At 39.0% G+C, this 72,089-nt stretch overlaps 1 long non-coding RNA gene and 1 other non-coding gene across 2 annotated transcripts; both read right to left on the bottom strand.

Moving 5' to 3' along the window:
• Positions 1 to 34,413: 34,413 nt before the first annotated feature.
• On the bottom strand, positions 34,414 to 34,520 carry LOC121830582 (U6 spliceosomal RNA). Its single transcript, XR_006073799.2, has one exon. It is a non-coding gene; the product is annotated as a U6 spliceosomal RNA (small nuclear RNA).
• Positions 34,521 to 35,744: 1,224 nt separating this feature from the next.
• LOC121830531 (uncharacterized) lies at positions 35,745 to 63,727 on the bottom strand. Its single transcript, XR_013051957.1, has 5 exons — positions 63,365 to 63,727; positions 63,018 to 63,278; positions 62,488 to 62,567; positions 36,108 to 36,216; positions 35,745 to 35,965 (listed from the first exon to the last, which is right to left on the bottom strand). It is a non-coding gene; the product is annotated as an uncharacterized LOC121830531 (long non-coding RNA).
• Between the last annotated feature and the right edge of the window lie 8,362 nt (positions 63,728 to 72,089).

Below are 72,089 nucleotides of genomic sequence, written 5' to 3'. Positions count from 1 at the left end.
CTGGAGGGTGATCGCCTTTCACAGTTTAATAGTGGACAGAATGTCATGGTGAGGACCTGGGTCAGGTGGTGAACGAGGCAGCCATGGATCCCAGAAGAACAGATGTCATGGTGACAGCTGTAATACCTAAGACTTATTTTTCTCCTTCAACAGCAGAAGCAAATAACGGGCAACAGATCTGGCACTATAGAGAGAGCACACCCTTTATATATATTAGTATGTGCATTGGGCTGCACAGCATTAACTACTTACACCACATGGGTTATATCCAAACAGCCCAATGCTTGAAGCAGAAAGAGTAGTTGTACATGGTGCCCCAAGTAGACCTCTAACCGCTAATCAAAACAAATCACTAACTTGGTGCTTTGGTCTCCAAATTCTTCTTAGTTTCAGAAAGAAAAGTATCAGGCTTCTATAAAAAAAAAAAATGTTGAGACTGTCTTTCCATCCTTTATCCCTGCCCTTACCATCCCCCAACCCTCCCATGTTCCCCTTAACCCCTTGCTGTCTTTTAAATCCATGGCCTGTTTTTCTTTTATTGCTGTTACATGTGTATGTGTCCATGGGTGTGTTTCTAAATACATAAATATAATGTTACCTTGTGTGTTGTCAGAGCTGACCATTTGATAACCAATTGGTGTACTCTTCCCTGGCTTTTAAAAGTCGGCCAACAAATTGGTGCACAATAATTACAAAGTAGTACTCTATCAATAGCATAAAGTCCAGAATATCATGATTATGAGTATGCCACAGAACTTTTAAATGGCCCAATATATGGGATAGTCTATAAGACTATATATTTTACTTATAAGAATTTTGAGTGCCTTTATAGTATTAAACAATGGATAAAAGTGTCCAACCTAACATGGGACATAGTAGACACTCAGTAAATACTCAGTAAAAGAACTGTGCATGCTCCAGGGCTGCTTCTGGAGCCTCCTTTAATATCATGTTTTTATGGTTTACTAACTTGCCCCTCACCACACTTTTTTTCTAACCCTACATACCTTTCTGCCTTTCTCTATTTACACCTTCCTAATTAATCCTGTCCTACATAATATGATACACTGGGGTTTTTTATTTGTTTGTACTTAAAATATATGAGGAGCAGTAAAAGTAAATTAAATACCACAAGTTAAAAGAATTCTTAAGGAAAAACAACAACGACAACAAAATGCCAGCATCCTTCAGACTACTTTCACATGCCTTCTCCATCTGTGGCTTGCTCGCAACCCCGGTGAAACTGGGTGACTGTCCCCTAATGAGCTTGTCTGTACTCCTAACCTGATGGTTTTTCTCTGCCTTTTGGAGTCCACAGCAAGCTAGCCAGCCACAGCTTTTATTATGTAGATCTGGGTTCAGTTGAGAGACCTTCCCTCTAAATGAAGTGGGGAGCATGTGGGAAGTCTTCAGAAATCAATCACCAACTTTCATATGAACTCATACACAGGCACCCTCACACATACACATGAATACACACACACACACACACACACACACACACACACACACACACACACACACACACGCGCGCACGCACACACACACAGCATCCATGCATGCTTATCTCCCCCTCCTCCTCCTCCTTCTTCCTCTCTCTCTCTCTCTCTCTCTCTCTCTCTCTCTCTCTCTCTCTCTCTCTCTCTCCCTCCTTCCCTCTCTCTCTCTCTTTCTCTCCACACACACATATACACACACACAAAAAAAAATCTAAATTAAGCATCTAATACAGGCTTTCCCTAGAGATATCATACACAAGTAGAAAGCAAAAAATGTGTTTCTAGAAAATTTAAAAATGAGCACAAGAAGAAAACTGGCAACATAAAATACATAGCTCATGAACACAGCCCTGGATGATGTAGGGTCCAATTGTGGGATTACAAGGAGGGCATGAATTAAATGCAGCATGGTTGCTAAATAGCATCCAATGATACAAGAGAAGCATAAGGAAGCTGAAACTAGAATTCTAAAGAAATAAAACTGTGAAGCAGTCCCAAGGAAAAAAAGGGGAAGGAAGAGAAAGGGGGAAGGAGGAGAAGAGGACAGAAAAGGAGAAAAGAGGTATTTTTGTTTTGGTTTTTTTGAGACAGGGTTTCTCCGTGTAGTTTTGGTGCCTGTTCTGGATCTTGCTTTGCAAACTAGGCTGGCCTCGAACTCACAGAGATCGCCTGGCTCTGCCTCCCAAGTGCTGGGAATAAAGGCATGAGCCACCACTGCCTGGCTGAGAAAGAGTTTTATATAAATAACTAGCCTATTCAAAACCAAGTAGAGTATGGAACTTTATGAAGGCAAGTTTGATTGCATGAGATTGACAGAGTTGAAACTTTGAAATAATGTTGGGGAAAAAAAATCCTTGAACTTCTGGGAGCCTCTAGACAAGAGCCCCTCCCGCCTACCTGTGGGTGGCCTGAGCTAATCATATGAGCGATTAGATCTGAATGGAGCAGGTCACAGCCTAGGTGAGTCCTAGAAATATAACCAAACATGCAGTGTTAAGAACAGAGAAGCAGAAGGCAAGGCAAGGAATCCTCGGTGGGATGAAACCCAATTTTAAGCCTCCAGAGCATAGCAAAGCCCGTTATTCATTAAGGGAGGTCCCACCAGCTATTTTCTCAGGAAGCTTGTACTCACATTAATGAATGAAAGAGAGAATTTTAATGTGCACCTCTGAGAGAAATAAGACCCCCCAAAAGTTCATTCCTCAGATCCCTCTGGGTTTTCCTCTCCTTTCCCCCTTTTCTGGTGCATAATAATGAGGTCTGATGGTTTTTGGAGACAGAGGCTCTGAACCCAGAGCTCCCTGTATCTGTGACCCATGCTTTCTCCCAAGCTTCTGTTTAGGAGCCTGTGTGTGGGTTCCCTGCAAGGAGGCCCGTGGGAGGGACATTCGGGAGAGCCCAGCTCCCTCCTCACACCTTGAGTGCAAGCTTCCACACACCCGAGTGGTTTCAGTCTGAACCCTTAACCTTCTCCCCCTCCCCATCTCTCCAAAGTGAAGAATAAACTCGGGCCAGACTTAAAGAGAATGGCTTCAGCAGCAAGCCAGAGGTCGTGATGTCCATCTTACTTGCCCCCAAATATCCCTGAACTTGTAGAAATTCCTATTTGTTTACATTATAAATGCACTAAATGAGCTAATTATAGTGATCACAACTCACAATTAAAAACAAACACAGTTAGAAGTTTCAAAGACTTTCAATATCTTTTCTTTAATCATTCACCCAGGCTCAGAATATGCATTTTTCAGATTAAAGCATTAAAGTTGCTAATTATATTCTCAGAACTAACAATTATTTCTTTACCCTTTTACTACCTTCTTCTGGCAACAAAAAATGTCAGCACTGATTTAATTTTTTGTTATTATAGGATTAAAAGAAGTTTCTAAAAATGCAATTAAATTCGCCCTGTAGCTAGACTGACTTTCCCTATCACATCTGAAAACTCTTCCCTAAAACAACAAGCATTAAAAAAAAAAAAAAAAAATTCAAAATTGTCCCGACTTTTGCGACACGATCCTTCGGTGATTATCTCCAATAACAACTGAACCGTTTTAATGAAACTCCCTGCACGTCACGTCCTGGTGAAAGGTAGAACATATTAGATTAATAAAGAAAATGAAAGTTAAATTGGCTGTTGGAGCACGAAGCTCTGCCTGTGTCATGCATGGGTTCCTCACCTTTGGGATCCTAGTTCAACTTCAGCCGGAGGCCCTAAGTGAAAAGTTCAGTAGGCTTGAGCATGTCCCCACTTAACATATCACAAAATCAATTATTTTATAGTGGCACACTTGGTAACCTCTGCTCAGACAGAATCAAGTTTTGTTCCCACCGGGGATTCACCAATTATCTATTCAGTGAATTATTTTCAGATAGAGAAGAAACACCTGCCATCAGCAGCGAGAGTATCTGCCTAAGATGGGTATCTTTCCGAGCCTGACGTGTTTCTGCATTTGTCACGTGCAGGAGTGGTACTGTGAGACTTCGGATGGATTTATCACATTACCGGGATGCTTGATGGGACACTGGAGCATGATTCAGTGCCCAAAGTTAGAGCTAAAGCACTGTAGCACAGAGATCCAAAATGAAGCCTGGGGGGAAAAATCAGGGAAGAGGGTAATCAAGTGTGCAGATGCTGCAACTCATCTGTCTTGCCTGATTTCCAATAAGTCAGCACAAATAAAATTTGTGATAATTCAGCACAATTTCCTTTTCCTGGCTATTGACCTGGGCCAGATTCAAAGCAGGAACCAGAGAAGGGCGCCACGGATGTTGATTCCAGGATTGGGACAAAGGTCAGACTTGAGACAAGCATGGTTTATGAGGGCTGCTACCCTTCACTGTCTCCCAGAACTCTGACTCTCTCAAGGTCTCTTTTTTCTCCCCAGAAGCCAAACAGCCTCAAGACATCATCTACAGTGCTTATTTTTCTGTTTTGGAAAATTAACAATGTCTGAAACTCAAACAAAAAACCAACTTGACAAAGTATCTTACAAGTTCTCCTTCATTTCAAAATTTCAAGAACTTAGTGCATGGACTCTAGATCTCATGATGAACCCCCTCACCCAGAAGCATGACTGAACATGTCCTACTGCCTGTAGAGTATAATCATGACAGAGGCTTCTGAGACTACCCATAGTGAGCAATTACTAGCTGCCTTCTGTGATTACTTTCTTCCCAAGAATCATTGCCTATTAAAGATGCCAAGTCAGGGATGATAGAGAAAGATGCTCTAAGGTTATGAGGGCAGTTTCTAGAGCCAGTTAGATCTATATTCACATTCTGTATCATCCTAGTCATCAGCTGTATTATATCAGGCATGGGTTAAAGTCTTCACATTTTCACTTCTTTATCCTCGGGATGAGTGCGCTGTTTCAGCTAGTAATATGGCTCAACAGGAAAGGAACTTGTTACCAAAGCTGATGATCTGAGTTTGAGTTCCAGGATTCATATGGTGGGAAGAGAGAAGTGATTTCCACTAACTATCCTCTGACCTCCACACACATGCTGTGGTATGTGCACAGTCCCACAAAATAAATGAAAAAAAAAAGCATAATGGCTTGAGGATTGTTATTGGGATTAATAACATAAATAAATGTTGAGCACAATACTTTTCCCATAATATTTTCTCTGAAAATTTTACTTGTTGTTTTCAAGGCAGTGATAGTTATTATTGTTATATACTCTTATTCATATAGAAAATCTGGGCATGTAAATACTGAAGATGACTAAAACTGACTCATACAATTTCAAGTTGAGAGAATTGATATAAGAGGTGAATAGTGAATGAGCTTGAAGCTAAAAGGCAAAGATGAGATGGATTTGAAACAGGCATCAATCTTGCTGCAAAGAATACTAAGTCAGCTCTCAGTTATCTTTACTAATAGCAGGGAGAAGACTCATCTAAAACAACAGCTGACTCAACAAGCTGCCGTTCTGTTTCTAATTGAAATCTCATGAGAGACACAGACACGCAACCTGTCAGATTCTGTTCTGTATCTTGGCTCTGGTCCTGGTCCCAGTTGCTGGCAGGTTCCTGGAACTCATCTCTGTCTCTGAGAACTTAACCTTCCTGAAAATGTCCACACCACTGTCACATATCCCCTTAGGTCTTAGCCATGAGAGGGATTTATTGAGTCTCATCCTCACACCCATTGCTCAGCTACTCTCTCACTCAATTTCCCTTTCCAGTCACCTAATACATTACTTTAGGGCCAGGGAGTCTAGTCATCCTATGACAAACCCTACTTTTAAATATCTCATCATATCTTAAAGGTCTAACCTACAGAGATAAATGAATAATATCCTTTAGCAAGTATAGTAACTGTAGATCTTCTTGAGAAAAATATAATTTTGTTTTTCATGTAGGTCTTACTCGGTACTTAGTACTATATGATCCATCCATGCTTTCAGACTGGTTCATCATGAGACCCACATTCATGACTTAAATGTGGACTTGTCTTTTGAATCTCTGATTCCAAGCTCCGGTCTTCTGCTCTCTGTCCCTCCCTCTGCTATGGCAGTTATTTCTTCATGGTGTTTTTAGTCATGGTCAGCTCCATAAACACAGGCCTCCGTCTCAGTGAGAAGGCCAACTTTCCTCAATGTATGAACAACTAGAAGAGAAAGTTAGTGAGGACACAAAAGGCAAACACAGGACACAGTCAAGCTGCTTATTCCTTGGCATGCAGTTCAGGTGGAGTGCAAGTTTGAGAGGAACTTTAGGTAAATATCAGCCTTCTATGTCCTCATTCAGGCTGACTGCCACAAATGTTTGCCTCTCCCTTCAACTCAGAACTTAAGAGAACAGCTAGCAGAATTGGAATGATTTGACAGAAATTCATTCATTATACAAATAATTATTCAACAATGATTTATGAATTCTTTCCTTATGCAAATATTTATATCAGTGAGTACTGTCCTAAGTCTGAGAGAGAGAGAGAGGGAGAGAGAGGGAGAGAGAGAGAGAGAGAGAGAGAGAGAGAGAGAGAGAGAGAGAGAGAGAGAGAGAGAGAGAGAAACTAAAATTGATTCAGATACAAACCAGGGTGCAGTTTTGTATCCACAGGAAACTTGGCAAAGTCCAGAGAAAATTTTGGTTTTTCCCGCTGGTTGGTGGATGTGACTGGCATCTAGGAAGCAAAGGCATTGTTTAAGCATGGCCTAGTAGAAGCCATGGGAAGCCCATGAGAGATAGGGATTCCCAACTTCTTCAACACCAAGAATACTCTTGTTTCTCTTCGTTTACCTGAATTCCAGCACTGTGGGTGGTTAGGGACAAAGTAGGGAGAAGGGACTCAAAATTAATTTAATGTGATTTCATTTGCACATGAATACACTACATGTATATATATTTGGAAAACTCCGGAAGATTCTGTCAGAATAGCATGTTCACAATAATACAGAGATAAAACTGTCCCCACTTGAGGATTCCAGGGAAGTCATGCTAGAATCTGCCATTTGTGTTACAGCCTGTATCCTTTCTCTCAATAACCTACCAGATAGTCCACTAGAGCCCAGAGGACAATCTCCCACAACAAAGGGCTATTTAGCCTCAAATACTGTAGTAGCAAGGTTGGGAATCTTGTTGGACACCACAAGTTACATTTGCTATGAGAGGGTGATAGGAAAAATTGGTAGGAATGAGGGGCTCATTCTGTTCAGAGGTCGAATCTAATCGGAGGTCTAAAGAGGAAATAGCATTTAACTAAGCTGTGGAATGTGGATGAAATTTTGAAAGATGGATGTAGAGTTATAGGAAGAGAATAAATTTTTCACAAAAGGAAGAAAAAGTGGAGTTTTAAAAATGTGCTTTGGTCTAGGGGGAGCCCCAGCAGTAAATACACCAGAATCATTTGAGGAGCAAGATGAAAAAGTAGGGAGAAGAAGGAAAAAGAATTTTCCAGGACTCAAATCCAAGCTGAAGAACTTACCCTGGCCTTGTCAGAGACTGTTCATTTGAAACATGGTTCTGGTGGAACCAAATTAACTAATACACTTTGGTACCAAAATAACTTTATATTTGAAAATGAATGGTAGGCATCTTTTAATCGGATATCGGCATGTGACAGGTGAGGATGTCTAAGTCTGGGGGAAGTTTATGAGTGAGCCATACAGATAGAACCCATTTTGAAAGATTTGGGATTACTCTTTTCTTTCAGCCTGTGTTATTTGATATTAATTGCTGTGGTAAAAATATATGAGCAAATCAAGTTAAAGAAGGAAAGCATATTTTGGCACATGGGTTCAGCCCATATTCAGTTGACTCCACTGCTTCTAGGGGTGGTAGAAGAAAACTGCTCACTCCATGGCAGTCAAAAGACAGACAAAAGGAGAAAGAGCCAGGGACAAGATATTACCTTCCAGAACATGCTTCTAGTGAGCTACTTCCTCCGACTAGGCCTCACCTCCCACTTTCTAATTCTTCCCCATAAAATGGCATCAAGTTATGAAACCATCCGTAGATTAATACACTGAAGAGGTTAGGCCTTCACAACCCATTCACTTCTCAATAGTGGGAATTCCCACTGGCTGGGAACGGAGCCTACAAAATATGAACTTCAGGAGGCATTTCATAACTAAACCACAATGCAACAGTTCCTCTGTTTCTCTGGAACTCTTGTTGATTCCACAAGATAGTGCCATCTACATGTTGGATACTTTAATTGCATTGTCTTGTTTGGCCATGATCAATACTCACTGTAGGAATCTGCATGGGTTAGACAGAAGAAGGTCGGCTGGCAGTGCCGGGGAGGCTACTGCAGCCATTCTACGCTGCTTCCACGTTATATGGAAGTTGATGTAGGGAGAGTAGCTGCATCTCCAGTCAGCAATAAGCTTTTCTGAATCATCTAAGGATGATCTTCAAATTCAGCACACACATGATTTAGATGTAGAGCTTTTAGAGATTCTGATACATGATCTGCAACTTTTCCAAGCTGTTCATCCAAAGGTGTTTGTGGATCACCACGTTAGCCAGTGGACACTGAGTCATGTAGGCTTTAACACACATAAGAGATTCTAATGTGACTTTCCTGGAGTCCTCAAGTTGGGGGTGAATTTTATCTCTTTTATGCTGCACATGCATTCTTGACATAGGTTCTTTTAGAGTCTTACAAAATTCTGTGTCCTATATTTATGCACAGATGAAGTTAAATTAAATTGATTTTGAGTTCCCTCTTACCACCTTGTCTAAAGTAATACCTCTAAAGTGTTCAAAGTACTGAAGTTCAGTAGACAAAAAGAAACATGGCTGTTCTTGATGGTGAAGAAGTTGGGCTTCCCTATCTCTCATGAGCTTTCCATGGCTTACTCTATTTATCCATGCTTAATTAGCAGTCTTCTATGTGCAAAATGAAGCTGTAGAAACAAATTCACTCTGTAACTTGCTTGTGCCTTATAGGAATGCTGAGAAGATAAAATTAAGTAATAGGGCAGTAGCTGGTGCACAATAAGTAATGAACTATTACTGATTTCAGTGGAATTTGGTGAAACTCTTGCAGATACAGTGATCTTTACAGATGGTCCAGAGAAACTTTTACTTGAGAATTTTATATGTAGCCATTCTTTCCCTTCGTTTATAGAACGGAGGCCTTCTGTGGAATGGTTCTAAAGTCTTAGGTAAGTTTAATGTTTACATTTCCAGTCTAGAACTCAGGCTCCCAATCAGGGGCTTTACAGTTCTCAGTATCCATGAGTTTACTTCTCAAGTCTCAATGTGCATCACCCACTGCCTTCTATAAAACCTATGCCTTTAGTGCCAAGCATTTAAAAGACCTCCATCAGTGAAATTAGTGTGTTACAGTTACTGGTCTGTTTCTTCACTTTTGGGGACAACTACATCAGCAGTATAGTGAAGCTATTCTCTATATAAGACTACATTGTGTTAATGCATCTTGTGGATGAGTAAAAATCGAATATAATAATCGTGTCTTGAAAAATATAAATTGTTCAATAGACTCCATCTTTTATAGATGGCATCCATGTTGGCAGAAGTGACAATCGAAGGGACCCTTTGACAAAAGGTCAGCAACTTTTGGGGTCTAATGTGTTGTTTGAATTTTCTTTTTCTTTTTTGTATTTGTTGAAATAAGTCTATGGAGGAAAAAAGCCTAGGAACGTCTCTAAAAAGGAAGCCCAGCAGGAGAGGGGAACACTGTGCCTGGCTGGTGCAGGACACGTGATTGAGCTACAGTCTTCTATGTACAAACTTAATGTGCCAGTTGTTTTATTTAGGGAGAGAAAGGAGGGGTTGCATTAGAGAGAAAGTCCACAGCATAATTAGGAAACAATCAACACGTTTTTCTTGCTGTCCTAATTTTTTCTTCACTTTAAAATGCTCCATTGAGTTTAATTAAACTTGCCCTAGGCTTATAAGCCTAGCAAACTGGGGAACATTTTTTTTGAAGCTCGCTTTCCTGTCAGGAAGGTTTTCTTCAAGCTGGCCCAGTACTGCTGAACTTCAAGGTTTCAGGGGATGTTAAAACAACTGCAACCAAATTAATGTAGATTATCTTTATTTTTTCCTATTGATTTGAGCAGAGGGGATGGGGAAGCTGAGCACTGCCAAGCAATGCAGTTCTTTTAAAGATGCTCGATTTGGAAAGCAGAGAGGAATAGATGGTTTTGTGTTGTTATGAAGGAAAGGGATAAAGTGGGCATCCACATGATGAATAATTACTGTCATTTCGGGGTATTGCTGCTAAGGATGCCATTTCTTCTCTTCATCATCTTTGACTTTGGTGAAGCACTACTTCCCTTTCCTAGTGTTCCTGTGTGATTGTCAACTCCTTAGGTCTGCTTCCAGCAGTAACACCTCCCCACTTCTCTCTGTGCAGAGGGGTTGACAGGCTTCTGACTATCTGAACCGGAAGCAAAGCTCTTCTCTACTGCCAACCACTCATTCCTGTTTTAAGAATCTTGGATCTGGTCAAAGAGCCATAAAAACAGAGTTTCATCTAAGTCATTCACATGTCAAGACCATGTAGAGCTTGTCTGTGACTCAGATTCCTTACAGTGCCCCAGATTCCAGGATACTCCATATTTCAGTAGATTTATAGTTTTTGTTTTGTTTTGTTTTGTTTTGTTTTTAGCATTTAACTTCATCACTCAGTACTGGGCTGCATTAACATGATCAACAGCCCCGAAGTCTGACTGGTTTGCACAGCAGAAGGTAGCAGCATCTTGCTTGTGTTAAATGCTGCCTGGGGATTGCCTGACATGCCATACACTCTTCACTCTAGGATGAAGATGCAGCTTCTCTTTGGAAACTTGTCACCCTGGTGGCAAACAGAAAAATGCCATAAAGCAACCACATGAGGGTCCTTACATCCTCTGCTTGGGAGCAGCACATCCCGTTTCCTCTCACCTTCCTTGGTTCAGGCAAGGTTGTCATAGTTGCTGCAAGCATGCCTGTCCTTCAGGTAGGTCCTAACAGGGAGAGGATGCAAGAGGGGCAGCAGGCATTGAACAGCAACACAAATGGAACTTCAGTTCTGGCAAGTATTAATTGTGCAACAGTGGAGAAATTCCTGCAGCTCCTGAGTTTCAAGCTCCATACCTTTACAGTAGTAAAGCCCTATAGCTATCCTTCCCCTCTTTGACTAGGCACATAGGGAAAAAAAACAAAAACAAAAACAAAAACACATCATAAGCAGCTGCATGGAACCATGTGACAAGACTTGGCCAATGAAGTGAGCATCAGAGAAAAATATTACTTCTGGGATTTGCCACGTGAGAATCCTCAGAATTTCTCTTCCTGAATTGCAGCCCCTGAGAGACTACACGTTTCAATGGACAAAATCAATGTCAGCTTGGGTATGTGAGTGAATATCAAACAGAGTAAAGTCTATGCTATTGATCCTACCTGGACACTATCATGAAAGAAAAAAAATCAGGCAATGGGTTAGTATGCTAGTATAAGGACCTGGTAGCCATTGTTTTCTTCTACAAAATTGGAGTTCCCTGTCTAGCACAACTTCAGCAGATATGTGCCATTATATTTTTGCCATTATTTTTAACTGCCTTCCTGTTTGAAATACCTAGAATAGTTTCTAAGTTCTTCACCAATATAACTGATACAGGTTCCCAACCCAACCAAAAGATGAATAGAAGGAACCTCTTATGATTAGTGATACCTGTGTGTTTGCAAGAAGGAACAGAGCAAGTGAGCTGGAAGAGGAAGGATGTGTTCAGACAGAGTTTATAGTGTTATGAGAAGCGCAGATGTAAGGAAAAGAATTACAGCCATCTGCATTCAATTCTTTCTGCTGAAATTATATAAAAATGAATTTAGGGAGATTAAGAAATTCTGTAAGCTGCTATGGTCATTACAGAGGGAAATTTTTCTATCTACTACTAAGGTAAATTAAATTATTCTACATGAAGGCATTGGAAAAAGTCATTGCTAGATATTAAAAAGGAAAATGAGGAGGTGACAACATACAGATTTTAGATAAATATCTTCATTTACTACATGAAAGGTAAGTTTGATCGTGAGTTGGTGGATAAAATGAAGACTAAGAAGCCATTTAGAGGGTTATTATGGTAGTTCTGGAGACAGGCAATTGTCCTAGTTAACTTTAATTGTCAACTGGATGCAGGCTAGAGTTATTGGAGAGGAAAGCCTCAACTGAGAAATTGTCTAGAGCAGATTGGCTTGTGGGCATGTCTGAGGGTGTTGTTGATTATTAATTGATGCAGGAGGGCCCTGCCAACTGTGGCCAGAAACATCTTAGACAGGTGGTCCTAGACTGTATAAGAAAGGAGCTGGCAGATGAATAAATAAAGATTCCAAAGACTGAGGTTTCTCAGAATTTAAAGAACAAGAACCCTGAAAATGGCTTCCCATGATTAGAAAAAGAGGAAGTTGTCACAGGAATAAGTAATGAGTTCTGAATATTTTCATGAGTGCTACACATAAACTCATAATAGTTCTGAATTCGGAGGGAAAATGGAAAGACTAGAAGGACTGTTTCAATGTCTCTAGTGACCATGAACCAAGGAGAAGTACACTGTAAAAGACAGTAATACTCGTGACCTCTGAGGACTAGGGGGGTTTAGTAGAATAAAGGAATATTGATTGACAAGGCACTCAGAAATTGAGAATACAGAGCCCATTCCCAGTTTAAGTCAGAAGTATCCCAAGTCTGAAAAATAAATAAAATAGAAAGTTATCCCAGTGAAATAGAAAGTGAATTTTTAAGACTCACTTCAGTTTCAGCTAACAAAAGAGGTAGAGGATGTATTTTGTGCATAGATTCAAGACAGAGTAGGACTAGAGAGATGACTCAGAGGTTAAGAGCACTTGCTGCTCTTGAAGAGGATCTGTATTTGGTTCCCAGAACCCACATGGTGACATAAAACTGCCTGTATCTCCAGAGCCAGGAGATCTGAAACCCTCTTCTGGTCTCCATGGCCACTGGGCTTGCTTATGGTACATACATGTAGGCACTCACAAATACACACAAAATAAAGTAATAGAATAAGTAAGTCTTATCAAAGCACAAGTAGGGAGCTATTTGTCCCGGAGATGTTCTGGGAAGATGTTTGTGCATGTGATTCCTCAAGTGACTCCATGGCGACTGCATGATTACTAGGTCCGTTCTGTTTGCTCTAGAAACTCCCCTCAATCTTGTGGCGTGCTCATTCTGACCTCATTGCTCTCATCTCTAAAGCCTCAGCAAATGTTTCTACCTTTGTCTAAATCTTTCAAGGCCCAGTTTGAGTCATAGTTCTGTTATGAAACGCTCCCTGATTATAACCAGCTTTCTGGACTATTCTATTCAGTGCACCACTGTGCACTTTTGGAATGTATCAATGTGGGGTGCATCATTATAAGCTGTGCATGAATCACTGTGTTGACTTTGCGCCTCTAAATAGCTTGCAAACCCTTTGAAAGCCTGATCTGTGTGGTGGCTATTATGTTGGCTTCAATTTACTGCCTCATCCTCTTGCTTTGAAGGAAGGGCCTCTTGCCAACTGTAGCTATATGTTTCTGTTGGAAATTGAGGTTGCTAGTTAAAATATTTACTCCATCCCTTCTCACAAAGAAATAACCGGGTAGCCAGATTTCAATTACTACATTCATTACCAATGCCTGGCTATCATGGTGGTTTGTCCACAGGATGATTAACAAGTGTCCATATCTAGAATTAGCCAAATGGAAGATGGGAAGGAAGGGAAGACTTCCTGTTTGTTTGGTTCCTGTCATTCGGATGGAACTTCTCAGTTGATAATGGGTATATGCTATGGTGATAAACTCTGTGTATCAATGAGTGGGCCACAGAGCACACAGATATTTAATCAAACATTGTGTGTGTTCTGTGTGTGCATGTGCGAGCTCGTGTGTGTATGAGCACATGCATGTGAAAACCAGGAGACAACTTCTGTCATTCTGCAGAAATAATTTACCTTGATTTTTTTTTCTTGAGACAGGGTCTTCTGTGCTAAATAGCTTGCAGACTTTGGGGGCTGGAACATACTAAAGAGCCTAGGCCAGCTAACCTGTGAGTCCTGGAGTCTGTCTGGCCTTTATTCCCCAGTGCTGGAATGGCAAGCAAGCATCATTATACTCAGCTTTTGAAACGTGGATTCTGAGGGTGGAACTGAGCCATTTTCCCAACACTCCAGTCAAATATTTTTAGTGCATGTTTCTGTGAAATTCTTTTTTGTTATATTATCATTTTAGTAGGTAGGTTGAGTGAAACAGTTTTGCCTCCACAATTTGAGTATTTGCCGAATAAAGAGTAAAACATGAAAACAGAATGACTGATTCTCCCTTGAGTGATTCTTCTGCCTGATTATCCTTGGGCTCAACTGTTGGCTCTGTTTCCTGCCCTTAGTGAGACTAAGATTCCAGCTCCTCCTTGGTCCTGATTCTATCAGCCTTCCTACTGGAGCGCCATCAGCCCTGCTGGGCTTTAGCCTTAGAATGAGACAAAGCCATTCTCTCCCCCTGGTCTCAGCATTCTGACTGTCTTGGGAGATCATAGGACTTGCAAGCCCCCATGCTTCCACCATCATGTGACCCTTTTCCAAATAGATGGCTAGAGAATGAATAAAACTGACAGCTAAAGAGGCACAGAGGAGAAATGTAACTTACATGGATTGTGTCTTAAGATGCTATCCCATTCTTGATGTCTGTATTATTTCCTTCCATTCTGTGAGCTAATCCAGACTCTTCCAATAAACTCTCTTCTGGTGCTTTAACTAGCTTGAGTTGTGCTTCTGTGCCTTATAACCCAAAGAATCTCACCATAGAAGTCTACTTCAAATGTCTGTACCTCTCCTCATACTAAAGACGGCAGAGAACAGAGCTGATTCAATAACTGATTGATTGATTGATATTATTGGACTTACACTACTGCTTGGCTCAGGTTGTTCCTGATATATTCCTGGCCATCTCAATATTACATTCTTAGCCTTATATTGAAGAAAATTTATCCAGACTTTTCCTAGGAGAGGATCCAACTTTGAGAAAACAGCCTAGATTCACAAAAATAAAACAGATTAGACAAACTGGAAACTTTTGGCTGAAATCACAAAGATGGTATTAGCCAAAGGCTAGATTGTTCCATGACTATTTGATCTTGAGTCTCGATAGTGCACATAGTAAAGCGCTGGGTGCAGCAACTTGTGAAATCTTGATAGCTAAATTAATTTAAATTGGCTGAATATGTAGATCTTAAATATTTGAATACAGAAAACATGGAATGAATATGATATGGGGAGGTGTCTGTTTGGGATGTGAAGACTGGATAATCAGATAATGGAGGATCAGTTTAACTGTTATTGAACTGTCTTCGCTAATAGTATCTAAAGGGGTAAACAGCGTGTTAAGGAAATCTTCAAAGCATTGGTAAGAACATTAATAAATTAAACAAAGAACTTCAAGAGATATGAGAGATATGCTGACAAAATAAAAGTTAGGATATTAGAGAGAAAAATATTCCTCAGATCACTTAGATCCCAAATGCTTAATTAGAAAGAAAAGGAAAGTGAGTAAGTAAGATAAAGTTGTCAGATCTTAAAAGGATGCTAAGGCCCGCGTTAATTACACTGGAAGGCAAGGAGATATGACAGCCCAGAAAGTAAGTAGCAGTAGAATGGCGCATGTTCAGTCACACCATTTTGTAAAGATGGAAAATGCATGCATAATCTAATACTGCCCATGACCTTGAGAATCAGTAGTTCTCCTAACACTTCCTTTCATTTGCTCATGATAGAATCAGAACTACAAGTTAACCCTCCCTACTGCTTGGTGTGTAACTTTTAGACAAACATGGGATGAATATAATATGGGGAGGTGTCTGGTTGGGATGTGAAGACAGGATAATCAGATAATGAGGATTGTTTTAACTCTGTTATTGAACTGTCTTCCCGAACACTATCTAAAGTAGTAGACTGTGTTATGGCTTTAGGCCAAGGATTTGAAAACCCGGGCAAGGTGAATACATTAAAATGGAATAGACTATTTTACATCAGCACAGACCCAGTCCTTCAGTGGACATTGAAAAAAAATTAGTCCTTTAGATGTCCAGTTGGTGAGGCAGCTTTAGTCTGATCATCCTTCACATCAGGCATCATTAAAGAGATAATAATCATTTGATCATACTGAATGCAAGGTAGTCTGGGAAATATTGTCTAACTGTGTGCTCAAAAGAGGGGAGAAAAGAATTGTATACTTAGCTAGCATTCTCCATGACAAGCACTGACAAGATCCTGAGAAACCATGGGATCCCTTCTCTGTGGTTTAAGGACTGATCAGCCCCAGAAGTACATTCACTAATTCTATTTGTCAACTCTTAAAGGAGCTTTGCCATAGGCTCCCCCAAACCCTCATAACATCTCCCTGATGGGTGTTATTGTTCAATAAAACTGGAAGGGTATTTTTAAATGTCTTTACATCAGACTACTAGTAAATGGAGAAGCTAAATTCAGATCTGTCTTATTTCATAGCCAATCTAATTCTCCAGTCTACAGGACAGAGGGTAGAATGGGCCCTATGTCGTGTTATGAAAACCACCTCTAAGCTAATCACTAACTTTGCTCTCAGTCACTCGCTTTCCATCCACCGTTAGTGAGAGCTTACTCTTGGGAGCCTTACTTCTTTCAATCCCTGCAATCACTCCCAGGGAAGACGTACCTACTTTCCATGGTGTACAATTTGGAAAAAAATCACATCAGCAGGCAGGTAGCAGTTCCTGATTGGGAAGTCCAGAGCATCCCTCCCATCAATGCCACAGAGTCCACTCTCATAGGCACCTGATTCCCCAGGGGGCTTTGGTGGAGACTGATCATGTACGAAAATTTTAAAAAGAGGACACAATAAAGACACTCTGCCTTTGTTTTCAAGGTACAAATTAATTGAGGGAAGCAAAACAGTCAACCCAATCTACATAAGTACACCACACACACACACACACACACACACACACGCACATGCACACTTGCACACACACACATCATACACACACCACACCTCACAACACACACATACAGAGACACACATACACCATACTCATCACACATACACCACACCACACAATATACATGCACACAGATACAACACACACACACACACACACATACACACACACACACACACACACACACACACACACACACGAGTGTGTAAGCAGAATGTGATGGCAAGGGTGTCAATGGCATGGATACCATAAAGGCCATAATGATACACCTTGGGAATATAATCAGGCATGTTTGAAACAAAAGGATTGAGAGACACATCAAATACAGAGAAAAAGGAAACAAAACAGAGATCGCCCAAAGTGGGAGAAGATTGCAGCCAGGCAATCTGGTAACAGTTAGAGTTGATTCCACACAGATGAGCTGGCCTATAATACTGGTTAGAATAAAGAATGAGACGAGCAGAAATGCTTCGGGAACTGGAGTTCTTGAGGTCTTGGTTGTGTTACTTTCCTTGTTGTGTGCATGCTTTGAATTGGATTTCTTCTCCAGTGTTTTAATTCTTGATCTGATATACCTTCAATTGCCCACTTTATGAATGTGTAAATGATACAATGCACAGAGGAACTCTGATATACCTTCAGCTGCCCACTTTATGAATGTGTAAATGTTACAATGCACAGATGAACTGAGGAGCTCTTTGTCTCTAGGGACTGTACACATTGGGTGACTAGTAGCTGCCAATATTGTTCCTGTCACAGCTCTTTTCCGGTGAGTGTATTTGCAGCTAACTTTCTTTAGCAAGACTTAAACCAAGACACTTCCTGGAAAGCATAAGACACCACAGGGAGCATGGAAGAGAGTCCCTGGACTCTAAAACTCTTCCCACTATTATCGTTATTACGGTTGCTGTTGTCCTACTGTGGACTGGACCTAGGGCTTCACCCATATTAGGAAAGAGTCCATCATAGTGCTACATTCTGGACCTTCTGCTTTAACTTTGGTTCAGGGTTTCACTAGCTTGACCAAGTTGTCAAGGCTGGCCTTTACCTCACTCTGGAGCATGAGCAAGGATTGAGTAATTTTTCCTCTTCCCTGTTAAGGAGCTGGAGTTACAGGCCAGCACCACCAGGACCAGCTAGACAAATGTCTTCTTTTAATGAAATGACAAATTGCCTTCTATCTTCTAAATAATATGAATATATTTTGAAGAAAACTATACCAGCCTCTTAGGAATAATTTCTATCCTAAAAATGACCCTAAAAACTCTCTTTTACTATGAAGAATATGGCTTCAGGGGGGAAATGTGTCAAGGGGAAGGGACATACATTGATTAAAATATTAAGGCAACTCCATGTAGTTAAAAGGGAGGTTTATTTTGTGGAGTAAATTACAAGTGAAGGGATAGGTTACAGGGTCTGGGAAAGGTGTAGCTCAGCCCGGCAGTGTTCCCTGGAGAACTCTGCTCGGTCTACCTCCAGCATCCAGGGTCCAGGAACCATGAGAGCTCTCCCATCCTGATCTTCTCTCAGCTCCACCTTGTAGGCCTGACGGTTACTGAAGCCTCAAAGGAGGTGGTATTTCCAGGTCAAAGCTCGAACGACTACCCACTACAAACATGTGTAAATCACAGGGCACTATAGTTCGGTCAGGTGTGTATTGGGTCCTTTTGAAGCATAGTTCTTGCTGTTCAACTCAGCTTTGGCTCCAGCAATTAAAACCAAAGCCTGGATGACAACTATCTTTTTGTACCATTCTTCTGTCTTGCAGACGTTTATCACAAAATACATATTTACTGTTCTGAACTGTGAATGAAGCCCACTTTGGTGTGAAGAGCGGAGCAGTGAGCCTAATGAGACAAATAATAAGCGACCTACAGTTTTCTGAGGCAGAACCACCTCAAGATAATGGGGTAAAGAGATGAAGAGGATGCATTTGAGTGAATTGGTCAGCATAATTCTGGACGACAATGTAAAATTTGAGTAGTGTTCACTAGAATGAAGTGAGCAAGCATGCCTGGTTAATATCAGGACAATGTCAGATCAGGCTGACCTAAGAATAAATTCAGAGAGAGAGTCTAAGCAGACCTCGAGTGAAAAACAAAGAAGGTCCATGTGTCTAGCAAACAGTAACTAAAAGAAAGTAACTAAAACAGAAGCAGAAGAGGTGGGAAGCCAGGAAAATATGGGTCAATTTGATCTTGAATAACAATGCTAATCTTACAGAGTTTTGAACAGAGGAGTAGAATCATCTGACTTATTTATTTGTGAGCATGTATGTAAATGTGTTTGTAGAGGTCAGAGGTTGACATTAACATCTTTCTCAGTCTCTCACCCCCTTGTTTTTTGAGACAGGGTCTCTCACTAAAACTAGAGCTTGCTGATTTGACTAGACTAGCTGGCCTGAAAAGTGACCCTTTTGTGTGTGTCCTCAGCACTGACACCACAGGTATGCACTGCTCTACCTAGCTTTTTACATGGATGCTGGAGATCAAACTTGTGCCCTCATGATTGTGTGCTAACCATTTTACAGAATGAGTCATCTCTCCACCCCTTAGCTTATTTTTAAAAGTTTTATGTATTAATGTTTATTTACTCACATGTATGTACATCTGTGAGTGGTACATAAGTATATGGTGTATGTATATATATGTAAGGGGTGCATATCTGTGTAGGAGTGCGTACTATGTTCACTCAGAGGTCAGAGCAAGATGTTGGATGTCCCACTCTATCACTCTCCATCTCATTGTCTTGAGATAAGTTCCCTCACTAAACTATAGTTAGGCTGCTAGCCAGCCAACCTCAGCGATCCTCCAGTCTCCAACCCTCACAGCACCAGGGTTACAGGTGAAGCGACAAAGTGTGGTCTTTTATGTGACTGCTCAGACCTAAACTCAAGTTCATTAAGTGCTCACTCTTAACCTCCAAGCTATATCTTCAGGTACCCTTCCAATCCCCGAAACTACAACTTGTCTTTTAAAAGACACTCAGACCCAGGTGTGTTGGTACACTCATGTAACCTCAGCATTCAGAAGGTGGAGAGGTCATGGAGAATATTGAGTTGAAGGCCAGCCTGAGCTACACAATTGCAAATTGCTGCTTTGGAGTAGATGGTAATGGGAAACATTACAGACAGGAAACCACTCAAGTACTATGGTAATAATCAAAAATTGAGGAGGTGGTGGCGTGAGCCCCTCCAGTGGGGTAGGAGGTGAAGTAGAACTGATGAAAGCAGTTGTGGTTCTATTTGGACATAGAGTTGATAGAACTGTTGTACATCATGAGAATGTTGTACATCATGAGAAAATGAAATTCAAATCAAGGATGAATCTTGGATTGGGGACCTGAGTGAGTGAGGAATGGATTTGGAATTCGGAATTCAGGAATTTGGAAATCCAGGAAAAGAAGGTGGGGAGGGGATGTGTTTAAGGTGGAACTAAGCTTCCTGTATGAGAGTGAGATGTTAATTACACCATTGGGAAATGAGCGTCCTGGGATGTACCCACACAGTTGGGAAATGAATCCTTGGATATAGAGATCTGGAGTTTAGGGACAAGTCAAGGCTAATTTGTAAGTATGGAAGCTGTCAGGTCTAGCACTCATTAAGAACACATGGCTAGATTAGTTTATGAGGGAGGGAGTGAAGAATGAAGAAAGGGAGGTTCTTGGAAGGGAACATTAAGGTGTTTCCTCCACTGGGTGGTTGGAAACGTCCCTATGACTAGAAACCAGCAGACAGCATGGTTGGAGGAAAACTGAGAGAAGAGTGCCAGGAGGTTGTTCAGAGAAACTGGTCTGGAGGAAGGAGGACTGAGATTCAGCTAAACAGCCAGTGTCCTCCAGAGAGCAGGAAGGAAGAAGGACACGTCCCAGATTTGACATCCTAAGACCTAGTTCCTTGAGGTGATGTCTACCTTACAGCAGCCCATGGGTCAGTTCTTCCCAGGGCTCCAGGTTGGTCTCCATGTAGCTCCTTTACTGTTCTTCCAGGCTGACAACTTCTAGTTCATAATTACTTCTAACTAAAGAATAATACTAGGTGACCACTTTAAGGGAAGAGATGATTAGATCTTCCCTTAATATAAACGCCATCAGTGTTATTACATAGGCATTTTGGTGCCTTTCTTGTCAGACCTTTTCTGGTAGCATCTACAGGAGCCATCGAAACAACATCTGTACATACACACCGGTTCCCAGATTGGCAACCATCCAAACCATCCACTTATTTCACTTCTGTCTCAGCATGTGAGAAAACTGAAATGGGAAGGTAAAGTGCTCACTGGCAAATGGCAGCACCGGGACCCAAGGTGCTTAAACCCAGAACCTCTGATCTTAATCACCTCCCCACTTTTGATTTAGTGACTTTCGTGTGCCTGGTGCACCCTCAGTAAAACAAATTTTATTTTATTTAAAGCACCCCTCCCCAAGGGCACGTATTAATATTCTAAGAAAAAAAGTTGTAAATCTTCCATAAGTCCTTATGCTATCTATCTCTCTGAAAAAAAAATTTCATCCAATTCCCTCGTTCTTAAACTCCTTTAGATATGAATGTAATTGTGCACTTTTATTCCCATCCTCTGAGCAAGAATTCTCTCATTGTTTCCTGAAAAATGAGGGGGCTTTGGGTTTGGGTTTTGGTATGGGATAATATAGATATAATACAAGCAAGCCTATGGTTTTCATTATGATATGATATACAATTCTTTACTGTTTACATCACTTCTCTGGTAAAGCTTTCATGGCTTGTATCTATAAACTTGGTTAAAAGCTAAATTATATTTTTATATCTGAAAGTGAGAGATGGCACTCTACCCATTACCTTTACTACATTTGAATCTCCAAAACTGTTAGGATCTGCCATTTCTACCCTTGTTAAATCACTGTATTTATATAATGTTTACACACCTCAAGTTCTATTTGGACTATATTGATCATTTTTCTCCTATGTAATATATGTGGTACAAATACTCTTAACTAGAGGGTTTAATATCATAGATTTTTAGATTCAGTTCTCCAATTTCAATGGTAGAAAATGAAAAAAAGAGATTTGTGCTTCTTTTAAACCAATGTAACTGGGCTCAACTCCATTTACCTCTTTAGAAGATATCCATTTCACTTTTCAGCTTAATGAAAACCAGAATAATATTTTAGTAGCCATGTAAATTGGACTCAACCATTATTTTTGGTTAATAAATGTTTTTTGTTCTAGTTGTATGGTTTCTATCTCATCATAAAATGTACATTTTTATTCCAATGACTTTTTCAGAGACTATCCCTCAAAAACTAATAGGAACATTCTCATAACTTGATGGGCATTCAAACTCCAACAAGCTTCTCACTTTTCAAGTTGTTCAACAAATATGATTCAGAGCTGCCATCTTGAAATTGCCTTTTCAACATAGTGAATAATTTGGGAAGTTAAGTTTTCCTTATAAATTTTACAAAAGCATAACAGCAGATTTCTAGAGTCCAATGTGCCTGCTCTAAACATCATGTATTAAAACTGATGGACAAAGCCGGGCGTTGGTGGCGCACGCCTTTAATCCCAGCACTCGGGAGGCGGAGGCAGGCGGATCTCTGTGAGTTCGAGGCCAGCCTGGGCTACCAAGTGAGCTCCAGGAAAGGCGCAAAGCTACACAGAGAAACCCTGTCTCGAAAAACCAAAAAAAAAAAAAAAAAAAAAAACTGATGGACAAATATAAAAATATAAACCATAGCACCTCTATAAATTTATATAACTAAATTCATCATTAGACATAAGACTATAGGTCAGATCTAAGTATTAACTATCCCCTGATTGTATAGTCATTCTCATCTCTCACCCTACCTTTTACATCAAACGTTAGTTTTTATTTTTATTATCAAAATCACAAACAGTCTATATCTCTGGTTGCGTTCATCTCTTTCCACTTCCCAGCTATCAATACCCTCACCTTTGAGATATTTACCAAGCACTTAATCTCTCTGCAAAGTCTGCCTTGGTGTCCCAAGTAGGAGCAGGTTAGACACCACATAGCACTTTACAATCCTCTGATCATAATATTTATTACACTTGAGCATCCTGATTTCTTTGACTTCCATCAACATCCTAGTTTGGATAATGAGGACAGGGATTTATCTTACGTATTTCATAACTATGTGTAAAAAATGAAATGTGTTGTTAAAACAGATAGATAATTAAAACATTTATATGATGTTAGAGTCTGATTTAAGAGTTCGGGCTTTCTTGAACTGAACGAGCTGGCTGAGTTCAGATTTCAGCTTGAGCACTTAACTAGTTTAATTTACTCACCTGAGTAAATTACCAATTCTATTTGAATTTCAGGTCTTCTTCTATGAAAAATAGCGATGGAAATATATAATGATTTTAATAATAATGTGTATGTAGCACTATGTTTGGGATATAAGGGCATTCAGTAGATACCTATGTTTCTGTACTATTGTTAATATACTGATATTAAGTAATAAAATATGCTTACAGATCAAGGTGAGAATTAATTTTGTAGTAGCAGCTATGAGTTTCAATGGTAACCTCAAAAAATAACCATGGAAATGTTCATTGAGTAAAAAGAGAATAACATGTTGAAATTATAGACATAGTTAATTAACAAAGATTAAAATATGGGTTGTCATTGGCCAATCCTGATGTACTCTTCTAAGCATCAAGGAGAATGAACATTGTCCCTTTGTGTTAATTATTGTTAATTGAATAAGTATAGATTAATTATATATACCTAAACTGAAAAGCAATTAATGGCAGAATTAAAATGAAATTACTTCAAAATAAAAAGAGAAGCTTACAAAAAATGTATCTAATCCAGAGAGACAAAGAAAGAAAACATCAAGGTAGACAGAAAAAAACAGAATTCACATAATGTGGAAAACTCGAGAGCAAAAACACACATCACAAACCATATGTATGGTATTAATTATGAACACAAAAAGATTTAGAATCAGCTAGGAACCAAACATCTGGGCATGCCTGTGAGGGTTCATCTAGATTAGGTTAGACTTTGAATAGTCTTCAGAAAGGTTTTTCTAGATTAAGTTAATTGAGTTGAGAAGGGACATCATCCAATGAGCTGAAATCCTGGGCACAAGAGAAAGGAGAACAGTGGAGTACTAGCATTCGCCACTTAGTTTCCTGACTGTGGATGCCATCTCATCAACTGCCTCAAGCTCCTAACACCATGGTTTCCCTTCCATAGTGGTCTGTACCCTTGAACTGTGAGCTCAAATCAGCCCTTCTTTTCTGAACTGCTGTTGGCGGGTCTTTTATTGCAACAAGCAGCTAACACAATATGTGACTACGTTGTGCATCCTACTAAAAAGAGACCTCTGAGAGTGATAGCTTTAGAAGTTAATTCCACTCTCACATAACAAAATAATTCTATGTGTATGAAAATGGAGGTCATTAACAATCAGAGGTTGTCTTATAATTTTAAGTTTTCTACAATGGACAGTTATTACTTTTATAATTAGACAGAAAGTAGATTGAGTTAATGCATGTTAAACTTTCACTGGAGTACCTGTCACAGAGTAAGCTCAACCTAAGCGCTGGCATATAGTCCTGGTCATTGCTATGGCTGTGCCAATAACTTCTGAGTGGTATGTCAAAAATCAAGATATTAGCAATAGCTTCACAAGGCTTTACAGCATAATTGGTCATATTTGTGGGCAGTCTCTAGGGTGAAATCCCATGTAGTGATTTCAGTTACATGTGGTGTAACTCATTCATCATCATCATATCCCTTATTTGGAGACTAATGAGTGGCATATAGTAGATACTTACTTCCATTATTTTCACTAAAAGAGCAATAATGACATTTAAATTGCTCTGCAGTTTATAAAGTGACTCCAGCTCTATTTTGTGAGATAATAGAAAAATTAAGCAAATTATCATTTGCATTCTCTGTCCTCCCCATCATGTACATTCAGCTATTGTGTTGATTTAATTCAGTCATTGGCTTGCATGTCAGTCCCTTACCACCTTTCATGGACACATATAAAGGTGACTGAAAGTGTGTGTGCTTCCTGTCCTCTGAAAGCTTATTTTTTATTAGTAGACAAGAACTAATGCTTTGCCCAAACTGGAGAAAATACGCTGAATTTAACCGAGCTTATGGTTTCAATGGGCTAGATTCCATGAGGCAAAGCAAAGGCATGACATTATGAACTAAGAGGTCACATCTTGACTCAAAATAGCACAAGTCTTTTCAAATTTCAATGCCTGGCCCCAGGGACATGCATTCTCCAACAAAGCCCTACCTTCTACCCTTCCAAACAACTATTAAACAGAGACCAAGTATTCAAACCTATGGCCCTATGGGAGCCACTACATTCTACTCCCCAGCTCCCATAGGCTTATGATCATAGCATTATGCAAAACACATTTAGTCCAATTTCAAAAGTCCCCATAGTCTTTTAGTGTCTCAGTGCCTTTTTATATCTTTTCTGAGACTTAGTCAATCTCCTAATCATAACTGTTGAAAAAATCAAAAGCAATTTACATACAGACTTACAAAATTCAATGGCACAGAATAGACATTACCATCCCAAAAGGGAGGAATGGGGGCATAGTGAGGAAAACTGGACCAAAGCAAGACTGAAACCCAGCAGGGCAAACTCCAAATCCCATAACTTCATGTCTGATGTGGAAGGGCTTGTACCTCGCTCTACCTTTCCAGCTTTGCTGCCTGCCAGATTCATTTCTCCCTTCTAACACTGGTGAAATAGTCTCTTAATATATAGTATCATTACTTGAGTGTTCACGCTAGTAACAGTACTTACCATGGCCCCAAAACATCAAAGTTCTTTTGTGTGTATGGTGTGTGCAAGTCCATGTGCATTGACCCACACGCATGCACAGAGACACATTATGGATGATATAAAAATTAGCATGAATTATTATTTTTAATAAAAATCATAACTCAAATGTCTAAATAACTTAAATGATAAGCACTTACTTAAGTATATAAATTTAAGGAAAGATTTACTCTGGAGACTGAAATACACATAAATAAGTTTATCTTTCTCAGTAAATCTCAATTACTTTATATATCTATTCCATTCTTAATGGCGTATGCAGAACCCGACTATGAGCTGCCCTTCTGAACTGATCAAGCCCGAGTTTAAACCTTCTCCAGAGATTGTCTGCATCTGATTCTCGTGTCAGGTGTTCCTCACAGCTTCTCTCGCTTCTGCATTGCAACCACACATCCTACTGGGTCAGCTCTTAGGATAACTCTGCTTTCACGTTTGTAGAAAACAGGGTCAAATATTCCTGTAGTCTTTCGAAATGTATGGATTTCTTTCTTCCTTTCCATCATGTAGGACCAGAAAAAGCAGTAGAAGAAGCACAGATGACCCACCCCTTCCCTTGCTGAAATTTCAGAAACTCCTCGTAAACACGTCAAAGATGTTCAAGAAGTACTTGTCTGTTTCGTGTCTAAACACAGAGTGAAGCGAGAGCCACCTGATATGCTGTAGTCTGTAAAACACATTCTCACTCACCAAATGGAAGCTTCTAGCATGTATAACAACACACCACAGAACAGTTTCCATAAGCAACAACTAACAGCCCTGCTTTACCTGACACGTGGTTGGGTTGCTCTGTCGTCAAATACTATCATGCTATTACAAAAATATTAAATGAATGCAGTGAGGATTTTCAAAGCACATTAACAATGGTTATCTGCTGGTATCCATAACCAAAGAGCTGCCCAGACTCTTCTTCCAACTAGCCAGGAACCTGGTTGTTTTGTATCTTCATTATTCACAAGCAAATCTGAGCCATGTTTCATTCAAACTGCTCACAAGGGGGGATCTTGGGAGGCAATTTTCAACCCTGTGATTTTAGAATCTATTAAACCTCTTGTTCTTATAATTATCTTCACATTTTCTCCATTACTTAATATAGATGGCAGAATAAAGAAGCTGCAATTTTGATTACAAGATTGTTTTAATCTCATTACTTCTTCATATCCACGTTTTCTCTTTAATTTCTAATTTGAAACATATTAAAATAATAAAAAATTTTCAATGATTTTAATATTAATTATTTGACAGGTCTAAGATCCTAATCTTTCAAACATCTTACTTATGTCAATGAAGCACCTACAATTTTAAGCACTATGAAAAAAACAATTTTAATTTATCGAATAAATGAAGAACATTATATTTAATTTGATAATGCAACAGTTATCAAACTGAATTTCAAGAGGAGAAATAGCACATTATCAGAACCCCTAAAATAGAGCTTCCTGCTCTTTGCTATACAGATGAACCTGGCATCATTCATTTCATGTTCATGGTACACATTGTGAGACAGACATGTGCCTTTGTCACACATGACTCTGGTCTGGGAACTGTATCATATTCTTAGACACAAAGGCCAACAATATGCTGGCCTCAAGAAGCCCACAGGCCATAAATTGAAGCATGGCTGACATGGTGAGGCGAATAACCGTGTCTGTGTCTCTGTCAGACCATTTTAGTAACCAATACCTCTTCCTGAGTTTGTTAGAGTGAATGGGAGTTCAAAGTAGATGTAGAAATACATTTTGATGACTGTGGTATACAGTTATTTATAAAACTTCTGCAGATTATTTGCTCTGTATGGATATGTACAGTTTCCTCTGCTTTGATAGTTGACATTTGTGAGAGGTTGGCATGAGAGGGAAGGTGCAGGCCTACAGAGGTTCTATTTTCCTCTTCTGGATTCTGTGAAATACCTTCCTCTGCTTCAGCAGCATAAGGTCTTTCAGCTATATTTTATACATGTTCTTGTGTTACAGAATGAAGTCAGTGTATGCTCTGGCTTGCAAACTCACACTGCTGTGCATATATGTGTATGTGCATATATGTGTGTACATCTGTATCAAAGTATATATATATATATATATATACATATATATATGTATATATATAGTGTCTGTACATTCATTCAATTTTAATTATACTTATATGTAGTAATAGTCATAGAGAATTACATACAATCAGAAGATTCAAGTCTTGAAAATAGGGACAAAGATTCTCCAGTATATACTTCTTTCTACTTTATATCAGGAAGTTTGCATGCAGCAGAAATCAGAAGGTCAACTATGAGTAGAGTATATATCTTTTTTTTTTTTACTTATTAAGACAGTGAACTTGCTAGTGCTATGGCATTTCACAGTTCAAATTATTCCATGAAATTTCAGGGTTTGATTTATCTGCTCTTTTTCCCCATAATTTTTTATCATAGTACAATATTCTTAAAACCAATCCAGAGATCCACACTAGCCTTAACCATACTTTCTCAGACTTTGAATATACCTTGACTCTATCAATTTCATTTTCCAGGAAAAATCCATTACTGGTTTTAAGGAAGATGGGTAAAACAATTCCTCAGGGTCACCACATAGAAGTTCTCTTTGGAGCAGTAGGATAAGAGCGGGGAGAAAATGATACCAGTCTCCTCTTCATGTTATTTGTGAGATTCCCACATTACAGAAGTTATCAATGTATTAAATGCCACAATATTTTAAAACTCTGGCTATTTAGGTTGAATAACATTTTTTCCAGGATTTCCACCAAACGACTGAGGAGACGCCAGTTTTGGCTCTACGTGTGGGAGCACACACATTTTTACTCACACGGGCTTTGACTCTCAGATGGGAGGGAGGGAGGGAGGGAGGGAGGGAGAGAGAGAGAGAGAGAGAGAGAGAGAGAGAGAGAGAGAGAGAGAGAGAGAGAGAGAGAGAGATCAGAGATGGTCACTAATAAACTTACTATGCAGGAAAAAGAAGAAAGCAAAACTCTTGGTTAAGGAAACTCTTAGGGAAGAAAGGTGTTGTAGCCAGACTGTTCTCATCCAAGAAAAGGAGGCCAGGACAAACTATGAATTTCAAGTTTTTGCTGTGCTACATAGACCTGGCCTGGATACACTTGGGACTACCAGTCTGGAGGCCCAAGCTGAGTGAGCAGGGGATTTGAAAAGGTAAAAACCACAAGTTTGGTAGCTCCCATTGACACAGCTGTGATGGCTGTTAGCGTGCATCACAGGACATGAACTTGTAATAAGTGTAGAGCACAGTTGCGACACCATGGTGTAGCCACCAGCCAGTTCCAGTGTAACCGGAACAGAGCTTGCTTTAATTTGGCCCCAATTCATGGTTGTGGTCTTCTTTCTTGTGTCGGTGGGTTTGATATCAGCATCTTATGTGGAAACTCTCTTTTGGATTGGGTGTGAAGAAAGGAAATAATTCTGCCCATGAAATCAAAAGAAAAGACTGAGGAAAGGTGTAAAGCAGAGGGAAGAGTGTCTTCACCTGCTCAATGGATGAAACTAGACCCAAAGGACAGGAGATGCTTTCTAGAGTTGCTAATAATTAAGGCATTTAAGAACAAAGAAACTGATATTTCTTTTATAAGCAGATCATAGCACATTGTGATTTATCCACCTTTCCTCCACTTCATCTATGACTCAACTTCTCATAAATTCTTACATGACTGTCAGTATGTAAGGTTTTAAGAGGTTATTCCAGTGTTCAATTGTGTGATACAGCATGAAAAAAAAACCAGTTATCCAGGTGATCAGATGTAGAGAACTGAGTGAGAATGTAGCTGAAGCAGTAACCAATAGGAAAGAGGAGCCTTTGATCTCCAAATCTAAGAGCATGAAGAAAGAAAGACTGAAAATCCATTTCTAGAGAGACATGGCCAAGGTGACTCTAAGGAAACTAGACACTCAGATAAGACAACTTGACCCAGACACTTTTTTTCCATCATGGGCCCAATGTTTCATTATAACCTTAGAAATCAGTAGAAAACTAAGGAAGAGGAAGAGGAGTCAAAAAGAGAGAAAGGAGATCTTCAGCACTGACTTGATATCTGATATTTTGTGATATTTCTTAGAATCAGAGACTTAATATATTATCCAACACTGCTCTCAAGACTCATTCTCATATGACTCCAAAATGTCTCTTGAGCTAAGTCTAGGTGCATTATTCTCAGGTGGTTGGATGATACCCTAGTTTGTGATAAGACATTCCTCTTATTACTTGAGGAGGGAAGGTTTATCTCATCTTAACAGCCTAAAACTCAACATGAAAGAAATTCAGGGCAGGAACTCAAGTTAGGAACCTGGAGGCAGAAACTGAAGCAGGGGCCATGGAGGAATGCTGCTTACTGGCTTGCTCAGCTTGCTTCCTTGTCTAGGACAGGACCACTTTTCAGAAAGTGACAATTTTGCCATTGGGCTGGGCCCTCTCACATCAATGGTTAATCAAGAAAATGCTCTATAGAATTGCCTACAGGCCAGTCAGAAGGAAGCATTTTCTCAATTGAGGTTTCCTCTTCCAAGATAACTCTTGACTTGGGTCAAGGTGACAAAAAAACAAACTAACTGACTAACTAACTAACTAACTAACTAAAATAACTAACATGAATAACATGAACAACTGGTAATCTCATGTTATGTGGCTTTCTTCCAAATTGGAACATTTCCTCCATGAAGAAAGGAAGAAAGTTCATGAAGCCAATGAAGTCAACACATTGTACAAGGCTTAGAAAGCTCTCAAAACTCATCTCTCCTCCCCAAGATTAAAAAACAGTCAAAAGTTGCTGGGGAGAGAAGACTGTCAGGTTGAGCTGACAAAATGTTGTTCAGGAGCTCTAAGGATGCACACTTTGTAGTGATCCAGCTGTTTGAGGGTCATCCATATTCCTGTAAGTAACGTCTCACCTATGTGCCAGTAAGTAACCCCAATAAATAGTGATCGTTTCTTTGGTTTGTCTTTGGTGGTCTATGTGAGGTGCTTATGTGTTTGTTTCCATCTCTTAGGAAAAACCATGCAGTGTTCCAGAACAAGCTGATATGGGACCAATTTGAACTGGACAGATTCTCATCTCTTAAGGTACCAAGAAAAAGAAACCTTCCAGTGACCATAGCACCAAAGACACCAAGAGTCATGTCAAGAACCATTGCTCCTTTCTTGTTTAGTACATGCAGAATCTACTTATGACACTAAGAAGATTGCATTACCATCTCAGGGGAGGAAATCAAAGAGTATGTTCGATATAGTTTATCTTAGTTATTCTTTGCTGTTTACTGAATTGAAGAGCCAAGAATATGACTTTTTTGTCTCTGAATTTTGTCTTCATCAATATTGTGGAGACTCATGTTTATGACCTGAATAAGAGAATTGGAGTGAAAAATCAAACTAGTACCATGAAGAGATACATTGGTCAGAATTTGACAAAATCATGCTCATCTTATCAGTCACTGAGAAATGTAATTAACTCAGCTACAAGGATGTAAATCTCATGTTGTTTGTCCTAAAGACTGACAAAGCAAAGGCAGAAAGTATAACATTGTCCCTGGCCATGGTGTCCTTTCCTCCACCACCAGTTCACTCAGAAGACTAAGGTATGCATAGAATTCCAGCTCAGTGAGCTTGCTCCCATCTTCAGGCTCTTATATCTCATTTATCTGACTCATTGGAGACTTCACACTTCAGTATGATATTCTCTGCTCTGACACCTTCTCTAAAGGGTTTTCCTGTCTTTCTATTTTAAATTATTCCCCAAATGTTCCAATGTACACAATTAGTTTTTTTATTTTCTACCTAGCATCTATCATCATTAAAAATTCACTTCTTTATCAACAATCTATTGATATCTGTCTATATCTATTATCTATTTATCTATTATCTATTGGTCTTACTATGTCTGCCTTCCTACTTATCTTCTATCATCTATCTATTTCCATCATCTCTATCTGACCTATCATCTGTGGATCTATGCATCTAGTTATTGTGTAGCTATTATTTTCAACTATATCTACCTACCTGTCATTTGTAACTATCATATCATTTCTCTATCATCTATCTATCTATCTATCTATCTATCTATCTATCTATCTATCTATCTATCTATCTATCTATCTATCTCTATCTATCCATCTATCAATCATCTATCCACCCTATATCACATATCTAACTTTCATTTATCTAGCTACCCATCTAATCTAACAATTATGTTTCTCTATGTAAAATATCCCTACTAGAATTTCTAAGAAGCAAGGGTCTTTTCTGTTCTATTCTCAACTCAGCATTCATAACAGTATAACTACTATATAGTAGCTGGTCATGAACAAATACATACATTAAGGAGATTTGGGAGGAGAGGGTTCAGGGTATTGTTATTTGTTCCTGATTTCCTTGCTAATAACCAATGATTCCCATGCAACCCTCAAAACTAAGGAGTGAAACCTTCATCTAAGATAATTTTGTTCACTGTTTAATGAAATTGTGCTGGGATTGTAGTAAGCTTATACATAATTTTTAAACATTGCAAACTATATGAGTTTTCTTTTTCTTTTTTTCTTAATTAGGTCAGCCCTTCCACAAATTAAGATGAACTATTACGTTTTTAAGAATGTAATGATGTATGATTCACCAAATATCTCAGACCCTTTTTCTTTGTTAAATAAAATCTAAAGGAAATAACTAATTAGTCAATTTGAATGATTTCCAAATAACATCACCAGTCTGTGTTTGTCTACACTATCAAGGTGAATAATTCATTAGCATTTATGAGAAGTGCCTGGAGAACACTAGCAGTGGGAGTAAAACAACCTGGAATGGTTTTTAAATGACCTTCCAAACAGCTTAGATTAACACGGGCATTATTCTCCCTGTACAAATCAAGTTAGAATTTTCCATGTGTCAGGTCTCAGAAGAAGGCCATGAAGAGGGCTGCTCACAGAGGAAGTGACCTTCTGCCTAATTTAGCAATTAGATTCTGCTTTTTTCCGTGTGTGTGTGTGTGTGTGTGTGTGTGTGTGTGTGTGTGTGTGTGTGCGCACTCATGAGTGTTTGAGTGTGTGTGATTGTGTGCATGCCTATCTGTCTATGTGAGAGTCAGAGACAGAAACAGGAAGGCAGGAGGACAAGACAGTAAGAGTGAAGTCAAATGGGACACAGGAAAGAAATAAGACAGGCCTGAGAGAGAAAGAGATCAAAAGAAGAGGAGACATGGGCTACATTAAGGGTAGAAGGGGGAAGGCCAGAAGAAACAGAAACAGATGTGAGAAGGCAAGAGGAAGAAAAGGACAGAGGGAGGGGGGAAGGAAGTCACTGGTGACAGAAATGACAGCTTCTCCCTTGAGTTGGCACACCAGGTTGCCAAGCTCCCAGGAGTTCTCCCAGGTGTGCAGGGTCACCTGACTTACTGCTGATTAAAAGTGTAAATTGCAACACAAAGGGGTAAAAAAAAAGTAATTGTCACGTTGTTTCTCTCCTGTGAGGTCACACTCTCTGGCTGTAGCTGAGCCTGCTGATAGGCACACCCCTCTTGTTTAATAAAATTGTATTAACTTTATCCCTGCCCTTGATTTGTGGCTTTCTCACGTTGTGAGGAATAAATAATAAATGATTGTAAAGTACTTGTACATATGAAATGCCACATAAATGCTTAATAATAATCAGCTTAGTCCAGGAAGCCAGGGGGCTTGAATAGAAATCATTGTATACGCCCATTCCTGTTTATGTGGCTAAAATCATCATCCTGTATGCCATGTCTCCTTCCAGAAGATTTAATTGTCGCTTATTCAGGAATCCACTTCTCTGCAAACTAAACAACCTTTGTTCCTTCTTCCCCACAGTACTGTGACTCTGATAGCAGAACATAACTGCAAAGATTCTGCCTTTGCTCTCTAGCTTCAGCTATTTTTCCAGAAGTCCTACATTGATCTCAGTTCCTCCAAAACCCTACATATCTGATTTTCAGAATCTTCATCCCAGGAATGCTTATTCCCCTCTGGTTACTTTTGAGGAAATATCTGCCACCTAGTCTTGGGTTTCCTTCAGTTTAGTTCGCGATGAAAGCCAGGTGGCTGAGTTGGCCTTTCCCCCATCATCTTCATTTCTGCATTTCTTGAACCGTTCATTCAGCAGCTGGGGATGGAAGGTTGTGCTAAGTGCAGAGATGCAATAGAGCTCAAGACTCTGTGAGTTTGCACCCCAAGACAAACAGATTAGTCCTGTTCAATGCATATAACTCCACAACCAGGGTAAGGTGGCTATCTTTAGGAAGGTAAGGAATGTAAGAGGCAGGAAGTACGATGTTTTGCCAGGGTCTGGCCTACTTTATTTTTTCTTAAGTGTCTGTGTATATTCAATTTAATTTAGCTCAAATTCTCGTAACTTGACTTGTGACACAGGTAAGGAAAGGACTCAGTCTCAGAAAAACATTCCACAAGACCCTCAGCTTGCCGTGTGATGGTAGAAGGAGACCTTTTGCTACTTCTGTCTGCCAGAGTCTGAGCTTCGGGTTGGCAAGCATCAGACACTTGCTGATACAACTGATCATGTGGACTTGGAGAGTGTAATTTCAAAAGAAAGATGTTTGTTAGTGTATTTAATGGCAAAATAACTTTTGCTTTTTTTAGGGAAAATAGTGAAAATTAATAAAACAGACAAATGAGAAAACCATTTACAGTGGCCATTAAAAATATGGAAAGCTTCACAAATTTGCATGTCATCCTTGTGCAGGGACCATGCTAATCTTCTCTGTATCATTCCAATTTTAGTATATGTGCTGGCAAAGTGAGCACTGCAGTGACCATTTTTATTACAATATATATCACTTCATGTTGTTTCTCATTGTTTATATCATATATAGATGTGACTTAAGGCATGTGTCCCCTAAATCCTTAGTGTTACATTCCTCATGAATGTGGTATTATTTTATGTTCTCTACTCATATCTATTGGTTTATAAGTTTTATTTTGATAAAAATATCAAATATATAATTTTTATAAAATGATTTTATCACACTCTAGTGATGGTTTCATATTTTATTATGTATATGAATTATTTCAAATATTTACATATATATATATAAATTGCCAAAATAAACCTCCTCATGGGAGAGTTGCTGGGTAGAGTTATTACCTAGATTAAGGCTTTTGTTGCCTTACCAAGCAGCACTGATGGGGATTGGATTGGTTTGCATTCTTATCTCTGGTGTGTCAGACCTCTTCCGATACCCCTACTCCTTCTGATGCCCCATACACCTCTTAGTCAAATGAATTACTCTCAAGAAAGATGTACTGAAATGCATCGCTTTAACATTTTCCTCTTCTTTTCCATTTCTTCCCTCATGGCACAAGAATTAGTGAGCCTTGGGTTTTCCAACAGGTGGAGAAGGCTGAAGGGTGGATAATTGCTTTTGGTGTAACCATCAACATCCACGTTTAGTTTTTCCTGCTCCACTTCCTCCAATTCAATTAGCCTGTTCTTACCAGGGGGAGAGTTTTCAAAGCATCAGATGAGGTGCTACCTCATGATTAATAATTCATGACAAGAAATGAGGATTGGGAAAGGTAATAATGTCCTCCAAGCTGTTTTCTCTACCACTCTGTCGTTCTTATTTGCATTAAATGCTCTGTCTCAATCGATAAAGTAAACATGCATAGTTACACTGCCCCATAAACCAAAGATCCAAAACAGGTATTTGTAAGCTTTCTGAAGTCCTAAGTTCCTTCAAGAATCTTGCAGAAGGATATAGACTCTCTCTTAATGGCAAGACTTGAGCTAGTAGCATGCACAACCCAGAACAAGCCCCCAAAGAAATTCAAAGTAAGTCAGATAAGACATTGGACATCTATGGACTCAGTCTTCTGCACCCAAATTCCCTATGAAATAAAGAAATTTCTTCCAAAGTGGTGTAATTATTTAGTCTTTTGTAAGTGGAAACGTGAAGATGGTTAATATAAGAACACTGTGATTTGGAAAAATGAATAAATTATAGGACAAATAAATTACAGGTGTTGAGGCATGGTTGATGGTGGAATTTATTTTGCAAAGCTACAGTCAAGGATGCATATTTTTTTCTTGCCAAATACTATCAGCCATAAAATGTCTTCGGCACCAGTCACACCCACTGCTTCATGCTCTGTTACTTGGCATTCTTTTAAGTTCTTCCTCAATTGTCATATCTCCACAGGCCATAACAGGGGACAACAGTCAGCAGCAATTCAATTTCAGCCTCCATCTGCTGGCAATAAGAACATAAGGGGGAAATTAATGTACACTCACACACTTGTCATTATAACATCCCAAATTTGTTTTTATAGTAGGGCTTTTCTCCAAGGAAATTAAAAATATATATATTCTCAAATTTCTGATCAACAACTCACCTTGTATATGACTAAAATTATCTCTGTTTTGAAGATGTAGAGATGCTGAAAACATCCAGTCAAGGCAACAAAGCATTTCCTGGTGCAATGTAAGTATTAGGAATCCTCTCTGGAAAGCATAGTGGTATTTATTAAAAGGCTGATAGTCAACATCCTAGCCAGAAAGCAGGCTATATAACAGATCACCATGTTATAAAAACATACAATGAAATATTTGCTCTTTTACCCAGAACAGCATCTCTTTATTTTTCTTCATGTATGTAATTCTCCTCTCCTAAGCACAATACCTATAATCTCCCCAACCAGCCTTGTGATTGTGAGAAAGTTGGTTAAATTTACTTGCCTCTACTTCTTCCTCTGTGAAACAGAAATAAAGATAAAAGATCACTCACAGATTTGCTCTGAGAATTAACCAAAAAGTTCTTAGAAGACTCCATAACATACAGAGTGGTCATAATCTAGATGTTTTAGCTATCATGAATGTTTGCTAAATATTATCATTAGTAAGATCAACATTATCATTACTTATGGCAGCTTAAGTTTAGAAGAGATATTTGAGACTCACCATTTCATTTCTCTCTCTCTCTGTCTCTCTCTGTCTCTCTGTCTCTCTCTCTGTCTCTCTCTCTCTCTCTGTCTCTCTCTCTCTCTCTGTGTGTGTGTGTGTACACTTCTGGATGTGCCTTATGCATGGATATGGAGACCAATGGTGAGTAAGCCTCTGGTCATTTCCACATATATCATCCATTTTGTTCTCATTGGCCTGGAACTCACTGATTCAAGTATACTGGCAGCTAGCAAACTCCAGAGATCTGCTGTCTCCTCTTCCTCAGCTCTCTGGTTTCAAATGCATGTCATTGTCCCCTGTAGCTTGAGTTTTCTCCAGTCTCACTTGGGCCTGCAGCTGCTCAGACCCAAATAAGCACACAGAGACTTATATTACTTTTAAATTGTATGGCTGTGGCAGGCTTCTTGCTATCTAGTTCATTTATCTTAAATTAACCCATTTCTATTAATCTATAAGTTGCCATGTGGCTTGTAGCTTACCTGTACTTTTACATCTCGCTTCTCATGGTGGCAGCAGTGTCTCCTAACTCAGCCTTCCACTTCCCAGAATTCTCCTTTCTGCTTATCCCGCCTATACTATACTTCCTGCCTGGCTACTGGCCATTCAGTGTTTTATTTATCAATCAATCAGAGCAACACATTGACAGCATACAGAAAGACATCACCATCAGTCCCCAGCTTTTTTATGTGATTTCAGGGAATCAAGCTCAGGTCCCCATTGAGTTTTCAATACTTTGCTGATTGAGTTTTCACCCTAGCTCTGTTTATATTTTTGGAGCAATAATTTTTGCTCCAGCTAGAAGGGTAAAGGAATCATTAAATCACTAGTGAATACTAATGATCCATATTTACCTGGGGTTTATAGACCTTTTCCTTCAGTGTGTTTACTAATATGCCCCCAATCTTTAAAGGAAACACAAGTCATAAAATAAGCTTGCGCCATTTCATAACTATTCTCCATATAATCAAAGAGTTTAAGGCCCTGAATTGAAAATGGAAATCTGTCAATCTATTATTTTCTTTCCATTCTCAAATCAATATCCTTTCTTTAAAGAGATATTAGATCTAAAGCTGACTTTGCTTCATGAAAATAGCATACTTAGGGTTGAGGTAATTATACAAATAAGCACATATCTTCATATGCATACAATAATAACAACAGTTTATTTCTGATGGCTTGTATTGTGCTCTCTGGAGAAGATTTTATGACAGATTTCTGATGAGCAATCCTATAAAAAGCAATTATGAACCAATTATCCATAGGACAATCTTGAAAAGCCTACTTGTGTTCATTCCTAATCAAGATGCAAAGAACTTTTGAAAGAGAAGAAGTGTGCATATTATGCAGACAAATAGTATACATAGCATGCTGTACTGTCAAGGAGACATGGTCTGTCACAGTTTTCAGGTTGATCTTTATTCTCCAGCTCAGACTGACAGCTGTGATGCAATGTGATTTAACAGGAGGGTCAAGAAGATCTCTTTTCAGTATGTAAATGCACCTTGATGTCAACAGATGTGACCAAGAGGAAAGAGGCCAGAATTTCAAAAGCAACACAAGAGTGCCGCAGGATGCTCCCAAAACAAAGCCCAATTTGGAGAAGCCCAGATCCTCTATTAATCTCTTATTTAGCAATTGTATTTGAAAATGTCTTTCTTCCAAGAATCTAAGGCTGCTACTAGAGAGAAACTACATATTTGTAATCGGTCAAATCCTATACTTGCTGTGAACTTGGACTCTGCAGGGAGTCAGAGTGTATAAAAATTAAAGAACAGGCATGAGCATGAGGACGGAAACTGTCCACAAACACTGCTGGTGAGAACCATACACACAAAGATCAACCAACCAGGATGGCTCCAGTTAGTCTCTGCAAGCATTATTCTTAGCTTGGAACTAGTTATGATTTTATCAATACCTCAATTTCAAGACAAAAGGCAGAATTGTTAAGTTATATAATTTCATGAACTGAGAGAGAATATTTTTGAAGAAGAGAGTTCAGTATGGATGGAAGTATAGATCTAAGAATGGAGGGGTAGAAACTGAACATGGGCAAATACTGATAGCACTGATGACTCAGGAATCTGAGACAGGAGGATTGCTTGTGTTTGCCACTTTAAGACAGCCCAGGCAGCACTGTGAGATTCCCATATGAGGGAGAAAAAATTAGACTATCTTGAGATAATAATTAGCTTTCTAATGGAAAAGAAACTGACATACTAAATGAATATAATTTAGGAGAGTTGAAGAGTGGAAATATTTACAAAGACGAGGGTAAGGTTTAAGGAAACTACAAAGGATATTGTTAAATATCCTAAGGAATAATAAGTACTAATTAATGATGAGACTTTCCTTTGCATGTGAAGGAGGGAGAAGAGGAAGTGACTGTTAGTTGTAACAGGAATCTTAGAGAGTCTTATTAATAAAATCAAACCCGGGGCCAGGTATTGGGGTGAAATGCTGGATGGTCAGAGAGACAGAACAAGCCATAGCTAACCTCACCTGGCCAACTTCTCAGCTGATCTTGTTTCCTCAGACTGGAAGCCTCTGTGTCCTCATATCTGAATGGCTCTCAGCTGAACTGTGCTGCTAGAAGTCTGAAAGCTTAACCAGCCAAATGCTTCTAGTTTCTGGTCCTCACGCCTTATATACCTTTCTACTGTCCACCACCACACCCTGGGATTAAAGGCTCACTTTCTGGGATTAAACATGTGAGTCACCATGCTTGGTTGTATCCTTGAACATATGAATTTCTGCCTAGCTCTGCCTCCCAAGTGCTGGGATTAAAGGCGTGTGCTACCACAGCCGATCCTCTATGTTTAATATTGTGGTTGTTCTGTCTCTGACCCCAGATAAGTTTATTAGGGGGCACAATATTTTGGGGAACACAATACCACCACAGTTAGTAAAACAGGAAGACTAGACAGGGAGAGCACTGAACCACAGACATTCACAGGGAAAAGACAGAGAGAACCAACATGCTAATCACGTTGTTGTATCCTCTCCTGATTTGCAAGCATGCTTAATGATACTGACGGTATCTCAAGGTTGGAGAAAGCCTACAATGGCCAACATCTCCTGTGTCTCTGTCAGCTGAACTAACAGCTTTATCTTTAAGAGAGAAATTTAAAAAATAAAAATGGACATGGCAAGATGGGGCTTCCAACAGACTGGATTTTATCCACAAATTTATTTTGTCGATTTCTACTCTGCCTTGTAAGGACCAAACATTTGGGAATTATTGTGTTTATTTCTCTCCTTAATTTAAAAACACAGGTTGTATCAATGGTTCTCATGTTTGAAAACTTCAATTTGTATTCTTATAATATACACCAATAGCTACAGTTATTATCAGAATTTATATCAATAAAGCTTTTCAGTGCTGATATATCATCTTGAAACCTCAATCACTATGAAAGTAAAATTTGACAGGAATTCCCCAAATTTCTTTTATTTTTTCTTTTTTTTTTTTTTTTGAGACAGGGTTTCTCTGTGTAGCTTTGCGCCTTTCCTAGAACTCACTTGGTAGCCCAGGCTGGCCTCACAAAGATCCACCTGCCTCTGCCTCCCGAGTGCTGGGATTAAAGGCGTGCGCCACCACCGCCCGGCCGGAATTCCCCAAATTTCTGAAGATCTTAGGAAGATGATCAATTGAAATAGGATGGAGAAAAACTAGAAATTTTATTTACATTTATCTTGCAGCACATTTGTTTTAAGTTTCTATTTAAAAATGTTTTATGATAGACCTCAATATTATTATATTGAATCTATATTACATGGATTGAACATATTTACAAATTAAATAACTATTCAATTTATTGGAAGGTAGTATTGGTGAAGTGAGGTTTGTCAAAACTCCATCTTTTCCCTAAAATGAATAAGAACACTGCTAAGCAGTTGCCAGTCATCTTTTTAAGTGCTCTAGAAATTAACCAAATGCTCCTAGTATCTAGAAAGGGTGTATTCAGGAAATTTGGTTGACTTTCAATAGTGTCACTCAACTTTGTAATATTTAGGCTTGACTCTAGTCCTGCATCATTCTTCCTATCACTAAAGTGCTGAAAACCAAGAGGTTTTAACGGGGTGCTAAATATGAACCACAGTGATGGAGAAGCCATTGGAAGGTGGAGAGCATTTGGAATTTCCACCAACGTCCTATTCCTGTAGAACTGTCACCATCAGAACTGCCTTGGAGTCACTTGGAAAAGGCCTATCCTCAGAACCTTTATGTGATGACTTAAATATGAAGGAGTAAAACAAGTTGTACATCTGGGCATCTATATATCCCTCCTCACAACAGAGTTAAAGGGAATTGATAAACATCTTATCTGATTAGGGTGTTCAGGTCACTTGGAATAATCACAAAGCCCCAAAATTAAAAAGAAAATTCTGGGTCCTTCATAGAGGAATTTGTACAGTTCTTACATATTCCTGGGAAACCCAGAAAGTCACTTGCATGGGCAAAGCTGTGTAAATGTTAAGAAAAATCTTAAGTCCTGTCTATTCTTATCCATGTCAGGTGAGACTTGAGATTCTGTGTAATCTTGTCAAGAAATTGTACTGGAAGAACTAGATATCTTCATGCCAAAAAAAAAAAAAAAAAGAACTGAATTTCCAATCTTATATCATATATACAAATCAAATCAAACTTGGTTGCCATCCAAAATATAAGATTTGAACTTTAAAATCTTTAGAAGAAAACAGACTGAGGCTTTACTGTCCTAGAGCCAGGTAATGCTTTTAAATAAGACACTAAAAGTGAATTTGTAAATGTTAAATTGGACTTCATCAAAATGTTCTAAAACCACTTTGGTCCTATAAAACATATCAACAATATAGTGCAAAGACAGCCTGCAGAATGTCAGAAAAGTTTCAAATGAGAGCTCGGATAAGAGTGTACATCTAGGTTATAGAGCAAACCCTTGCAATTTAATAATCAAGTGAAAATTACCACAATTTAAAAATAAACCAATGAATTAGTAGAAATTTCTCTAAAGAAAATATGTAAATGGCCAGTAGGCATATGAATATTCTCATCCTTAGTCTTTAGAGAAAATATAAATTAAAAGCACAATGAGAGATCCTTCTTACACACTAAATAGCAAAAATTTAAAAAAGGTATTGCGAAAAACATGGGAAAATGGAACTATACTATGTTACTGGTGAGTATGTCAAACAATGAACCCTTCTTGAAAGTTTAGCAAACCTTCCAAACATTAAACACAGAGTTAACATATGATATGACTCCACCTCTCCATCCCTAGCTATAAAACAAGAGACATGAAAATATTTTTCCACATCATTTAAATTATAATGACATCATCTTAACAACCAAAAAAAAAAAAAACCTAGATCAATTTACATGTTCATCATGAGCTAAGGAATAAGACTACAAACTATGGTATATCTATACAAAGGAGTACCATTTAGCAAAAAAAGAAAGTACTAATGTACAGACAACACAGATGAACTTTGAAAACATTGTACCAAATGGAAGGGGCCTGTTACAGAAGATCATACCCTACTGTTTCATTTTCATAAATTATTTGAGACAGGTAACCCCATATAACCAGGAATTAGTTAAAGATCTCCAAGAGTTAGAGGCAATAATTGTTAAGGAAGAGAGTTGCCTTTTAGGGTGATGAAAAATTAACAATGGTAATTATCACAGAAAACCTAGCACAGCTTATTGTTATATAACTTGCCACTATGCTGAATCATACCTTCTTAAAAGGTAACTTTATGATCTGTAACTGCATCTCAATAAAATTGTTAGAAATTTATTGAAGTTCATGGCATCTTAAAAAAAATACTGGCATATAAGATAAAAATAACTTGAAATGGATCCTGATTGCTGAGAGGTAAATTCTATCAGATCGGTAGTCTGAAATATATCAGATTCAGTGTTAGTTAATGTAAAAACAAAACAAAAAGCCAACTTCAAACAAAGTCAGTAAAAGTAGACAGATTGTGAAAAATAAAAGATAAAGCGAAAAAAGAGACAAAAATAAGAGAAAACAAATAAAAATGTACACAGATTTTCAGTAAAAAATTAACTAGAAATGTGACTTCCATGAGTTAGATTTTGAATTGTATGGATTTTGGCCTGAGGACATAATGAACCACAATATTTGTCCTGTAGAGGTGGGTGGAGTCTAGGGAGTCAGAGGTGGAACTGCTGGACAGTGAAGGGGAGAGAGGAGAGAGCAGCCTGACAGTGAAGGGGAGAGAGGAGAGAGCAGCTGGACAGTGAAGGGGAGAGAGGAGAGGAGAGAGCAGCTGGACAGTGAAGGGGAGAGGAGAGGAGAGGAGAGAGCAGCTGGACAGTGAAGGGGAAAGAGGAGAGGAGAGAGCAGCTGGACAGTGAAGGGGAGAGGAGAGGAGAGAGCAGCTGGACAGTGAAGGGGAGAGGAGAGGAGAGAGCAGCTGGACAGTGAAGGGGAGAGAGGAGAGAGCAGCTGGACAGTGAAGGGGAGAGGAGAGGAGAGAGCAGCTGGACAGTGAAGGGGAGAGGAGAGGAGAGAGCAGCTGGACAGTGAAGGGGAGAGGAGAGGAGAGAGCAGCTGGACAGTGAAGGGGAGAGGAGAGGAGAGAGCAGCCTGATACAAGTGGATTGGGTAAACAGTGCGGACACTGATCCCTGAGTCGACACACTTGAGACAGAGCACAGAAACATGGCTGGAATTAAACATGAAACAACCAAAACCAAATGAATGGCACTAATAAATCTTAACTGGCATTTGTGCTGCCGCACACAGCATGGGACCACACAGTCAGGCCTGATGGCTCACTGCTACATCCCAGCACTCTGGAGTCGGAGGCAGGACGATCTAAAGCACATGCTCCTCCTCAGATTCACAGGTCATTTGCAGCCAGTCTGCACTAAAAGGCCCTGTCACACAAGAAGCAACAACAAAATCAGTCGTGTTTGCTGGCCTCAGCAATAACCTAGAGACCTTCTTTGAGCATTTTATTGAAGCCTCAGAAGAAACAGGGGAGTAAACAGAACAGATTTCCAAGACAATGACATTTTTTTCAAAATGGGGAAAAGAAGCACAAAGTTATATAAACTTCTAAAATCAGCAAACAGAAAAAAATGAAGAAACTAGAGTTGTAGGTGTAACAGACAACTGCACAAAACCAAAGGAAAAGGAAATCATTGAAAGTGACCCAAAAGCCCCAATTCAACATAGTGTGGAAATGCTAAAAAAAAAAAAAAAAAAAAAAAAAATCATTCTATCATTAAAAGCTGAGGATCATAAAATTCTGGCCCAGTGTCATGAAGGTGTTAAAAGAAAACAACACCAGCAACAATAAAAACAAAAAACATTTCAACCACATCTTTTGTATTCAAACATTAGTAAAACTACAATCTTGGATGAAAAATGTAGGGAAAGTAAGTTACAAGCAGACATAAAGGAAGAGAATTGTGGAAGGAAGCTCCAGGGCTGAGGAGAAATAAGAATTACTGAAAAGTCCATCCTCCAAAGGAGGAAGTTCACTGAAGGTAAAAATGTGTGTTAAAGATAAGTAACTCTCATTTTTTCTCTGCATTTCTGTAAAATTGTTGTGAGTGCTCAAAGCACAATTATATCAATGTCTTTTGTGGTTTATGTAGTATATAGACGCAAAATAGATGTTGACAAGGTTTAAGATGTGGCACACACACACACACACACACACACACACACACACACACACACACGCCAGGTATACAGACAAGTTTTATTAAGTCCATGTGAAATGATACAATATTAATCCTAGTCTCATTATGAAAAATAAGCAAGTGTATGTATTTTCTATATAACAATTACTAAAAATGTACAAAGACAGTAATGTAAAAGGGAAATCAATAAAACAAATAAATTGACCCAATAGATTAAAGAACATATAGAAAGCAGGAAAGACGTGGAAGCAAGGGTCTGGGAGGGGGTAGGGCAGTTTTCTCAAAGGGGCATAAAATAATGAAGATGTGAATCATCTTGTGCTTGATAAATAAACTCAAACAACTATTAAAAGCTTTTCCCCAAAGAAAACTAGCAGTCTTGATAAATTTGATTGCACTCAGTCAAATATATAAGAAGAAACCTTAAAAAAACATCTAGAGAAGCAGAATGATTACTAGCTTAGCAGTAAGGCCAGTGCAATCCTAGTTGACAAAGACATTAAAGGACAGTTAGAGGTTAATCTCCCTCATGAGCAAATATTCAAAAAATGCTTACCAAAAATATTACAGGATTGGATTTTAGATTTATTCACAGTATCCAAATGATAAAAATATTCAGGTACACACAAATGGAACATAGTCAATGTGGTATGTTCATAGAATATTGTTTAGCAATTCAAACAGCAAGCTATTGAGAGACACACAACATGGCTGAATATTAAACTACATTGCGTGAGAGATATCTAACACAACAGGACAAGAATGGCAGATTCTCATATTAGAGATTTAAAACAAAGAAAGAAAATGTGATGAATGTCTGAGGAGCAACTTCAGCCCTTAGATCACAAATGCAGGAGTTGACTGTTAAACCCACCCACAGAATTTTGTGATGGTCTGTATTTCAATAAGGGCTTGAACTGCACTGAGAAAGTAAAAAATTCGGAAAGTGTTTTTATACTTAAGATCCATGAATTGCCTTCTACATTAATTTTACATTTAAATGTGCCCAAAATATTGACCTCTGTCAGTGCCACAGATATTGAAGTATTTTGGAAGTCATTGATATGTGAGCCCTTTCAAAGAGTAAAATGAATGGATGAATATTTGTATGACCAGATTAGAAACTACAAATGATTGAAAAAAAGTACAATGAAATGTCAATTTAAAATACACAATAGGTCCCCCTGCACAGTTCTTCAGCTTCACCTATTTATTACTTTTCCTGATAAAAAACGATGGGAAATTAGTTGGACTTTCCAAAGTTTACACTCAGGGAAATTTCTCCTTTGGGATTTGAATGACTAATAATTAACATAGTCCTGCACAAAAATGCACTTATCTGAAGAAGGCACACTCTGTGCATCCATTATGCAGAGATTGGTATTGTAGCTGTGGAAGGAACTGTGCCAGCCTCCCTCTCACAGGTCAGGACTAAAGACCCAGTGCATTGCCTTCTTCATTCTCCTCCCTTAAATCTCTCATCAAATAGACCATTTGAACAATCGACTCGGGTTGTTATTACTTCTATGCCATTATCACAAATTTCCTCTGGGCAAATGCTCATTTTTAAAGCAAATGCACCAGAAAAAGTGTTCTGCCAAAAGTTTCTGGTTGTTCCCATATTCCATGAGCTTCAGAGTCCCAGCTAAATTGATGAGCTGCTAATGCCTCTTCTCCTTCTTCCAATTTAGTCCATACAAAAAGAGAAAGTTGGAGGAACAAAAATACCCAACTCAAAGAAATGAAGGAAGAAATGAATAAATACGATTTTCCCAAGGCCAATAACCCAACCCTCAAATTTACCCTTTAGACTTCCAAAGCTTTGGGGCTCAAGAGTGTTGGCCTTATGTGCAGATGGAGTCTAATTGTGACTGTTCTTAGACTTGGAGACTAAGCAGGAATGTCTCTACCCAAGTATAAGAAAACAGAAAAGTTCAACATGTAAGAAAAAAAAACCTGATGTATGGAAATGTGGATTCTACAAATGACTAGATCTGGAGGACATAAAGAATTGTCACAAAAGCATTACTTGTTTTGTGTAGAGACATGACGGAGTCCATAAACTGCTTGCTGTATAAGTGTGAGGCCCTAAATTTGAATCCCAAGCATCTGTTTAGAAAAACAAAGTCAGGCAAAGTAGCACATCCCTGTAATACAGCACTAGATAGGCAGAGGCAGGCAGATCCCTGGAGCTCCCCAGCCTCATTCTATTCAAGTCAGTAAGCTGCAGGTACATTGAGAGACCCTGTCTCAACAGTAAAAGTGAAGAGTGACCGAAGAAGTCACTGGAGGTTGACCTCTGGCCTCCACACAAATGTGTGCACACATGCATAGGTCTCTACACACACACACAATATTTGGGCTGCATTCTCAGTGTAAGTAGATATTAATCATATCTTCATATTTGTGTTCTCTAGCATCTGCCACAAAATAAAGTTAAGTATCGTTTTGAATGAGTAAATGGATTTTTCTTATTTTAAAATGTAACTTTTTAACAATTGGAGCATAAACACAGACATATTATACCAGGTTGGGATTGAAAAAATGCTAATTGATAATGCAAAAATAAGTAAAACAGCCAAGTCAAAAACTCTGGCTAATTCCAGCACCTGAGGGACTGTGAAGTTAATGGGTATCATTTTCTCTAGTAGTATAGTGACTATTAAGTTGCCTATGTTAAAAACTAAACAAAAAACCCTACTCAGACTTACAAAAGCAACCCTAACTACTAATCTCAATTGATTAAGGCAAAGAGGCACTCAGTGTAAGATGAAGACAGGAGACTCAGCAGTTAAAAGCACTAGTTACCCCTGCAGAGGACCTGGCTGCCATTCCCAACAGCCCCCGGTAGTTCTTAGCATCTGAAACTCCAGTTCCAGGGAATCCAACTCCCTCTTCTGGCTTCTGTGGTTATTGTATGTGCATGTACACATACATACATGCAGGCAAACACTCATACACAAAAAATAAATATTTTTTAAAGTAGGAGAGGGTTAGTTTAGAAGAAAGATTTCAGTGGGAAAGACAATGGAATGAGGGAAGGTGATGAAGGGAGTGAAAATGACCAAATTTTAACTTTTACTTTTATAAATAAAGAGTAAAAATTTTACACTATGGTTGAAAAAATATTTGTAAGATGATGAAAAGGTGACTTGAAATTCAAAACTGGGGAAATTTTCAGACACAAACGCAGTCGGTGCTGAGAAGGCTGAGACATGAAGCTTCTGAGTTCCAGGCCAACCTGGGCTACATAGTACAAAACAAGACCTCTCGTCAAAGAGGAGGAGGAGAAAATAAAGCAACAGACAAAAATATTAGAGGAAGAATACAGTGAACTAGAGCTTCTAGATTTTATAATAGAGTTTAGAACTAAAACAAGATGGAAAAAGATTAACAGAAGGAGAGCCATACTTCAGAATATCCTGGCAATTTGTTTACCTTTAAGCAATGATTTTCAGCTTATCTCATGATTTACGATAGCTATTGATCCATGTTATGGTTCACCCCTTTTCTCCACTAGTACTGAAGACCCAAAACACTGGAAATTTTTATTTTCTGTGCTCTCTTCATGCTCACTACCTAAAATTCCATTTGATATTGACTGAATGAACTCATTTTTTATTAATTTAAAAGAATCTGTGTAATATTCAGAGGTGATGGTATTTGGAGGGAGAAAGCCATCTGTATTTTTAGAAAAGCAATTAAAACCCATTAGTCTCAGATTTTTCCTCTGATAAAACAAAAGCAGTACTTCCCCTAAAAACTTGTGGAATTCTAAAACTCATTAGTAAATAGTTTTCTTCTGTGTAATGAGGGACTAGAACAAAATTTGTTTATCCAAAGTCTAAAAATTACTGCTCATAGTAATATCTTAAAGAAATGTTTTGTTAAATTGGAAATTTTATCAAAATAGTGCTCAAGAGGAAACAAAGAAGACAGCTAAAAACAAATAACTGTCGATCTGAAAGAACTAAAGAATAAGAAACCAGGTAAGTTCAAAATCAACAAAAAGTAAATAGAAGCACATGAATGAGAGGGATGTTTACCATAGAGAAAAATGACCACCACTGCTCAGTGTTAAAGGTGTATAGAAATGACTCAGAATATACTAAACAGGGATAGGAAAAAGTAAAACTAAAAAAAGATTTGGTAAGATGTTTCAGCTGGTAGAAGCGCTTGCCTCCAACCCTGATGACCTACATTTGACCTGGATCCTACTTTACAGAAGAGAGGGCATTCCCTCAAGTTGTCCTCTAACCTCCACCCACTCACCATGGCACAAGCATAACCACATACACATAGACAGGTAGACACACAGCATGCCCACATACACATAGGTAGACAGACAGACAGACAGACAGACAGATGATAGATAGATGAAACAAATAGATGATAGATAGACAGATAGATGATAGATAGATAGATAGATAGATGATAGATAGATAGATGATGATAGATGATAGATAAATAGATATAGATAGATAAATAGATATAGATAGATAAATAGATTGATAGATAGATACAGAGATAGAGATAGATAGATAGATAAAAATGTTAAAAAGTAATTTTGAAACCCTAAATAATAAATATATATACCTGTATTAGCTATGTATAATGTAAGCATTTCGATATTAGTATTTGTGGATGACAGATAGGTAGAGAATAGATAGTATATGCTCTCATGAACAGATGCGTGTGTGTTTGCTTTAGTATTTTGAACTTCAGAATAACCAACTTAAGACTGGAGTGACTTGAGATGGAAAAGCAAGGCTGAACTGGAGCAGAATGACAGCATTTTCTTAACAAAGTTAGCATCTCTCTTGCTTCCAAAGTGAAAACAAAAGAAAACCGAGGAAAACTCCATCGAATCCCATTTTTTTCATCTCACTCCAAATTCACTGATACCTTTTAGGTTCTCTCCATTTCCTCATGCAGTACTTCTTTTTGCTCAATATTAATAAAAAATGTCACTTTATTAGATATTTGTGGTGACTTTGCCTGGTATGGAACTCATGTCTCCTTCCAGTACAAAATGTAAACCAAACATCTGCATCCGTGTAAGTTACTTTAGAGTTGATTACAGGGAGCAGAAAGGACAAACGGGAAAAGGACAAAAGAGAGAAGACAATAGAAGCCTGCATTGTATAGGACCCCATGGAGGATGAAGGGGGCTCAGTCTCACCAAAAACACCCCAAGGAATGGAGAATATCACTCTCTGAATAATGTGAGGACATATTATCTCAGAGAATCATCAGTTCGCCAGCTTCTCTTCACTACTCATGAGAAGACACCCCAGAGGGTATCAGCTCCAGGTCTCCCTCAGGTTTCTCAGGCTCTATTCCTCCCAGCTTCTGTGAATGAGAGAAGCGAGGGCAGAAAAATGAAAGACATGCACACACCAGGTCTGCACTGAAGCATGACATTATCTGTGAAAGCCTCCAGGATTTGTGGAGGCTGAGGTTGACACTGAAACCAGAAGGGATGAGAAAAGTATGCTGCCAAGATCTAAGAGGTCTTCTCTTTTTTTGATAGAGTGCTTCCAAGTTTATAAGCTGAACAGCCATGGTAAACTCTTTTCTATTCTTATTTGTAATCCATTTGGCCAAATTCACTTTGACAATAGTGAGAGATATTTCTATAACTGGGATTAAGAGTTTATATAAGTTTAAAAGAAATCTGTTATTAAAGATATGAAATACAAATATATTCTATAGTTCATGAATGTGTTATTGAATATTATATATTTATTATATTTATAATTATAAAATACAATGTATTTATAATTTTACATATGTATTATATATTAGGCATGTGAATCATATCTTATTTATATCTTGTACTCTAAAGTCCTATTCTTTAGCTATAAATTCTTAGTTTCTTAAAGAATAGGGTATCACCAGGTGGTGGTGTTGGTACACTCACCTTTAATCCCAGCACTAGGGAGGCAGAGCCAGGTGGATCTCTGTGAGTTCAAGGCCAGCCTGGTCTACAGAGCGAGATCCAGGACAGCACCAAAGCTACACAGAGAAACCCTGTCTCAAAAAAAAACAAAAAAAAAAAGAAGTAAAAGAAGGAGAAGAAGGAGGAGGAGGAAGAAGAGGAAGAGGAAGAGGAAGAAGAAGAGAAGAAGAGGGTATCATCAACAAAAAATAAAAAGTATGGGGGAAATGCAGAGAGCAGTCTGTCTGTCTGCTGTCCAACTCTTCATATTTCCTCAAATTCATATGCTGAAACTTGATCCCTAAGATGAAAGTACCAGGAGGTGTCACTTTGAGGAAATGATTAAGAAACAATGATATGTGTGTGTGTTTGTATGTGTGCATAATCCTCTATCAGCTACCAATTTTACATGTTTACTTATGCATTTGTGTATATATGTGTGCACTTGCCATGGTATGCATGTGGAGGATGGAAGATATAACTTAGATGAATTACTGCTTTCCTTTTACTGTGTGGGTTCCTGGGCTTGAGCTTATGTCCTTAAGCCTGGGCAGGGGCAGGGAGCAATGTCTTTACCCACTGATCCATCTTGTCCTTTATCCATACTCATTTCAACACACACAACATATTTTACATATTGTACATAGCTTGTATATATACATATGTGTGTGTGTATAATCTGAATTATGGAATGTCTTTAGAGCATTCCTTCTTTATGCTTGATTCTTTGTTAACTGGCATGTATATTATAGCACTCATTTACCTCTTTGGTGTAAGCTTCTATTCCCACCATCTTGTGATTTCCCAAATATCAAAGAAGACTAGAAGTCTACAAAGTTTCTCAATCGTCCTCAAAGCTTTTTCAAGGTACTAGTAGCAATAAGACAGTGGTAAAACAATTTTTCCTTCTTCTGGATCCCACTGTATGGTAGCTGATGCATTTACTGTAAGTAGCCATCGTAGGAGAGGATGTGGGCTTATGCCAGCCTCCAGTGGAATGGATGCACAATCTCCATGATCTCTGCCTTGATCCAGGCCACACACCTTTGACAGATTTTTTTCTCAGCTGCAATGCCAACTCCAGCATGGTGCAGAAAGGTCACACTCATTATAGCTATCCACACAGTCTAGCAGGCTCTAGATCCATTGTCTTCATCCTTTTACACCTGTTCCTCTATCCCTTTCCTCTTTTTTTCCTGTCTGTTGTCCAACTCCTCGAATCTCCTCAGACTCACATGCTGAAATTTGATCTCCAAGATAAAAGTACCAGGAGGTGTCACTTAGAGAAAATGATTAGCAACTAGGGCTGTGCCCTCCTGGAACTAATTGTTTTATGAAAGGGATTCCAGAGACTTGTCCCTCCCGTCTGTGACTACATAGGGAGGAGATAACATCTTCACATTAGAAGTGCTCACTAGACAGTGACTCTCCTTTCTGGAACCTTGCCTTTGGACTTCCAGCCTCTCAAATTGTGAAAATAAAATCCTGTTGTTTCAAGTACCCAGTTCATGGTGAATTACCCTAGCTCTCTAAGTGGGTAAGACTTCACCCTAGTGCCTCTGACGCACACTCTTAATTCTTCAAACAGAATTCTTCTGGAAGTAGTTCTGAGTCTTTCCTTTCCCAAGTTGACCTTTGTTTATAATATACATATGTTGGGTGGGGAGGGGGGAAGTACTTTTTGTTTCTTTTTACTTCAAAATTTTGTAGAGAATTCCAGAATATTTTTGTCTTATGAGAACAAAATCTAGAAAGTAGCATGTCTTTTGTCACATCGTATTTCCTATTTTCTGTTTTTTTTGTTGTTGTTGTTGTTTTTTTTTTTTTGTGCAGGGGGGAGACTGACACTTGCCTATGTGAACCCCCTTTCTTTACCTTCTTCTCCCCCAGGTGTTGTTCATGTACTTCTGGGTCTCCCACCATCACTGTCTACACATGCACACAGGCAAGAGCCTTCATAAATCTTGTGCACTTAAAATTCTGTTTTGGCATCTGTTTATCCAAGAATCTGAACCAACACAGCAAGGAATGCAATTCTGAAAGATTATTCCAGCTTCTGATTAGAAGAATTTAGTGGAAAACACATCTGAAGCCAAGGAGATTCCTTCCAAGATCTTTCTCTAAAATGTGCTGTTTTTGTTACACATACCTACCTGTTCATGTGTGTATGTGGATGCACATGTGAGTATATGGGCATACAATGAAGACTAGTGGTCAACATTGGGAGTCTTCTTGAATTATCCTCCACCTTTCTTTTTTTGAAGCAGAGTCTCTCAACAATTTGGAGGCTCATTGATTCAGCAAAGCTGGTTGGCCAAAGAGCTCCTGGAATCTGCTTGTCTCTGCCCCACTTTGTCACCCATGTGCTGAGGTTACAGACTACATACAAACTCCTTAGAACTAGGTGTCTGCATGGTGTTATGTAGCTGAACTCAGTCCTCCTGCTTGTGGGCCAGGTAGTATACTCGCTAAACCATTTCCCTAGCTCCAAAATGTGCTTTGAGTAGCTTTTCATTGAGTTAAAAATTTGCTATGGAGGCTCTTACATTCATAACTTAAATAAATTTATCTTTTAAAATAAAGCTATAAGCCAAACCACCACACATTCAGGAAAAAAATCATAAAAAGCAAAGCAGAATTGAAAAAAAGAGCATCAGTTCATGTTAAAAGCAAAGGAAGAGAAGAAAATACTAAAATCACAATAAGTAAAGAACTAATGTACAAAATGGGCCTGACTTCATAAGGCAAACAGTTGACTATAAGGTACTATGAAATATTGCAACCAAATATACATTAATAAATGAATATATTAATATATAAATAACTATATAACACATATTATAGAGTTACTTTTACAATATCACTCCTACACTAGTCAGAGCTCAGCAGAAGCACGAGTCAGAGGCTAGAGTCTCATTCTTTTAAGAATGGTTGAATGCGGAGGAACAGAAGGACTCACTCTTCTATCCTGTGCCATTGTAAGTCTCTTTTTCCCAAGCTCCCTCTCACATGAATGCAATGTCTACGGAAAGGCACACTCTGTGCACTCTGTGGTTGCACACTCTGTGGTTGTGCCTGGTTAGCAGGTCTCGGTGAAGGCATAAATTCCTTTCTCAGTGGAGAACATATGGGGCCCAAAGAAAGGAAGAAAATATATTGGTTGAAAAACAACTAATTAAAGCTGGTGACTGGACCAGAAATATCTTTCAACTTTTCACTAAATCATTTAGAATTAGTCTCTGATAGAAAGTAGAAAACTTAAAAATCCTTCCATGACTTTAGGAGTTATTTCTTCTGTTTTTGCTTACACATGATGAAAATGACACAGAACATACAGGCTAAAACTAGCTGTGAGTCTGTGGCTTCTGTTAAATTTCCCCAAACTCCATGAAAGTAATGTATTAACACAAACTTGTGTCCTCAGAAAGAGAAAAAAGACCAATTCATCAATGAAGACATTTAGTAAAAGTGCAGTGTGGGGGCACTGGGAAAACACTGGGTAGCTAATCTTGGGTACTAATATCACCTTTCCAGCTACCCGATCCAGAAAACCAACAGCTATTTAAGCCCTTCTTCTCACCGTAATTGATCTGACTCTACTTTGTCAAGTCTTCCTAAATATCTCCCTGAACCTCATCTGCATTCCAGCCCCATAGCCTCAACTCAGGGGTAGACCACTCCCCATCTAGATCATTAAAATAGACTTCTAGCTGAGTGTCCTGGTTCTCCACTATCACCTCGTCAGCCAAACACTGACATGGACACTCAAATTATCTAATTCTTTGAACTCTAGAGTCTGAGAGCTACAATGACTTCTCATTGGCTCCCAATGAAAGAAAAGGCTCACCAAGCCAACCAGTGAAATGAGTTTGACTAATACTTCTCAGCCTTTCTCAACTCTGATTCCTGCTCCCTCATAAATGTTGATCAAGTGATGTGCAATTTCTATGAAACTTTGTAGTAAAATAAACAGGTAAGTCTAAGCTGTGTGATAATGTTTTTAAATTACAGAATTGATTTTCATATATGGGTCAATTATCATTGGCTCTTTCACTGTGTATATGCGTTTTCCATAGTTGTGTAGTATGGTGCAATGTATATATACTGTACAATACATACATTAATATATATAATATATATATTATATATATACTGTACCATATATTTTATGTTTTAATATCAGGTTAATCTGAAATCCAAATATATCACTGAAAGAATATTGATTGTTTTTTTAACAAAATAGGTACTTTAACGTTCATATTTCACTTCAGAGAATATGAAAAATTTCAGACCGACAACAATAACAGTAATAAGCATCATACAGAGACAATCATTGTTCACAGCTCAGGTGTTTATTCTTGGTTCTCTTTCTAAATGAGAGATAGCTCAGCTAAGTGCACATACTGTTCTTGAAGGGACTGAGCTGCAGTGGCTCATAGCCACCTCAAACTCCAGCTCCAGGGTGTCCAATGTCTTCTTACAGTCTCTGGGATACCTGTACCTAGGTACACATATACACACCCAGACACAAAAGCATAACTAATAATAAAATGAATTTTAAAAAACTGTGGTATTTAAAAAATAAAAACACATGATCATCTTATTAGATGCTGAAAAATCCTTTGATAAAATCCAACACCCCTTTAATCAAGACTGATAAAAGTCTTGAAGATATCAGGGATATAAGGGACATACCTACACATAATGAAACCAATATAGAGCAAGCCCATTGTCAACATCAAGCTAAATGGAGAGAAACTCAAAGCAATTCCACTAAAACCAGGAATAAGACAAGGTTGTCCACTCTCTTGATACTTATTCATTAGTGCTTAAAGTTCTAGCTAAAGCAATAAAAGAACTAAAGGAGATCAAGGGGATACAAATCTAAAAGGAAGAAGTCAAAGTATCATTATTCACAGATATTATAGTACATCTACAGCTGATAAACACCTTTAGTCAAATGGATAGATGTAACCAATCTTTTTCTGTCACACCTGCCAGCTCCCAAATAACCACATGAGACTTCTTATTAATTATGAAAGCTCAGCCTTAGCTTAGGCTTGTTTCTAACTTCTAACTTATATTAACCCATTCTATTCATCTATGTGCTGTCACATGGCTCATGGCTTTTAGCCCTCTTCTTGCATATCTTGCTTCCTCTGCAATTGGCTGGCAACTCAGCCTTTTTTTCTTCCCAGAACTTTCTCTGTCCCTAGAAATCCTGACTAACCTCTTCCTGCCTAGCTATTGACCATTCAGCTCTTTATTAAACCAATCACAGTGACACATCTTCACACAATGTAAAGGAATATTCTGCAATAGATAGATATAAGATTAATGTTTTAAAAAAATCAGTATTCCCTCTTGAACAAAAATATCTTGATGTAACTCTAAACAAGCAAGTGAAAGACCTATATGATAGGAACTTCAAGTCTTTGAAGAAAGAAATTGGAGAAGATGTCAGAAGATAGAAATATCTCCCATGCTCATGGATCAATAGGATTAACATAGTAAAAATGGCCAACTTACCAAATGCAATCTAAAGATTCAATGTAATCCCCATTAAAATCCCAACACAATTCTTTCAGAGCTGGAAAAGACAATACTCAACTTCATATGGAAAAACAAAAAACTCAGAGTAGCTAAAAACAATCTTGTACAATAAAAGAACTTCCAGGGGTATCACCATCTGTGATTTCAAGTTCTACCACAGAACTATAATAATAAAAACAGCATGGTATTGGCATTAAAACAGACAGGTGGATCGAAGGAATCAAATCAAACATTCCGATGTAAATCCACACACCTATGGACAACTGATATTTGATAAAAAAAAAAAAAAAGCCAAAATTATACAATGGAAAAAAGAAAGTATCTTCAACAAATGATGATGGTCTAACTGTACATTGGCATGTAGAAGAACACAAATAGACCCATATCTATCACCCTGAACAAAACTCAAGTCCAAGTGTATCAAAGACCTCAACATAAACCCAGATACATTGAATCTGAAAAAAGAGAAAATGGGAAACAGCCTTGAGCAAATTGGCACAGGAGACAACTTCCTGAACAGGAGACCAATAGCACAGATACTAAGATCAACACTTAACAAATGGTACCTCATGAAACTCTAAAGTTTTTGAAAGGACACCACCAATAGGACAAAATGGCTGCTTACAGAATGGGAAAAGATCTTCACCAGCCCCATATCCCACAGAGAGATGATTTCCAAATATATATATATGTATGTGTGTGTGTGTGTGTACATATATATGTATACACACATACATATATATATATATATATAAAACTAGACATCAACAAACCAAATAATCCAATTAAAAATGGGGTACAGATATAAACAAATAATTCTCAACCGAGGAATCTCAAATGGCTGAGAAACATATAAGGCGATTTCCAACATCTTTAGCCATCAGGAAAATGCAAATCAAATGACTCTGAGATTCCATCATATCCATCTGTCATATGGATAAGATCAAAAACACAAGTGACAGCTCATGCTGGAGAAGACATAGAGCAAAGCAAACATTCCTCCACTGTTTGGGGGAATGCAAACTTATACAGCCACTTTGGAAATCAGTGTGGCAGTTTCTCAGAAAATTGAGAATCAATCTACCTCAAGACCCAGCTATACCACTCTTGGGCATATATACAAAGAATATTCAATCATACCACAGGGATATTTGCTCAACTATGTTCATAACAACTTTATGTATAATAGCTAGAACCTAGAAACAACCTACATGTCTCTCAACTGACAATGGATAAAGAAAATGTGGTACATTTACACAATGAAGTATTATTCAACTATTAAAAACATGGACACCAGGGAATTTGAAGGCAAATGGGTGGAACTAGAAAAATCATCCCAAGTGAGGTAACCCAGACCCCGAAAGACAAACATGGTGTGTATTCATTCATAAGTGAATATTAGTTGTAAAACAAGGATAACTATGCTGCAATCCATAGACCCAGAGAGATTAGAAAACAAGGAGGGTTAATGGGAAGGGGAAATCGAAGAAACTCTGTGAGTGGACTGTGGGTGGGTGGGGATGGGTACATGAACCATCAGGTTGGGAAGAAGTAGAGGGGGAGAGTACTGAAAGAGACTACTGGAAAGGGGGACATTCCTGAGTTAGGTAAGAACCTGGTACAAGGGAATCTCCCAGGAATCCACAAAGATAACCCTACCAAAGACTCCTAGTAATAGAGGATACATGGCCTGAACTGGCCATCTCCTGTGACCAAGCAAGACTCCAAGTGGAGGGAGTGAGAAACAAACCCAGCCACATAACCTTCAACCTACAGTCTGTTCTAATGGGATGTGCTGGGGGAAGAGTGACCTAGAGATTGAGGGAGTGGCCAACCAATGACTGGTCTAGCCTAAAACCCCTGACACTGCCTAGAGCACCAGGACCCTCAGGCTGGATGACTCAGAGACCTAGAATGGAACAAAACATGACAGGAGGCAAAAAAAAAAAAAAGATGCCTAATGATATCCTGCTATACTCATAGATTAGTACCTAGCCCAATTGTCATTAGAGAGGCATCATCCAGCAACTGATAAAAACAGATGTAGACCCACATCCAAATGTCAGGCAGAGTTTGGGGAATCCAGGAGAAGAGGAGGACAAAGGATTGTAAGAGCCAGAGGGGTGAAGGACACCACAAGAAAATTCACGGAATCAGTTAGCCTGGGCTACTAGGGGTTCACAGAGACTGAACTGATAATGAGGGAGCCTGCACAAATGTTACACTGGCACTCTGCATAAATGTTACAGCTGTGTAGCTTAGTCCTCTTGCAGGACTCCTAACAGTGGTAACAGGGGATGTCTCCGACTCTTTTACTGGTTTTTGGCACCCTACTCCCTGTACTGAGTCTCCTTGCCCAGCTTTAATACATGAGGAGGAGCTTAGTTTTGCTGCAACTTGATACACCATGTTTTGTTGATACTCATGGGAGACCTCCCTTTCCTAAACAGAAATAGAGGAGGAGTGGATTGGGGATGGGAACAGAGGAGTGGGGTGGGGGAATGAACTGGGCGGAGAAGGGGGAGAGCAAACTGCACTGTGACTGGGATGTAAAATAAAAAAATTAAATCATATTATTCATGAATTAATTTGGTGTAGCTCTATGTATGTGTTCACACTATGGCATGCACATGAAGGTCAGAGAATTCCTTTCAGGAATTGATTCTCTGTGTTCATTCTGTAGATTCCAAGGATCAAACACAGGTGGTCAGGCTTGGAAGCAAGTACTTTAACCTGCTAAACCAACTCAATCAGCCCCATTAAATGCTTTATAAATGCATTTTATTAGGGATGCAGTTTATTTAGTCACTCTCCTATTGTTTATCTTTAAACATCAACTAATCTTTAACTACAAACCTAGTTATTGCTTTATTGTAGATTTCTACCAATCTGGGCTGGAAGAAAAGGATACTTTTTGATTTCTGTAGACTTGGTGATGATGTTTTCAGGAAAGTGTACTGTCCCTATAGGAAGATGTTTTTCTCACCAATATTCTTACAGGGCCACGCACCATCTTTATAGAAGAGTATTTGGCATTTTAGAACTAGATTTACTTTTTATGAGTTGAGCACTTTTTCGTAGGGATATTGCTTCTATGTTTCTATTGTGAATTGTCTAGCCGTGGCCCATTTTTCCATAGGAGTATGAAATAACACATATTTTGACAGCAGGTTTCAACACACATGGGAAAAAGCTATATTCATGGAATGTGCCTTTGAACCTGTATTCAAAAAATCTCAGGCAGAGGTTAGTGGAGAATAAAGCAGAGTTGCTTTTGCTTAATGACACAGGTGGGGAAAGAATTTGTAGAACATGTTTTTCTTGAAAATAAAATATCTGTGGCTCACCATGTGGGCACAGGAACAAATCTACAAATCGGCTCAGAAGTGCTTTCATAGCTGGAGCCGCTGGGTGCATGGTATAAATATCTGCCTTTTGTATCACAACATCCCTGTAGAAGGGAAGAACTAACCGTGCTTTCAAGACTAAATTTAGGAATTGATAATTCACAGGGCAGAGAAGCTAGAAACTTCAGAGACATCTTTGGCATATCCCCTGCCTGATTGCTAACCGGTTCCTGGCAGTTTTTCCTGAGTGTCAATGCAATACATCCTTCTGGAACCATCCTCTTGCCATTACATTAGGCAGAGTTATGACACCTCACCAAGACCTCTGCAGGAGCTTCCTGAAGTCTAAAATCACTCCCAATTAGTGGCTGTCCTTGAATTAATGAAGAATTATACTTACTAAGTATGATTGTTTGCCCTCAAATAGAGCAGGAAAAGCAATAGAGAAGATGTGGATAATAGAGTATGCAAAATGTTACGCATAGTTCATGAAAGAAAAGCTAAACCATTTCTTTATATTCTACCAGTCTTTCCACTTAAATAAAAATGGGATCACCCTGCTTCTATGCAGAATCTCTGCTATTTTCAGGGCAGTGTTGTTATTGTAAATTCATTGTGTATTGTCTTAGATATTTCTTCATGAGAATTTTTGAGTACCTATGTGCCATGATATGGGCATATAGGTCACCTGCAATATTTGCTATTATAAGCAATGTCACAGAAATCATCTTCATAATTACTTTTTTTTCAATTTTTTTCTTTCATTATTTAAAAATGTTACTTTTTAATTTGCTTCCAAAGTAGCTATGAGGGGCCTGCTGTCTATCCCATTCTCATCCTGATGACAAGGGAGTAGCTCTTATTTACTTTTTGACTGAATTATTTACTCCCCATGTGAATTTTCTTTACCTCTCTTGTTTGGTGGTCTATAATTACTCATTCTTGGGTCCCACACTTTTCAAAACAGCTGGGACATTTCTCCCCATTATTTCTTTAAATAGTTCATCATATTTTTCTCTTCCTCCTGGGACTTCAGATAATGGCGGTTCTGTCTTCTATACCACTTTGCTTTCTTGGGTACCTCCTCTTTATTCTTTCCTTCTGCCATCAGGGAGAGTTTCTCAGTCTGATCCTTCAGTTCATTAGCTGTTTCTTTAGCTGTGTTCATCGAACTCTACCATATCATCACCCTTGCGACTATTTCCTCATAACATGCACTTGTCTCACACCTGTTTTAGACTCCTCGTCTGCCCTAAACATGCATTCACAAAGATATACGTAATGCATGTATTCCATGAAGCTGATGAATGCAACAGTTAGACACATCCTTACAGACCACAATTCCATGTCTTTTTCTGGTTATCTACCACTCTGCTGTTGTGTGCGCAGTGGAAGAACCGAGGTACTCAAGTCCTACTTCAGATAGACCAGGGAAGTCTATGAAAGAGAAGTATAAGCCTAGCACATAGCTGCAAATAAACACCCAGTTGTTGTCGCCCACTCTATTTGACTGCAACCCCACCAAGAAAGTCCTTTCAGAAAGTCTTCCCTTAGTAGCAAAGCCAATGGAAGAGTCAGCATCATAGTCCACCAGGCGTGGGGCTCAGATGGAAATGCACATGACTGAGTGAAGAAAGCGGCTGTGCAGGAATCTGTTCACCCATAATTCTTTAACCCTTGGGAACTTTTGCTGTCTCACCTTGATCTATATCTCAGATCCAGATACCCAAAGTCTGTGCCAACAGCTAAACATCAGGCATTCATGGTTTGTACATGGTAGCAGGAAAGATCAAAACAAAAATTAAAACTTTCACCCGCAATTTATGTTTTCACATCCATATCCAATCACCCCGTACCTCTGGTGATGTCACTCATGCTTTTTTGTATGTATCCAGCCAATGCCACAGACTCAAAAGTCAGATCTCCTGCATGCTCCCACACTGGTGTTGCACATTATTGTGATATTGTTTGCCTCTGGAGCCTGTTTCCCATTTTTTTCTTATTGTCTCTAGGACTGATGTTGGACAGAATGTCCAGTAGTAGTCCTTCTTATTTTCCATCTTGATGGACTACAGAAGCTTAAAATGCAATATTGATTCATATCCATGCCAGATTCTCTGAGATAAGTCCCATGGAACAGCATGTGTAAGTCATTAGGGCTTGCCAAATGGCCAGAATTATACATTGAAATAAATATATTGATCAGTCTTTTATACCTAATCATGTTTGTTCAATTTGGTGTCTTCATAAAGAGACTGTTATGAAATTAGGTGTGTCATAGCCAACTATACTGGATATTTCTCATACAACGAACCACCTCTTTCCTATCTCTGCTCTTGTTGCTTATAATAGCATTGGCTTTGTTCTTTGCTGGGTTTCCTTTTAATATAGATTATAGATGCTTTCCCTAGTCCCCAGTCACTCTCCACTTATATTTTGTGACTTCCACTGTACAGCATTTTGGTCATAGATATATTGCAGTACAATATGTTTTAATTACCAACTTTTATAGCTGAAGGATCCCCTACTGTAGCTAGAGTTTTCCTGCCTTGCCCACAGTCAGGACAAATCTTTGTCACCCACCAGTCCCACAGCTGCTCAGACCCAACCAAGTAAACACAGAGATTTATATTGCTTACAAACTGTATGGCCATGGCAGTCTTCTTGCTAACTGTTCTTATAGCTTAAATTAATCCATTTCCATAAATCTATACCTTGCCACATGGCTCGTCGCTTACTGGCATCTTCACATGCAGCTTGTCCTGGCAAGTGGCTGGCAGTGACCCTTCTGCCTTCCTGTTCTTTTTTTTTTCTCCTCTCTGTTAGTCCCACCTATACTTCCTGCCTAGCCACAGCCAATCAGGTTTTATTTACTGACCAATCAGAGCAACATATTTGCCATACAGACCATCCCCCAGCACAGCAAAGTGCAGACCATCTCAGACACCTGCACTCAGGCCCGTGGTCCTAATCATCCTCTATGCGGACCTGCTGGGTAAAGTCATGAGGAACCCAAGAACGGGCTCCCACAGGACATACAGAACATCCCTTACAGGACACACAGCACCCTACGCTGTGACACTCTTCTGGGTAGAGACTATCTCTGTCATCTTAGCTTGCCAGGACTTTGAGGTTGGCCATCTATATTGGCAGAACCAACAAATGAATTTACAAATACTCAACAGAGCCCAAATATAGTGTGTAAAACACTTTTAAGCACTTTTATTCAGCTTTCAACACCACTTGTGTTATCATCTCTACTTTGTAGATGTGACAGCTGAAGTTAAAGAGAAGAACAGGAAGCTTACCCAAAGTAATGCTAGGATGTGAATTCCTGTGAGTTCCAAGGTTGAGATTTGATCATCAGGACCCATAGTTCTTGCTGGTTCTGTGGATAGAGAAACTTAGGAATATTAGTCAATAAAGAAGATTGACATTTTTCATTGGCAGCTGCTATTTCCAGTATTTGAGAAATACTGGCCAGCTATTTCAAAATAAACCTGAAACTAAAACGATTAAATTATGTTCATTGTGAGAAATAAACTAAACGGCTCCTTTTATAATAATCATGCTGAGAGACTATCAAAGAACTGGCTTGAAAACATTCATTCTCCACATGTGACCTGCCCATGTGCCCATTTCACAGTCCCACCTTCAACTGCCCTTTAGCTTGTAGAGAATTTTTGTTATTTCATGGTAAGGGACAGGATGGAGATCTAGTGTTAAAAGAAAAACAATTCTAATAGAACATTACTTGAGGTAATGAGTTGAGTCCTGACTATGTGCTCTTTCATCTCTGCTACTGCCCCAAGAAATTTGAAGTAAAAATGATTCTCACCAAACAAAGTGCTCAGGAACATCCTGAAAGCATACACTGGGTTGTCGAATTCTGATGTCCTGATGGATACATATAAGATGACGCACAGTATTTCCAGGTCAAGTTTTCAATGGTCTCTATCATCTCCTGCCTGGCCGTCAACCAGACCAAGAAAGTGGAATGGATGGCCTATGCCACCTGATCTGCTCTGCCATCCTCTTGTTTTTACAGGCATGGAGACATAGTCCAAGGTAAATGTCACTGATATGTATTCCCCTAAAGCTGAATAAAAACAAAGGCAGAGTTTATTGATTTTTTAAAATTAATTTCTTTCTGCCAGACTTCATTTAGGCTCATTGCCTACTTACTTTGAGACCACCTGGGCAAGCAGAAATTTCCATAGCAGATTCGAAACATGGGGAAGCAAAACAATAAAGATCTTTAAAGGGTACATGTCGATAGCTCTCCTGGCTAAGGGGAGAAACAGAACTACTAAAATGTTCTGGAGGTACATGGAACATGACTAGACTCAGCTGTCACTCTCCTTCCTGAAGCTGGAGATTCTTGTTTTGGAAGATTCTTGGTCTGGTCACAAATTTCCATTCCCATTTATATACCGTAAATATCCATTGCATTAAATGCATGACATTCAGGGCACTTTGGCAAAATATATGTTGGGATTATTAAACACAAAAGATAAAAAAAAAATCCTATCACCTTGAAGTTTCTTGTAAAAAAAAAAAGCCACTCTTAGAGAATAAACGAAATATAATGGCCACAAACACAGAGTTCAAAGGCTACCAAAGGTCGAAATATGATTCAACCTTATGATATAGTGTAAACATTTAGTCAAGGGTGTTTTGACTTAGAAGTCAGAAATTTTTCAGATTCAGAGTGTTCTGAATCCTGAGTGTGTGTTTCAATTTGAAAGTCAAATGTAAAGGACCATTTCAGAAAGAAGACAGTTGCAGGAGAGGGGTCACCATCTAGTCTTCTTTCTTCAGGAAACATTGTAAAATTAACCTTTGGAGCCGTTCTTCTTTGCTGCGTCCTCTAATAGAAGCAGTGACAATGGCCTGCAACAGGTCCAAATTGTGTCACTTGGCAAGATGAGAAGTTGTGATTTATGTCTGCTCAGGGAGAAATGACCCCATGGATGGTACAAACCTTCCAACTCCTGGGTCCTGATCCTGAGAGCAGAGATAAACCAAATTAGATGCAACCTAATATGCAGAACCTGATGCCTGTGCCATGCATATTACAGGACTGAATGTTTTACTTTATTCAAACCAGAGAATTTTATTTAACTAAAGCTTTTTCTCTTTCTTTCTCTCTCAACGCCCACACACAGAGTGTACGCACACACGAACTGTTTTTAATAACTTAGAAAAAATGCAAACTTCAAACTCGTATCACAATATCCCAAAGATGGCCCAGGTCTGGTTGCTAGGCAGATATCCCTGTTGCCTATGCAAACGTATGGTAGGCCACAATTGTTTTGTGCAAGGGAACAGATAAATGACATGGATTGAAATGATGGTAAATTTAAATTGATGGCCTAATTAGTATTATCTCTTTTTGTATTCGTTGTAAGAAAAATTATCCAGGAGGAACTCATTTTGCATTAATGTTGATATAAAGTGTAATTCTCCAGGATTTTCATTGTAATTTGGCATTAATTAATGCATCATTATTTTAAAGTGTTAATTAAATTGTTACAGAAAGGGACATCTGCAGTGGCTCAGAAAGGAAATCACATGAACAATTAGTTTTGTGGCGGTCTGGGGTGCTGCATCTGAGATCATACACAGGGCAGCAGCAGAAAGACCAAAGGACACTTGGACAAGAAGAGCCTTGCCCGGTGTGGCACCATGAGGTCTGGACACCCTGTGACCACTTCTCCTTGGTCACTATGTCCATGGGAAGCGTAGGCAGTCTCTAGTGCATGGAATCTTTACTCTGTGCTTCAGATCAGATTCGTGTCTGGAATATAGCTCTGGTTTGATTTTTCTGGGCATTTGGCAGATGTCACTCACACTTCTCTGTGTCAATAAAAAGAATACATGACTCCTTCTGGGCACTAAGTGAAGGTCTCAACAGAGGCTGTTGCAGACAGGCAGGTTAATATTTTTACTAGTCATAAATTCCATACAAAACAGTGACAACTAGAAGGGGAGAGAATCTGTGGTGAGTCCTGATGTAGTGGACCATCATTATCAAGACATCTGGAAGTCATTGAATGCTATCATGGCTTAAGATACATAATTCCAAGGAAATTCCATCCAGATTTCATACACCAAGGACTCATGGGAATTAGATAGCAGTGCAGACTTTTGACTCAATGTATCCTAAAATTTAGAGGCACTGTATAAAGTGGACCCTAAATGCCCTGTCATCATAGACTTATAGGACACAGACATTTGGAGAATCTGTTAGCAATATTATCCTAAATTTGGTCCCGTGGTACACTGCTCCACTGAATAGGCAGTCTTTGTTAATGATTACCAACCAAGACTCACACAAGAATACTATAAAAAGATACTTTTGTTCATAAGCATCTTCCTTTTGTAGACACAATAGAACCCTTGAACTTTTCAGTTTCGCTTCTGTGAAACGTCTCTCATGGAGAACTCTGTTCTCTGAGTATATAAGGGATAAATTCAAATACCGATGGGCAAATAGAAGCCCAACCTTCCATCAGATGATGACGTAAACAGGAAAGATTAGTATCTCTCTCTGCTGGCTTTTCAGTTCCCTTTATAGAAATACAAACAGCACATCCCTGTGTTCTTGCACTCAACTCTAAGCTTAGGGCTAGATGAACTCACTAAATGGTTCGCAGATCCATGAAGCTCATGGCAATGGCTTTCCTAAACAGAGGCAGCCACAGAACAGTCAGTTTCACAGTGTTGTATTTGGAAACGATTCACTTTTAAGACCAGCCGGTGTTCACCAACCCAAGATCCTTGTCCATGGCTCGACTGCTCAACACAAAAGGAGCTACAAGATGGGAGGGCCTTGGAAGTGAGCCCCAGTGACATGCAGTGAGGAAGATGTGGTGTGTGCAAAAAAAAAAAAAATTCTAGACCTCTGTTGGCAGAAATAGAAACGCTTCCCCAACAAAACAAATAGAAAAGAAGACAGAGTTGGTGGAGAAGACAATTCAGGCAGGACAAGAACTTATTCTGCAGCAATGTCACACAGCTCTTAGCTGATGTGGGTGAGAATTTCTGGAAAGAAGCTGTGTCTACAAAGGCTAACTAACTAAAACATCAGTGACTGTGGAGAAATTGGAATGTTGCAGATACAGAGCCCACTTACAGTTTCTTGGGGTTATCCTTAGCCCCTAAAGAGCCATTCCTTGCCCAACTCTGTACCAGGACTTACAGCCTGATAAACACATAAAAACAACTGAAAACCCAATTCTCTACAAATCAAATGGCTAAATATTGCCTGATCTGAGGCCTGTAGCTGAGATTCCTCCGCATGGCTGTAACCCACCTCTCGGTTTAGACCTTTGTTTTCTAAAATGCCTTGGTTTTGACCTTTGTTCTGTTACAATAAAAGCTCCATGAAACTGCTTCCATGTTGGAATATGGAACTTGGAATAACCTGAATATGTGTTCCCCGGGGCCATGGTCCCTCAGATTTGGCTTCAGAATGATTTGTTTCTTATTCCTTTTGAGGTGAGAGCAATTTGTTTTGCGCCAGCAGTGGTGATAGGGGGTATTCCCTCTCTTCTGTGAGACTTAGATTATGTCCAGTAACTGTTCAGTTTGCTCATGCTAATGGGTTACTTTCCTGTAACTGTTTATTTCAGTTTAGACTCCCAATTTGTAAAAGGCTTGGGAAATAAGACCAAAAGGCGGACTTTATAAGACAGGAGGGCCGTCTAAATTTGGATAAATGCTGGCACATTCTCAAAGGTCACAACCCCCTAGCCTTACCAGTACAGGGCATCTTCCTGGCCCTCTCCCCGTCCTCCAGGGCCAGCTCTGTGCTCTTCCTAAGCCCCAAACTTTCTCCCTCTTCTTCCTCCCGGGACCTCATCACCCCAACACAGTCCGTTCCTTCACAGAGTTGTAACTGCTTCTTTGTTTTGCTCAGGCCTTGCTATCTTGCCCCAGGCCTTACACTCTGAACCACAGTGGGGCTGTCAAGTTAATTTTGCCAAACAAAAGGCTATTTAGGCTCTCGTAGGAAACAGAAGTAGCATTCAGCTGTGGGTTTTCAGTAAGTTTCTTCTTCTTCTTCTTCTTTTTCCTTTCCTGATGGGTTTGTCATCCTACAGTTTCAGTGGTTATCTCGGGCTCTTTAGTGAACCCGGGTTTCTTTGTTAACAATGCTTCTGCCACTCCACCAGTCGGCAGATGCCAATTCCTTGCTGCAAATAGCATGTGTCTGCTTCCCCGTGTCAGTGTTTGTAAGAGCCAAGAGGAGCTCTTCTGCCCACTTTGGGCAGGAGGTAAATGCTGCTGAGAGCTACAGCCCACAGAAATCCATGGATGACACGGAAGCATTTCCAGACCTCAGATTTCAACGTGGGCAAGAAAATGAACCCAAGAGCGATCACTGCCTTCCCAGAAATGAGGGGACTCCTGAAACCCTGAGGAGCCTGTTTTAATTTTTAAGCATCAGATGCTCCACATTCCTTGCTCTAAATTTAGTGTTGTGGTATTCAGTTTAAACCACCTTGTGTCCAATAATATACTTCCTGGCCTGCCCTGAGGTGCTCAGGAAGCATTTTATCTTTGATATAATTGCCAGGGTGAATCCCTAGTTATAACACACTCTACAGCATATAAAATAATTGTTGCAACTGAACCCATCACATAAATATTAGTGATTGAAGAGACTGGTTGGGATAAATCAATGCGGGTGACATATTTAATAAACTTTGTATAAACATTGTTTGCAACAGCTATAAATAAAAATTGTCTTTAAGAATTTTACATATTGCACAGTCCTCTATTTGAGGAGAGGGCACTAGCTTGATTTCTAGCTGCAGGAAGTGGCAAGCAAAGGGTTTTAAAACCTGCCCACATTGGGCAGGCAAGCTGAGTCAGGCCATGAGGGTGCCGTTGGCGAGGTGAGCGCCGAGACCTGCCCTCTCTTTGGAGCCATCCATTTACTCGACTCTTGCCATGTGAACCAGCCTGGGTCCAGTACAGCCTCTAGTCAAAATTCCTCTTTCTTTCTCCCCCCACTTCCCACGCCTCTTTTTTTCCGAAAGAAAAGCCACACCATAAATAAAGCATGATGGAGATGGCATTTTACATTCACACAGATTTTGGCATAAATAAATAAAAGGGATTTTGTTCAAGTTCTGTCATCTTTACATGCCATTTTAAAATTATCTTTCCCTACTGGTGGATCATATTCAGTTACACCGTGAGAGTCCTGCTGGCTCCCTCCAGTGGCTGACTGAGCTTTTATGAAAGATGGGGTATCTCTCAAGGCTGTGTGGTCTAGTGGTTCAGTATGCAGTCACTTACTGGGGAGAAAGCATGGTCAAATCCTCTCAGGAACTCAGCCTCACTTTTAACACCCCTCACCATTTTGAGAAAAGTTTGATGGATGCATTGATTTCAGTTAACAGCTTAGTCGTTGTCTCTGATTCAGATTGGTACATTCCACTGTCCCAATTTTATGGACCAAAAGCAAACCATGGGGAGGCAGTGGAGTGACCAAGGATGCTGGACAGTGTGTGATGCCTCGCGTTTGACCCCTGGGCCATAATACTTCCACGATTGTCTCTCAGCCTACAACGGGCCATTTCATGGTCTCTAGTTAATTGTTGTTATATTCCAAAGGATGACAAATCATAGAAACATTTAGGTTCCTTTTCTAAAGAGGTCACACATAATATAGTGTGTTTTGAGCTTTAGTTTTAATGAAATGCCACATACTCACTTAAAAATCCAGGTATGGACTCCGCACTTCCATTGTTTGAAATTTACAACCTTCACATTTATTTTTATTAGTAATATTTCAGTCCCTCAATATATTTCTCTGACATTAATGGAAAAAACATGGTATCTTCAGGAAGCCAAAATAATCTTTCTAAATTCCCATTGAGTTTAATCAACGGCCATGAAATTTAATGGCTAAAGTTCTTGTTATGTATTTCTGGTGTGCTGAGTTCAAATCCCATTGCATTGGGCTCTAGTTAAAATTCATCTAAACTAATTTTTCATTGTGTGATTGTTTTTAATTCTTAATGGTTCACATTAATCTCCTTTTTATTCAGGAAAAAAATGAAAAATTAAAAAAAAAGACAGGAAAAGAACAGTTGAATTAGAGGCTGATATGATGCCTTTTAAAAAAGCAGCCTGAGAATTGAGTTTGCCCTGCAGATGATCATGAGGAGACTTAATTGGGGCTCAACTGCTCGGTTCATAGTTCTTGGGTCTTTATAAAAGCTATGAGTAAAGCTAAATTGTGTGTAATTTGCTATTATTTTTCCAGATAGCTCTTGCTGAAGCATTATTTTTCACTTGCTTTTCTTTCTTCCTTTCTTTTTTCTGCGATCCTGAGAGTGTGGTATCAGGCCTTGTATATACAGCTTGCCACTTGCCCGCTGTCAGAGTGAGAAGAGACAACACTTGTCACTACCAATCTCTTCATGTCTGGTCTCATCTGAGCGACACACACCGCCTGATTTCCAGGTGTTTGTTGAAACCCCGAGTTATATAACATGTCGTCCTTGTACTCAGAATTGAAAACGGCAGCAGCCCAAGGAAGATGCATTTTTAACTTTCCAGGAAACACGAGTGTGTGCAGCACTGATTTAGCCTGCTCTGGATTACTTCAGGGCAGTTTGGGTATAGAACCCTGGAGCATCACAAAGCTGGGGTGGGGCTAGTAGAAAGGGGTGGCCAAGCAGTACTGATAAACATTTTTTTAAACAGACTTTAAAAAAACAGGGCGATATGACCACATAGCTTAAGGTGTCAAACATTTGTAAAATGACTGTGTATGAAAACAAGCAAGAAGGAAACCTTGTCTCTCTGCCTATACTTTCAGCTTACAGAGCAAGGGAAAGCACATTTCAAAACTCTCCAATACATCTGCTACCACCCACCTCTACTGTGACTTATCAGTTTTAAGCACCATCGATTTCTGATAACAGAGGACTAGGATTTTAGCTTTTACACACATAGATGCGCACACACACAATCTCTCTCCTTTCCTGCAATGCTTTTGTACATTTTACAGTTTATCAGTCTGGACTTAAGGTCTTATCTGCAATGTTGTTGCTAGACATACGTATTTTCCCTACAGGTAAACCAGTTGACTCTGCTTACGTTTATTTTCTTTCATTGTGTGTGTAATGAATGCAAGCATACATATTTCTTTTTGTGTATGTGTGTGCATGTGCACACACACAACATACACACACACACACACACACACACACACACACACACACAAGCACGCATGCACACACGCATGCACGTGCATCAGAGGCCAAAGGTTGATGTCCAGTTTCTTCCTCAGACTCTCTCCCACCTTATTATTTGAGTCAAGGTCCCTTACTGAGCCTACCACTCACCTACTTGTTAGACTGGTGGGCCAGCAAGCTTCAGGGATCTTCCTATTTCTCCCTCACCATCACTGGCATTACTGGTGTGCATCACCATACCCAGTTTTTCACATTGGTCCTGAGGACCAAATTCAGGTCCTTGTGTCCATATGTTAAGCATTTACTGACTGAGCCAGCTCCCTAATCATCTATTTTCTTATACAACTTATTTTCTTCATACAGTATGCAATTTCCTTTGCTTCTTTTAGTCACTGAGCCTTGCCACAAAGCACAGTTTCTCCAGCTGTGTGTTGTCATCCCACAAGGGAAGGAGAGAAATATCCTAAAACAATGGCATCAGTATGTTTTCTCAAAGCCCCCAAACCAAAGCTTGTCTGAAAATCAAACAGCTAGTGTGAATTGGAGGTATTTCTGATAGTGCTCACCTGTGTTGTGTCACACAAGTCCACTGCAACCTCGGTTACACATGCACTATGCCATGCAGTACACTTTACACTGTATATTCTGCTGTGCCACAAAATAGTTCTGAAGCTCCTTAGTTCACGTTAAAGACTATTGTATGTTACAAATTACATATTTTTTACCGCACATGTGAAGTTCCACTCTTGTAGCAACATAATGATTTCATTACCAAAACACAAAGACAATATTTATTCTACCATCATCCCTCAGCACATAAATATCAAAATAGTTGATCTCTGAATTGTATTATGTTGGAATTTTTATTTTAATAATTACTGATTGCAAGTATTGGGTGCACACCTTTAATCCCAGCATTTGTGAAGCAGAGACACATGAATCTCTGTGAGTTCTAGCCCAGCCTGATCTGATCTATGCAGTGAGTTCCATGTCAGTCAGGGCTGCATAGTGAGAGCCTGCCAAAAATTACTGTTTGAGATGCTGTCTTAAATTCATTTAAAAATCATTATTGAATTTTGTTTTACATTAGGACAGAATTTCCAACAGTCTGAAATGGTCATTTTATGCTACATATTTATGCCAAGTGATGTTCTCATCATTTATGACTATAAAGTCAAAATATCAATCAACTATGAAATATGTTGAAGGTACTCTGAGCCCACAAATATTAAGTATTAAGCCAAGATTTAATTATTTACTTAAAAATAAATAAGCACATCTATCTCAGTAGTATGAAACTACATTATAATTTCACAACCAGTTGGGTTCACATGCACATTAGACTTTATTTGGAGGTACTAATCAACAAATTAAAAAAGTACCTTCTATGTTCTTATCTTGCTATTTTAATTTTTCTGATATTTTTCACTGAATCTTCTCAAATTTTCATTATAATGTTGGATGATAAATATTAACATTTTGTTTTTTTCATTTAGTTTCCATAACTCACAATTTGGGAAGCTGTCACTTATACCAAGGATCATTGTTCTTTCTCTCTTTGTTTTGGTAGCATTCTGTTTACTCATTGAAGACCCTTTAAATCTACTTATTCTAGGATAAAGAGACAGCTCATGAGTAAGGCATTTACCATGCAAACATGAAGACTTGTGTTCAAATCTCTAGGACTT

Source organism: Peromyscus maniculatus, chromosome 6, assembly GCF_049852395.1.
Source record: "Peromyscus maniculatus bairdii isolate BWxNUB_F1_BW_parent chromosome 6, HU_Pman_BW_mat_3.1, whole genome shotgun sequence".
Taxonomy (NCBI): Eukaryota; Metazoa; Chordata; class Mammalia; order Rodentia; family Cricetidae; genus Peromyscus; species Peromyscus maniculatus.
Note: the sequence above shows the minus strand (reverse complement) of the source record. Positions and strands in the feature narration are given on the sequence as shown.